Source organism: Nycticebus coucang, chromosome 6 (genome assembly GCF_027406575.1).
Source record: "Nycticebus coucang isolate mNycCou1 chromosome 6, mNycCou1.pri, whole genome shotgun sequence".
NCBI lineage: Eukaryota > Metazoa > Chordata > Mammalia > Primates > Lorisidae > Nycticebus > Nycticebus coucang.
This window is the reverse complement of record NC_069785.1, coordinates 30,735,617-30,805,092: the sequence shown is the minus strand read 5'-3', so window position 1 is coordinate 30,805,092 and position 69,476 is coordinate 30,735,617. Positions and strand designations below refer to the sequence as shown.

The 69,476-nt window shown below is 46.2% G+C and overlaps 3 protein-coding genes across 9 annotated transcripts; 1 reads left to right on the top strand and 2 right to left on the bottom strand.

Moving 5' to 3' along the window:
- Nucleotides 1-469: 469 nt before the first annotated feature.
- Nucleotides 470-11,524, bottom strand: HOMEZ (homeobox and leucine zipper encoding). The gene is made up of 2 exons (XM_053595466.1): nt 11,345-11,524; nt 470-2,145 (listed from the first exon to the last, which is right to left on the bottom strand). The coding sequence occupies exons 1-2, from the start codon at nt 11,382-11,384 to the stop codon at nt 551-553; spliced, it is 1,635 nt and encodes a 544-aa protein (XP_053451441.1). The 5' UTR covers nt 11,385-11,524; the 3' UTR covers nt 470-550.
- Nucleotides 11,525-20,301: 8,777 nt separating this feature from the next.
- Nucleotides 20,302-29,549, bottom strand: PPP1R3E (protein phosphatase 1 regulatory subunit 3E). 3 transcript variants are annotated; one of them, XM_053593082.1, is made up of 4 exons: nt 27,337-29,549; nt 24,247-27,048; nt 21,376-24,084; nt 20,302-21,096 (listed from the first exon to the last, which is right to left on the bottom strand). In XM_053593082.1, the coding sequence occupies exons 1-2, from the start codon at nt 27,751-27,753 to the stop codon at nt 26,626-26,628; spliced, it is 840 nt and encodes a 279-aa protein (XP_053449057.1). In that variant the 5' UTR covers nt 27,754-29,549; the 3' UTR covers nt 20,302-21,096; nt 21,376-24,084; nt 24,247-26,625. The 3 variants fall into 3 exon arrangements, with proteins under 3 accessions (XP_053449057.1, XP_053449058.1, XP_053449056.1); XM_053593083.1 differs by having other exon boundaries at nt 21,376-23,958; XM_053593081.1 differs by having other exon boundaries at nt 20,303-21,096; nt 21,376-27,048.
- Nucleotides 29,550-33,539: 3,990 nt separating this feature from the next.
- On the top strand, nt 33,540-53,020 carry LOC128587178 (polyadenylate-binding protein 2). 5 transcript variants are annotated; one of them, XM_053593076.1, is made up of 7 exons: nt 46,363-48,494; nt 48,858-48,972; nt 49,678-49,745; nt 50,051-50,157; nt 50,848-50,935; nt 51,023-51,174; nt 52,096-53,020. In XM_053593076.1, the coding sequence occupies exons 1-7, from the start codon at nt 48,144-48,146 to the stop codon at nt 52,133-52,135; spliced, it is 921 nt and encodes a 306-aa protein (XP_053449051.1). In that variant the 5' UTR covers nt 46,363-48,143; the 3' UTR covers nt 52,136-53,020. The 5 variants fall into 5 exon arrangements, with proteins under 5 accessions (XP_053449053.1, XP_053449054.1, XP_053449052.1 ...); XM_053593078.1 differs by lacking the exons at nt 46,363-48,494; nt 48,858-48,972; nt 49,678-49,745; ... (2 more) ...; nt 51,023-51,174; nt 52,096-53,020 and adding exons at nt 33,540-33,658; nt 33,960-34,047; nt 34,521-34,960; nt 35,582-38,487; XM_053593079.1 differs by lacking the exons at nt 46,363-48,494; nt 48,858-48,972; nt 49,678-49,745; ... (2 more) ...; nt 51,023-51,174; nt 52,096-53,020 and adding exons at nt 33,570-33,705; nt 33,960-34,047; nt 34,521-34,960; nt 35,582-38,487.
- The last annotated feature ends 16,456 nt before the right edge of the window (nt 53,021-69,476 follow it).

Genomic DNA, 69,476 nt, shown 5'->3' with positions numbered 1-69,476 from the left:
TGAGTAAGAGCTAGACCCCGTCTCTAAAAAATAGCCAGGTGTTGTAGCAGATGCCTATAGTCCCAGCTACTTTGGGAGGCTGAGACAAGAGAATCGCTTAAGCCCCAGAGTTTGAGGTTGCTGTGAGCTGTGACACCATAGCATTCTACCAAGGGTGACAAAGTGAGACTCTGTCTCAAAAAATAAAAGTTGAAGAAAATAAAAATAAGGTGGCGCCTGTGGCTCAGTGAGTAGGGCACCGGAGGTGGTGGGTTCAAACATGGTCCAGCCCAAAATTGCAAAAAAAAAAAAAAAAGAAGGAAAGATAAGAAAAAATAAATAAATAAAGGCTACAGGCCTGGATTTCTGCTGATCTATTCCCAGCCTTAACTTTTTGTCCTATGGTCATCCTCCCTGGTCCACCCTCACTATATCCCCATTGCCCACCCTGAAGAACACAAAGCTTTTTTAGTTCTTTGCCATAAGATACTTTTTAAATGTGGTTTCTTTGTTTCAACATGTACTAAGTTGGTTCATCTTTTAGTAACAGACCTCCCCCCCAGCCTCCCACTCAATCTTGTATGATCACATCCTCCTCCTCCTCCTCCTCCTCCTCCTCTTCTTCCTCATCATCTTCTGGCAGTTCTTCCTCCTCCTCTTCCTCTTCTTCATCTAGACAAACTACCACCTCAGCTGGCTCAGGTAATCGAGAGTCAAACCAGTCCAGTACCTGCTGGGTGCTAAGCCTTGATGCCTTACTCAATTGAGGAATATCACTTTCCCGGAGCCGTTGGTGGGCTTCCCAGTACCTCTCCAAGGGTCGTATATCTGGTGGGGGTGGGGGGATTGGCAGAGCTGGTGTCTCAGCCCATTCATTCAAGGAGCGGGTTGATGGTGATGATGTGGGAACTGCCAAGTCTTGGAAACTAGGGGCACCAGGAACTGTGTTGTCCCGAAACCATTTTAGTTGCCCATGCTTCAAGGCATAGCGTGTGTCACCAAACCACTGAATGATCTCAGGCCTAGGTAAACCAGTAATCTGTTCTAATTTATGGTAATCCTCACGCCGTGCCCATTGGCACTGTAAAAAAAAGGATTTGAGGATAGCCAGCTGCTCTTTGGTTTTGCGCTTGGTCTTTCGCTGGCGCTGGGTATCTGGGGAAAGGTACTCTGCAGGGGCAACCCTACCTGGTACTGAGTTATGCCGTAGCCTTTGGGGCCAGGCTGGTTCCAGATGTGGGGGTAGTGTCTGTTCCTTGGGTGACAGAGACTGTGGAACACAGCCTTGTGGCTGGAGGGGTTTAGAGGTGGCAGCAGCTCCATTAGACAGTACCTGGAAAGAGGAAGAGGTAGAGGAAGGAGGAGTCATAGTAGATGCTGACTCCTTACAACTACTGGTAAGTAATGAGATTGGTGTGGGCTTATCTCGAGCACGTGGCTGATGGACAGCTTTGGAGTGGTTCCAGGAAGCAGTACCCATGCCATGTGACTGGTCAGGACCCTTTCCTGCCTGTCCCTTAGAGAGGCCACTTCTTTGATGATCTTGCCAAAGATCTGATTGCTGGAGGAATGCTCTACTGCCTGTTGTCATCAGGGAATCCTTTCCTTTCTGGTGACTCGGTGGCAATGGTGGTCGCTGAGAGGAGTCTTCAGGTTCGACCTTCAAACCTTTTATCTGGGTGGGCTCACTAAGAGTCAGAGGACCTATTCCAAGACCAACTTGTTCTTGGGATGGGATTGGAGGAGGAGGCACATCCTCTGGGGGCCGCCCTGCATGATGAGTAAAAGACAGAAGGGACTTGAAATGAAGTTGATCCCGATGGTAGACCACTCGGGCTCGAGTCTCTTCTATTTCTTCTGATGACCAGCTAATGCCACAGCGGAGGCGCTGGGCCATGAACCAAGTCTTGACTTTCTCCATCTGTAACCCATAACGTAGGCAGAGAAGGGCTATGTCTGCTAGGCTGGGATAGGGAAAGTAGCTGAAGGTTTGTAGCAAATGTTCATTGCCATCTAGCTCACTTGTCTGGGCCGCTTGGGTCCACACAAGCTGTAGCTCCTCAGAGATTGGAGGGAGGCAGATGAGCCCTGCTGGTGAGCTATTAAGACTGCTGGCCTCTTTATTAGGAGGCATGGTGCTTTCTGATTTGTGCCCTTCAGAGATAGCTGTAATAAAAAGAGAAACAGCTCAATCACTGGAGCTCCTCTTCTGGTACATTGTTCAATTTCTACCAAACTAACTGTTGGACAGCAAAATAAACTTGTAATTGTTTCATGTCTTATTGCCTTTAAAGTGCTTTAACAATTCATTTAATTTTCACAACTTTGTGAAGTCATCATAGCTTGCTACCATTTCTGTTTTATGTATGAAAAAACTAGTCCACATAAGTTAATTACCCCAAGACACATAACTAGTGTTTTCACCAAGACAAAAATCTGTCTTTAGAGGTTAAGAAGGAAAACTAATCCTTTATATAGTTTGTATCTTTCCAATCCAAACTCACTTCTGGAAGCTGCCCACTACTTCTTACTCTCTAAATTTAAAGGATGAGAATCAAACAATGAAGACTCAACTTTAAAAACAAGAGGAACAGTAATCTCAGAACTATTAACTTTTTTTTTTTTTCTGGACAGAGTCCCACTATGTTGCCCTCGGTAGAGTGCTGTAGGGTCACAGCTCACGGCAACCTCAAACTCTTGGGCTTAAACGATTCTCTGGCCTCTGCCTCCCAAGTAGCTGGGACTACAGGCAGCCACAACAGGCCTGGATATTTTTTTGTTGCAATTGTTCAGTTGGCCTGGGCTAGAACCACTGTTCTATAGGCACCGAGCTGACCAACTCTTATATGTTTTTTGGAGACGAGGTCTTGCTCTGTCACCCAGGCTGGAGTGCAATGGTGTGATCATAGCTCACTAACCTCTAATTCTTGGTCTCAAGGGATCTTCCTGCCTCACCCTCCTAAGTAGCTAGGATTACAGGCCTGTGTCACTGATGCAGGTTCTCTCCACTTAGGGCTGGACTCGGATTCTATTTTCTGGGGCTTAGCTGGCTCATAAATAAGTTTGATTAATGTTCCATCTAAGCCACCACTCCCCTGGAAGAGCAAAATGCCCAAAATATCACCACATTCCTACACAATAGCAGTTCTTTTTTTTTTTTTTTTTGAGACAGAGTCTTTTGCTGTCACCCTAGGTAGAGTGCCAGGGCATCATAGCTCACAACAACCTCCAACTCTTGGGCACAAGTGATCCTCTTGCCTCAGTTTTTTTCTATTTTTTTTTTTTTTTTTTTTTGTAGAGATGGGGTTTCACTTTGGCTCAGGTGGGTCTCGAACTCATGAGCTCAAGCAAAATAACCCGCCTCAGCCTCCCAGAGTGGTAGGATTACAGGCATGAGCCACCACACCTGGCCACAATGGCAGTTTTATAATTAATTTCTACCCATAGGCCTTTGGCACCACTAGCTGTGACATATATTTTAATATACATTCCCATTTCCCCAAATTCTCCTGCCTGCAGGGAACGAGATATGATTAGAAATTGCCTATAGGCTAGGCGCCTGTAGCTCAATGGCTAGGGCACCAGCCATATACACTGGAGCTGGCAGGTTCGAATCCAACCCAGGCCTGCCAAACAACAACTACAGCAAAAAAATAGCCGGGTGTTGTGGCAGGCACCCGTAGTCCCAGCTATTTGGGAGGCTGAGACAAGAGAATCACTAGAGCCCAAAAGTTTGAGGTTGCTATGAGCTATGACGCCATAGTACTCTACCCAGGGTGACATAGTGAGACTCTTGTCTCAAAAAAAAGAAAAGAAATGGGCGGCGCCTGTGGCTCAGTCAGTAGGGCGCCAGCCCCATATACCGAGGATGGCGGGTTCAAACCCGGCCCCGGCCAAAACTGCAACCAAAAAATAGCCGGGTGTTGTGGCGGGCGCCTGTAGTCCCAGCTACTCGGGAGACTGAAGCAAGAGAATCGCTTAAGCCCAGGAGTTGGAGGTTGCTGTGAGCTGTGTGATGCCACGGCACTCTACTGAGGGCCATAAAGTGAGACTCTGTCTCTACAAAAAAAAAAAAAAAAAAGAAAGAAATTGCCTATAAACCCCTACACAGCCAAAAAAAATGGCAACCTGCTCAGGAATCTCTCCATTGTGCTGGATGCTTTGCTCTCCTCTTATCTATAATCTTTCCTTTTCACTTACTTGTGGTCCATGAATTCATTCTTTTGATTTTTCTGAGACCAAGGACCCAGCAGAGAAATAATGGTAACATTACTGTGCCCAGTTTGTTACTCTTTATCTTCTAACAATTTATGATTATCTTTAGAATGTGGAGAGAAGGTTGGGAACACAACCAATGAGTACTGAAAGGTAGGACAGCACTGTCTGGCACGCAGCCCCCAGCCCCCTTTCTTTCTTTTCTTGGTGATGGTGTGCTCAGGGGAAGGGAATAATAGTACATTTAAACCTTAAGGCCCAAACTGATAGCTTAATTTTTTTCCATCTCTCAGTAGGATGAGAGATATGGGTCAGGGATCTGGGATAAATGAGGTTCACTCCCCCTGAGTTTAGGTCATGTGAAAATGGAGAGGGGAATGTTTCCTCCCCCAAGTTAGCTTGGGAACAAAGGTTATCCCCTCCCCCAGCCTTTGTCTTTTCCAACAGCTAGCCTCTCTCCAGGGAACCCAGAGAGCTCCCACAGATACTAACAGCCCCCTCCACATAGGGCGGAAGGCCCCCTGCTCTTATCTTTTCAGCACAGCTTTCTCCTCCAGACAAGGTGGACCCGGCTCATTAGAAATTATAACCAGCTCCTGCAAGCTACCCAGCAGCACAGCTGCTACAGGTTTATGAGTGTGGGTGCCTCCCCCAACTGTGTTTCATTCCTGAAATACTTACTCAAGTTATTTCTAGAATATTCCTTTAGCAATATTAATTCAGCTCCCTACGTGGGCATTAGAGACCCTTTAACTGTCACATCTGTCACATCTGTTACCTTTTATTCTCAGGGGAATCCTGTTTGTGTTTATAAATAGTACTACTAATCTGATAAGACTAGGATAGGATGTACATATGTAAATACTACATGAATTGAGAAAATAAATCTCAAATCCATAACTTTAGAGGAATCTACTATAAGGAATTTTACAATATGATTAAAAAATTCACAAGCAGGCTGGGCACAGTGGCACAGTGGCTCATGGCTGTAATCCTCACATTTTGGGAGGCCAAGGCTGCAAGGATCACTTGAGGTCAGGAGTTTGAGACCAGCCTGGACAACACAGTGAGACCACGTCTCTGTAGAAATTAAAGAAAAAAAAAATTAGCCCAGGGCGGCGCCTGTGGCTCCGTGAGTAGGGTGCCGGCCCTATATACCAAGGATGGCGGGTTCAAACCCGGCCCTGGCCAAACTGCAACAAAAAAATAGCCGGGCGTTGTGGCGGGCACCTGTAGTCCTAGCTACTCAGGAGGCTGAGGCAGGAGAATTGCCTAGGCCCAGGAGTTGGAGGTTGCTGTGAGCTGTGTGATGCCATGGGACTCTACTGAGGGCGATAGAATGAGAGTCTGTCTCTAAAAAAAAAAAAAAAAAAAAATTTAGCCCAGCATGGTAGTACACACTTACAGTCCCACCTACATGGGAGACTGAGGTGAAAGTCGAGATCAGGAGTTAGAGGTTGCAGGGAGCTATGATCATGTCCTGTACTCCAGCCTGGGTGACAGAGTGAGACCCTGCCTCTAAAAAATAAAAATTCAGAAGCATTTTATTATTATTTATTTATTTATTTATTTTGGAAGCAGAGTCTCACTTCGTCACCCCCAGTAGAGTGCTGTAGCATCATAGCTCACAGCAACCTCAGACTCTTGGGCTCAAGCAAGTCTCTTGCCTCAGCTTCCCGAGTAGCTGCAACTAGAGGCACCCGTGACAACACCTGGCTATTTTTAGAGATTGAGTCTTGCTCTAGCTCAGGCTGTGAGCTTAGGGAATCCACTGGCCTCAGCCTCCCAGAGTGCTGGGATTTCAGGTGTGAGCCATTGCGCCCAGCCCTCAGAAGCATTTTAATGCATGTCACCATTGCCTTTTAACAAACTGAGAGCTGGGTGGCACCTGTGGCTCAGTGAGTAGGGCACCAGCCCCATATACCGAGGATGGCAGGTTCGAACTGGCCCTGGCCAAACTGCAACAAAAAATAGCTGGGCATTATGGCGGGCGGCTGTAGTCTTAGCTACTCAGGAGGCTAAGGCAAGAGAATTGCCTAAGCCCCAAAGCTGGAGGTTGCTGTGAGCTGTGACACGACAGCACTCTACTGAGGGTGACAAAGTGAGACCCTGTCTCTTTTTTTTTTTTTTTGTAGAGACAGAGTCTCACTGTACCGCCCTTGGGTAGAGTGCCGTGGCATCACACAGCTCACAGCAACCTCTAACTCTTGGGCTTACGCGATTCTCTTGCCTCAGCCTCCTGAGCAGCTGGGACTACAGGCGCGCGCCACAACGCCCGGCTATTTTTTGTTGCAGTTTGGCCGGGGCTGGGTTTGAACCCGCCACCCTGGGCATATGGGGCCAGCGCCCTACTCACTGAGCCACAGGCGCCGCCCGAGACCCTGTCTCTTAAAAACCAGGGTCCAGATTCTAAAACCAATGTCTTATAAGGGTAAATGGAAGGCTTGGTACCTGTAGCTCAGCTGCTAGGGCACCAGCCTAGGCCTGTCAAACAACAATGCCAACTACAACCAAAAAATAGCCGGGCGTTGTGGCGGGCGCCTGCAGTCCCAGCTACTCGGGAGGCTGAGGCAAGAGAATCGCTTAAGCCCTAGAGTTTGAGGTTGCTGTAAGCTATGACATCACAGCACTCTATGGAGGGCGACAAAAGTGAGACAATTAAACTTTTAGAACCCTCAGTTTCCTCGTGTGTAAAAAATGGAGACAGTGCTGAGTATATGTCTCAAAAAAAAAAAAAAGGGGTAAATGGAAGCAGCATGGCATGGTGGGTAGAAATATGAATTCTTAACAAAGAAAAAATATATGAATTTTTTTTTTTTTTGAGATAGTGTCTCACTCTGTTGCTCAGGCCAGAGTGCTGTGGCATTATAGCTCACACAACCTCAAACTCCTGCATTCAAGCAATCTTCCTGCCTTAGCCTCCCAAGTAGCTGGGACTACAGGCGCCCACCACAATGCCTGGCTAATTTTTTCTAATTGTAGTAAAGACAGGGTCTCACTCTTGCTCAAGCTGGTCTCCAACTCCTGAACTCAAGCAATTTGCCTTGGCCTTCCAGAGTGATAGGCATAAGCCACGGTTCCCAGACCTAGTAAGGCTAACCTGAGAGTTTGAATCCCAGTTCTGCCATATATCAGCTATGTGATTTTGGGGAAAAGTAATTAAACTTTTAGAACCCTCAGTTTCCTCGTGTGTAAAAAATGGAGACAGTGCTGAGTATATGTAAACAGTTATACATTTTTACCGAGCACCTACAACATTCTAGGCATTATGCATAGGTAGGGCATAAAGCAGCTGTCGGAGATGAAGTTCCTAAGTGAGACAGATTAGAGATAAATTGCAATTCTACCACTTTCTAGAATGCGGCTAGTCTTTGGGCAGCTTATTTAACTTCTCTAAGCCTTAGCAGAAAGAAAAGCACCCGCCTAGCGAGTTGACTAAATGAAAAAATGCACTTGACATTATGCCTTGAACAAAGTAAAGGCTCAATAAATAGCGGCAATTATTATTACTTTAGTTTATGAAGTGAGTTTGATATAAGGTAATGTTCCTCCTAGACAATGGGGGAAGTAGGGCAAAGAATGAATCCTTTAAAGACACTGTTTTCAACCTGCTTTTGCAGAGCCCTAATTATAGCTAGCAGTGGAAGAAACCAGGCTATCTATGACTTCAAACTTTCTGTATTTTGGGGTTTGGATACAAATTTAGAATGGACTTTTCTGCCTTAAAAACATGAAAGCCATTGCTTTCACAGAAATGTATCCCACATTTGGATCTTTTTCGATTGCTACCAGAATTTCCAATGTGATTACACCATCTTTCTCCTTCCAGGTTTATCCCAGGCACAGCTGGGTGGCTGTGAGGTACTGCTTTGCACCGCCAGGTGCTACACCTCCATTTAGACACTGTGGTCCACAAGGACCACCACCAAATCCAAGCTGGAGAACATTTTATGATGTTAACACTTGATATCTACTTAACCTCATTTGTATCCTATTGTATAAAGACAAAGTAACTACTTTGCATAAGTAGCATAAGAAATGTAGCAGTCCAATGTGAGAATAAAGACTGCCAAGTGGGAATATAAGGCAGGCACAGCTATAAGCCTACAAGGAAGCACTTTGCTTTCATTCATATGGTTTGATATCCTTTGGGTTCTCATCATCAGCTTGATATTTCAGTGTAACATGCAATACTGCAAATATCATATTTGGCGTTCTGTATACATCCAATTTTTTCACGTACACAAAACACAAGTTATAGAAGACTTCCTGAAACAGAATGGTGGCTTAAATCAAGGCACAGCTATGTAACTGGTATTTCCCTGGAAGAATCTGGCTTTGAACTTAATTGGAGGAAACTTACAGCCAGAGCAGCTCATGAAAATTGTAACAATATTAAAACTATAGGCTCAGCGCCTGTGGCTCAAGCAGCTAAGGCTCCAGCCACATACACCTGAGCTGGTGGGTTCAAATCTAGCCCAGGCACACCAAACAACAATGACGGCTGCAACCAAAAAATAGCCGGGCGTTGTGGTGGGCGCCTGTAGTCTCAGCTGCTTGGGAGGTGGAGGCAGGAGAATCGCTTGAGCCCAGGAGTTGGAGGTTGCTGTGAGATGTGATGCCATGGCACTCTACCCAGGGTGACAGTTTGAGGCTCTGTCTCAAAAAAAAAAAAAAAATGAAAAATTAAAACTATAATGAAGACACTACAGTGTTTTGTGTTCTTGTGTCTCCATTTTGGATTAGGTAGAAAAAGAAGGGAATCAAAGCTGGAAAAGTAAGGAGTCCTAGAGCAGAGGTTTTGGTGGTAGTGATGAACATCTATTTTATCTGATACTTAGTAAATTTGTATCCTTATTAAATATGACACATATGCCCTACTGCTACTTAAAGTCACTAATAAAAATATAGTCTGTATAATGATACCCTCCTTTCTCATATCCCTGAGGGGATGGCAGAGAAGAATGGGCTGCCTTACATTTCTAGTTTCAGAGTTTACGCAGTCCTAGGAAAAAGAGGACTTTAGAACTTTTGGTTTAAACCTAGGCTTATGGTTAAAGTAGGAGACAAAGTGGGGAGACTAGATATGATCATGCTAGATTCCTTAAATTTTTAAAGATCTGAAGTACTACTCCCTGATATGTTTGCTGATATAGTTTTAAGGGCCTTAAGGACTTTGAGTCATATTCAACTTAGATGCTTCTTAACTTTTTGGATCATGAACTTTTTGAGAATCAGATAAAAGTTACGGACCCTCAGAAAGTTATCACTCACACAAACATTTACACTTATACAACAAACTCAGGGAATTCAATGACTGTCAAAAATCTAGGTTAAGAACCTCTGTCTTATATCCTCCCAACGTACTAAAGGCAATGGTTAACAGCTTAAATATGAACAAACAGCTTGATGTGAATGAATATAAAGAGTGGGTAAAGGACTCAAGAATTCAAATAAGTCTGGGCAGTGCCTGTGGCTCAAGGAGTAGGGTGCCTGCCCCATATACCAGAGCTGGTGGGTTCAAACCTGGCTGGCCCTGGCCAAAAACTGCAAAAAAAAAAAAAAAAAAAGAATTCAAATAAGTCTAGACGGGACAGGGTAATCATGTTCTTAGTTGGAAACAGTGGCAGGGAGGGGTGCTCAACTGGGCCAGGAACCTGGCTTAACTGACCCACTGGATTACATGACCAACATCCATCCACAGTGTACTAGATATTAGAAGTTTGTAAGCTACTCTGTAGTTTGCCAAATTCATCAGCTCCATTCAGTTGTTCTGTGTGTGTGGACCAGTTTTGTGTGACTCCAAACGTGCTTGTGCCCATGGTTTTCTGTATCTACATAATTAATTAAACATTATATACGCCTATGAAAAATTATTGCATTAAAAATTGTCCCTATGAAAACTAAGTCAAATGCTTTGGAGAGACATACTACAAAGGAGAGTGTACAAAATTGTTGAGCTGGGAGTGAGAAGACAACTAGAAAAGATTGAGGGGTGGGACTAAAAAAAAAATCTGAAAAGTTATTTGCACCCACTCAAAAGTGTCTAAATTCTCTCTTCACTTTAAAGAGCCTAAGACTGGAAATCACAGATGATCAAAGTGTCTGAGTGGCTTCCATCTCAGACTGCACACTAGAATTACCTGGGAAACTTAAAAAGCAGGCTGCCCTCCTCCGTGTTCTTATTTAATTCGTCTGAACTAGGGCCCAGGCACCAGTCTTGTTAAAAAGTTCTCAAGTGCAGCCAGGTTTGAGACTCCCTTGTGGTAGTTAACATTAGAAAGGCAATTGGGAACTCCAAGTCAGCAGACTTAACACACACACAAAAGTCTCACCACTAAACCAAAAAATTGGTGAAATGAACGTACTTTTAATTATATAATATTTAAGATATGTATGCAGTTTTAAAATTCCTAAATATTTAGCTTTTTCAATTACTGCCTACCTATCCTAATTATATAATATAAAAGGGCTTCAAGTGTTTGGTGAGAAGGAGGTTCACATGATAAAGATTTCCCGATCTGGGCCCACAATACCAAACAGGTCTCAGCTTCAGTCTTCTTTTAGTTTAGAAGTCTCAGATTAGGACGCAACACCAGGAACCTCTGAGGACTCGAGTTCTCAATTTCCTGGTTGGTTTTCTGAGTATCACTAGGTATGGGAGTCAGAAACGGCAGTTTCTTTTAAACCCTTCGTTCCCAACGGCCACTAGTCCCCAGAAGTAAAGCCAGGTTCTGTAGGTGTGTTGAGGTCGACAGAAGGTAATCAAGTGTGGGGAGAAGAGGCGAGGCCTGAGAAGTAAACGTTTCTCCTATCCTCCATTTCACAAGCAGTCTAGAAGGGTCTAAACTGGGTCAGGGAACAAAAAGTTGCCGCACTTGGGGCGATGAGCCCCAGGAGCTAAGGAAATCTCGATCCTTTCCTCGCCAAGGGGGCCCCAACTCAACCTTCCCCCTCCTCCTCCTCCCTACACAGCCACTAACCCTCCCCCCAGTTACAACAGGGAACCTAAAAGTCCAGGGGAGAAAGGAGAGAGAACTGGGTGACTTCGAACCCAGAATTCTCCCCTCTGAGCGGGGATGGGGGTTCTGTTGATCGTAGGTAGTACACGGGCTGGGAGGGGAAGTCCAAGGGTCTGGGGATCACTCACCGCGGTCTGGCCCCGGCGGCGGCTCCCAGCCTCGCACCATGGGCCGAGGGGAAAAGGGGGAAGAGAGCAGAGGGCCTTCGGGTGGTAGTGGGGTTGCTGCCGGGTGCGGCCTCCTCCGAACCCACCCGCGCGGCGGAGACCCGGACCGCCCCTCCCCACCCCCGAAAGAGCTCCCGCCTAGCCCAGCCCTGCGCAAGCAAGTTGGAGGCGGGGCGGGCGACCAGGGGAGGTGCCGAGGTGGCCCGAATCCTGATTGGTGGGCGCAGGCAGGTTGGCGCCGGGGAAACGCATCGGACCAGCCATTGGCTACATGAGTCTTGGCTGAAGTCGACTATTGGATGCGTAGGCCTTGGCTGGGGTCGTCTATTGGATGCGTGGGGTAGGGAAGATGTCCCCCGGGGCTAAGTTGCGGCGAATGGTACCGCCCCCTACCCTCGACCTATTGGCACCTGACCTTTGGAGTACTCCTGGCTATGTTCCTTCCGAAATTTCCCAGGGAGAAACAGAGCACTTTGCTGAACTGTCTGGACCGCCAACAACTCCTTATTTGTTTCCTCCTGAAGGAAGCCCTCCAGGAAGACCTTTTCAGGGTCCACTGGCCAGCCTAACACACGCACTGCGCCTTCCCGAGCAACAGCCCAATCGCAACCAGCAGCGTCAGCTGTAACATGCGCCTAAACTAAAGCAACCGGGAACTGGCTCTCGAGATGGATCAGATGTCTTGCCACCCGGAAAAGCGAGGATCTTAGGAGCCCGGCGCCTTTGGCCGCTTCCCGGGTCAAAGTGGTACCAGACGTTCCTGTGGACGAAAGTGCTGGACCTGGATCTCTTTGGGACCTACTAGACCCTCAGACTCCCCTCCCTGCCCTAGTAAAAAGGACCTGGAGCTCTGCCTAATCGCTGTCAAGAAAGGGATGAAGTCTGCGGGGGTGTGGGGAGGAAGATCGCTTGAGCTCAGGAATTCGAGGCCAGCCTGGGCGACATAGCAATCCCTTGTCTCAAAAAAAAACAAAACAAAACAAAGTTTTTCCTTTAAAAGAAAAGGGGCTCGGTAGCTCATGCCTGTAATCCTAACACTCTGGGAGGCCGAGGCAGGTGGATTACTTGAGCTCACAAAGTTCGAGACCATCCTGGGCAAAATCGAGACCCCCGTCTCTTCTAAAAATAGAAAACCTGAGGCAAGAGGACCGCTTGAGCCCGAGTTGAAAGTTGCTGTGAGCTATGACACAACGGCACTCTACCCAGGGCGACAGCTTGAGACTTGTCTCAAAAAAAAGAAAAGAAAAGGGATGATAGTAAAGCGCAGTAAAATGGACTTTCCAACAAAGCAGTATCCAACAGTGTGAAGGTCTGAGCCAAAACTTGTATATTTAGGATTCTTTATCTTCTGACTAAATAAAACTTGAGCACAATACTTTTCTTTTTTGAAAAAGAGTCTTGTTTTGTCACCCTCAGTAGAGTGCCCTGTCGTCATACCTCACAGCAACATCAAACTCTTGGGCTCAAGCCATTCTCTTGCCTCAGCCTCCCAAGTAGCTGGGACTATAGGCACTCGCCACAATGCCTGGCTGTTTTTAGAGAGGGGGTCTTGCTCTTGCTCAGGCTGATCTTGAACCGCTAAGCTCAGGCAATCCACCTGCCTCAGCCTCCCAGAGTGCTAGGATTACAGGCGTGAGCCACCGCACCTGGCCCACAATACTTTCTGAAGTGACTCTTCTATTCTTATTTTGGTCCTTGAAAATGTCTCCTGTTGCCTGTTTAGATCACACAATAGCTTATACAGCTACAATAGCATATAAAACAATTTTAGATTTTACCCTGTATTCAAAACTCATCCCTCCTCCTCATAAAAAAGCAACCATCAGGTGGCGCCTGTGGCTCAGTGAGTAGGGCTCCGGCCTCATATACCGAGGGTGGCGGGTTCAAACCCAGCCCCGGCCAAACTGCAACAAAAAAATAGCTGGGAGTTGTGGCGGGCGCCTGTAGTCCCAGCTACTTGGGAGGCTGAGGGAAGAGAATCGCTTAAGCCCAGGAGTTGGAGGTTGCTGTGAGCTGTGTGAGGCCACGGCACTCTACCCAGGGCAATAAAGTGAGACTCTGTCTCTACAAAAAAAAAAAAAAAAGCAACCATCAAATTCCTACTTTGTATTCTTCTTTGAAGGTTACCAAACATCTTAAATATTTCTATTTCAGTGCTGAGCCCTATTTTCATTGCTGGGCTTATATTTCCCTCTCAAATTTTCCCTCTTATCCCTCATTACATTAAGTAACAATCTCAATTCCTAAGAGCCAGTCTCACATCCTTGAAACTAGTATTTGGCAAAAACATCATAGGGGTAAACAATGGAAAGACATATATACTCAGCTTTAAAGTTAGAAACTTTTGATCCTTCAGAATTTGAGCCAAAGCTGGTAGTAAATATAGATCTTCTCCAAAATCATGACTATTACAATGCCCCATTGTTTGGTATGTAATGAAGGGAAAAGTGAAATGTTTTAGGCAGCAGGGGCCCTCAAAAAGCAAGACCCCATCTCTACTAGGAGCCCAATGACCGTGGAGAGGTCATTCCCTCATAATCCAAATAATTAATGAGACGGGATTGACTGGAAAGAATTCATGCTTGTTTGCTTAGAAACCCAGACAAGAACTGTCTGCGGGAATGAAATACCTGATCCTGGAGGGTTAAGTGAGTCATTCTGGGCATCCCTGATCCCGGGCTTGGAATTACAAAAGATAGACAACTTAGTCACCTTTCTTGACTCAGAAAGACATTCCCAAGAGTCAGGAGTTGGGGCAGAATTGAAGACAGATTTAGGAAGTGGAGGAATCTAAGAAAAAGAGAAGAAACTCCCCTGGCTCAGTTCTGGAGTGCAGGCTGTATCCTCCTCTTTCTGCATGTGTTTCCCTCTATAGCGTTAGAAGATAGAGTGGACAGGGGAGGAAAGTGCAGGAGAGGGAGAGAGGTCCAGGCTGACAGTATAAGGGAGGGTCCCACTTTTAGTAAGACAATAACCCTCCTAGCTCTTCAAGGAACTAGTGCTGAAGAATGGAGGCTCATGTCATCCTCAATGTAGACATGTCAATGCTCCATTTTTGGTGAAAACTTTCCCCTTGCATGACAGAATTAGCAGGGCTGATCAAGGCACATTTACTCTATAGCTAAGTAATCTGAAGTTCCAGTGCCCTTCCTTGCACAGACCCCTTCCAAGGCAGTGGAGGAGCCCAATGGTGTGTTAACATGACCATAGGTTTTTTTTTTTTGTAGAGACAGAGTCTCACTTTATGGCCCTCGGTAGAGTGCCGTGGCCTCACACAGCTCACAGCAACCTCCAACTCCTGGGCTTAAGCGATTCTCTTGCCTCAGCCTCCTGGGTAGCTGGGACTACAGGTGCCCGCCACAACGCCCGGCTATTTTTTTGGTTGCAGTTTGGCCGGGGTCGGGTTTGAACCCGCCACCCTCGGTATATGGGGCCGGCGCCTTACCGACTGAGCCACAGGCGCCGCCCTGACCATAGGTTTTTATAAAATTTGAAACAATATATTTAAACTATAATTGGTTAAGTCGATGTCTCTTCTTTCTGACTTCTCCATCACATTTCTCCTTTTGTCAGGTAGCAGAGGAAAGGCCATGGACATTTGGGGATGAGCCAAGGAAGCGGAGATAGAGATACATTTAGTGTGGATTTAGAAAGTATACTTATGTGGTTAGCAGTTACTTCTGTGAATAAATTATCCCCTTGTAGGTATGGTGTTATGGACTGAACTATGCCCCCTCCATCCTCCCAAAATGCAATATTAAAGTCTTGACTGGGTGCGGTGGCTCACGCCTGTGATCCTAGCACTCTGAGAGGCCGAGACAGGTGGATTGCTTGAGCTCACGAGTTTGAGACCAGCCTGAGCAAAAAGCAAGACCCCATCTCTACTAAAAATAGAAAAACTGAGGCAAGAGGATCACTTGAGCCCAAGAGGTTGCTGTGAGCTATGATGCCACAGCACTCTACCTAGGGCAATAGCTTGAGATTCTGTCTTAAATAAATAAATAGTCTTAACCACCAGTACATTTTAGAATGCATTTGGAGATAAGTTATTTGAAGAGGTAGTAAGTTAAAATGGGGTTTTTAGGGTGGGTTCTAATACCCTTTTCCTTACAAGAGGAAAGTTAGACACAGATGTGTGTGCACAGAAGAAAAACTATGTGAAGGCATAGGGAGAAGATGGCTATTTACAAGTCAAGGAGAAAGAACTCAGAATGAAAGCGACTTCCTTAAAACTTTGATCTTGAACTTCTAGCTTCCAGATCTGAGAAGTAAATTTCTGTTGTTCCAGTCACCAAATCTGTGCCATCTTTTGTGGCAGCCCTTTCAAACTAATGTATGAGGGCTGTCCAGAAAGTATCCCACCATGTTATGTCTCTATTTTTCATAGTACATGGAGGGATACTTCCTGGACAGCCCTTATAGTTTTCAGAAATAATACTGATGTCACCAACTCAAAGTGCTTATAACACATAACTACAACTCAGACTTTACCTTACAGATGCAAACAGTGTAACCTAATAGTATGTACCCTCATATTAATGTGAAATAAAAGATAAAATAAAAATTAAAAAGTGCTTATGACATTAATCATTGCAAATTTGAAACACTCCATAATCTTACACCACACAAATGAAAGAAATTTGATAGAGGTTTTTCCAAGTTTGACAAAAATCCTAAAAATGTGTGTGGTGTGATAAGGTGTGAAAGTGAAATTTTTCCAAATTATCAAGAATTTTTGGCTGGGCACAGGAGACCAAGGCAGGTGGTTTGCCTGAGCTCAAGGGTTAGAGACCAGCCTGAGCAAGAGTGAGACCTATCTTTACTAAAAATAGAAAAAACTAGCCAGGCATTGTGGCAGGCAGGTGCCTGGAGTCTTAGCTACTTGGGAAGTTGAAGCAGGAGGATTGCTTGAGCCTAGGAGTTTGAAGTTGCTGTGAGCTAAGATGATGCCACGGCACTCTACCCAGGGCAACAGAGTGAGACTCTGTTTCAAAAAAAAAATTCTTTGAAAAAGCTATCATAGAGCATGCAGCCAAAAATATTGTAGCGAAGAGAAGATAGGTTAGGTAGATAACTTTTTAACAGCTTTAAAAAAATTGTAACTTGTTGATATCTCTTCTCATTCTAAAACATAAATTCACTTTTGTACCTGATTCTGTATTTACAGTAGTACCTCTGTTAAGTTGACCACCCAACAGACTGTAACAAACTGATCAACATACAGAGTGGTCAACATAAGGAACTTTCTTTTTTTTTTTTTTTGTAGAGACAGAGTCTCACTGTACCGCCCTCGGGTAGAGTGCCGTGGTGTCACACAGCTCACAGCAACCTCTAACTCTTGGGCTTATGCGATTCTCTTGCCTCAGCCTCCCGAGTAGCTGGGACTACAGGCGCCCGCCACAACGCCCGGCTATTTTCCTGTTGCAGTTTGGCCGGGGCTGGGTTTGAACCTGCCACCCTCGGCATATGGGACTGGCGCCCTACTCACTGAGCCACAGGCGCCGCCCAACATAAGGAACTTACATTGAGTACATGTGATGCATGTTGGGTCTACAAAAATTAGGTCAACTTCAGGAGGTGGTCAATACAGCAAGGTGGTCAACTACTGAGGTTCTACTGTCTTTTCTTATCTTTTTGTCTTTCTTTCTTTTTTTTTTTGGAGACAACAGTCTTACTCTGTTGCCCAGGCTAGAGTGCCATGGCATCAGCCTGCCTCACAGCAACTTCGAACTCTTAAATTCAAGCAATCCTCCTGCCTCAGCCTCCCAAGTAGCTGGGACTACAGGTGCCCACCACAATGCCTGGCTATTTTTTTCTTTTTTTTTGAGACAGTCTCAAGCTGTTGGGCTGGGTAGAGTGCCGTGGTGTCACAGCTCACAGCAACCTCAATCTCTTGGGATCAAGTGATTCTCTTGCCTCAGCCTCCCAAGTAGCTGGGACTACAGGCGCCCGCCACAACGCCCGGCTATTTTTTTTTGTTGCAGTTTGGCCAGGGCTGGGTTTGAACCCGCCACCCTCGGCATATGGGGCTGGCGCCCCACTCACTGAGCCACAGGCATCGCCCTGCCCAGCTATTTTTTGTTGTAGTTGTCATTGTTGTTTAGCAGGCCCAGGGCAGGGTTCAAACCCACAACCCGGGTGTATGTGGCCGGTGCCTTAACCACTGAGCTATGGGTGCCAAGCCTGCCTGGCTAATTTTTTCTATTTTTGGTAGCAATGAGGTCTTGTTCTTGCTCAGGCTGGTCTCAAACTCCTGAGCTCAAGAGGTCCTCCCACCTCAGTTTCCCAGAGTGCTAGGATTACACTTGTGAGCCACTATGCCTGGTCTACTGTATTTTTCTTTTTTTTTCCTCAGAGACAGAGTCTCACTCTAATACCCGGGGTAGAGTGCTGTGGCATCACAGCTCACAGCAACCTCCAACTCCCGGGCTCAGGCAATTCTCCTGCCTCTGAAGTAGCTGTGACCACAGGCACCCACCACAACACCCGGCTATTTGTTGCAATTTGGCCGGGGCCGGATTCGAACATGCCACCCTCGGCATATGGAGCAGGCACCCTACCACTGAGCCACAGGCGCCACCCCCTGTATTTTTCTTAAAAAGAGATGTAGGCCCCACAAACCTGGATCTACCTGGGACCAACCAAACGGATGTGGTTAAGTTTCTGTGCCATTTAGGGAAACCATACTCCAGCATTCTGCACCCTGTCTCCTAAGCAATACCAGAACTGGAGGGCTGATTAATCAGAGCTGCACGTATTGCAGATGTGGGATACATTGTGATAGCAAAAGCTGCATAGGTGTTTTGTGTGTGTAAGAAAGATTTCAGACAAACCTACCGTCAAGATGTGAGAGGTCTTCAAAGAAGCTAGGGGCCACAGAGAACCTAGGCAATAAGCCATATAGAGAACAGTTGGAAATGCTCACTTACCTCTCCTTATGCTTCTCATGCTGGCTCTACACTTCAGCATATCTGGCTTCACTCACAGCACATACAGAAGAGTGAGTGCTCTGTGGTGACATCATAACTTGGCCATTATGATGTATGTAACGAGCAGGGCATCTGATTATTCTTAGTCTAGTGCTTCCTTATTAAGAATGTGTAGGAGAGGGCGGCGCCTGTGACTCAGTGAGCAGGGCACCGGCCCCATATGCCGAGGGTGGCGGGTTCAAACCCAGCCCTGGCTGAACTGCAACCAAAAAATAGCCGGGCGTTTTGGCGGGCGCCTGTAGTCCCAGCTACTCGGGAGGCTGAGGCAGGAGAATCGCCTAAGCCCAGGAGTTGGAGGTTGCTGTGAGCTGTGTGATGCCATGACACTCTACCGAGGGCAATAAAGTGAAACTCTGTCTCTACAAAAAAAAAAAAAAAAAAGAATGTGTAGGAGGCTGGGCCCCGTGGCTCATGCCTATAATCCTAGCACTCTGGGAGGCTGAGGAGGATAGATTGCCTGAGCTCAGGAGTTTGAGACCAGCCTGAGCAAGAACGAGACCCCATCTCTAAAAATAGCTAGGCATTGTGGTGGGCAGCTGTAGTCCCAGCTACTTGGGAGGTTGAGGCAAGAGAATTGCTTGAGCCCAAGAGTTTGAGGTTGCTATAAGCTAAGTGCAGCACTCTACCAAGGGTGACAAAGTGAGACTCTGTCTCAAAAAAAAAAAAAAAAAATGTGGGGCAGCACCCGTAGCTCAGTGGGTAGGGCCCCAGCCACATATACCCAGGCTGGTGGGTTCAAACCTGGCTCAGGCCAGCTAAACAATGACAACTGCAACAAAAAAATAGCCGGGCATTGTGATAGGCACCTGTAGTCCCAGCTACTTGGGAGACTGAGGTGAGAGAATTGCCTCAGCCCAAGAGTTTGAGGTTGCTGTGAGCTGTGACACCATAGCACTCTACCAAGAGCAACAGTGAAACTGTCTCCAAGTGTGGGAAAAATGGGGCCCTGACCATTATTGCAGCTCACTTTCTGCTTTAGAGATCCAAAGAGTCACTAGAATGGCATGTGAGTTGTGTTATGAGCTGGTCATCGGCCTCCAAGAGAGAATGTGTATGTGAGGTGTGGCAATACCAGCCTATTGGTTATGATAAAGATTCTCTAGATTCCCAAGGTCTCTTGATGCTGGAGGCAGAGGTCTTGCGGTTTTGCAAAAACAAGTCTGAGACATTCTGTCTGACATTTTTCACCCTCTTTTTTAGTAATGTCTGATAAGTAACTTTTAACTACTTTTCCCTGCTTTATAATAAACATGGACCTGAGCTCCTCTGAGAGCTCCTCAGTCCCCTTGCACAGACTCTGTGTCAAGCCTCCTCATTCCTCATGCCAAACCCCCTTAAGAAATATTCTCAATATTTTACTGGTAACTAGCTTTTTCATTATTCAGATGATGTGGAAGGCAATCCTGTTAGAACTTAAATATTTTCAAGGACCCACTCCCTTTATTACCTATTTCTATCACTCCACTCTGGATTACATAAGGTCTTTGTTTTTCCTCTCCATATTTCTTGACCTTCCCTTGATAAGGAAAAGTATTTCCTTTTCTCTCCAGTGCTTTAAGGAGTAGAACGTAACTCAGATGGTCTCCTTAAGGAAGGAGTCCCCCACCCAAGGGGAAACACAAGAGCTTCCCCCAAGATGGTCACTTTAACTGCATGAACAGTTGGTGCTGGGTGCCAGGCAACTAAGACTGGGTCCTGGTCACTTTCCTACTACCCCCAAATAGTGGTAGGAATGCTGAAGTGTCTTATAACAGGCTGCCTAACTCCTCCATTGTGTCTTCCTAACCAACTTTTGTATAACAAGAACTCCAGCAGAAAGAGACTGAGACTTTTAAGAAGTAAGATGACTGTGAAATGGGGGAGCAGGGATCAAGGAAGAAATCTTGTCTTTGGATCTCTTGCCACCCTCAGCCCAAAACAAAGAATATTTCTGAATATCTTAATCACATACTTTCTTTTTGTATTTCAACTTTAATTCATATGAGGTTTTATACACACAAAGGAAGGTGGTTGCATGAGGAAGCTTTAGTGAGGCACAAAACTAGTGGATTTGGGGCCAGCAGACCAGGCTGCACTATCCAGGAACTGGGGAGGCTCTGGGAGGTCCTAGTGAGAACAGCAGTTTGGGGGGATTCACATAAGAAACTTTCATTTCCTCCCCACGTTAGTCATTCAATGGGTAGATCATTTGGTCTTTTTTAGCAATGTCACTGCTCTTTAGCAACATCAACAAAAGAAGTGCCAAGGCTAGGGACACACAGAAAACCAGTAGGCCCTTTTGTTTCTCGTTATCCCTGAATGGGGAAAGGAATGGACAGAAAATAGCAGCAGAAAATAAAACATTTCTTTTCTTCTTTTTTTTGTAGAGACAGAGTCTCACTTTACAGCCCTTGGTAGAATGCCATGACATCACACGGCTCACAGCAATCTCCAGCTTTTGGGCTTACGCAATTCTCTTGCCTCAGCTTCCCGAGCAGCGGGACTACAGGCGCCCGCCACACGCCTGGCTATTTTTTGGTTGCAGTTTGGCCGAGGCTGCCCTCGGTATATGGGGCAGGTGCCCTACTCACTGAGCCACAGACGCCACCCATAAAACATTTCTGAGGTTATCTTTTGCTATGAAAAATCATGGGTCTGTATAGAGAGCTGTTTCTTAGCCTGGGCCTGGGGTATGGCCAAGGGGCCTAGATTTAAGCTCCTTCTTGAGCTGCACAAATTCTCTGACTCTGCAGGAGCCACTTCTTTTCTCTTTTTTTTTTTTGTAGAGACAGAGTCTCACTTTATCGCCCTTGGTGGAGTGCTGTGGCATCACACAGCTCACAGCAACCTCCAACTCCTGGGCTTAAGCGATTCTCTTGCCTCAGCCTCCCGAGTAGCTGGGACTGCAGGTGCCCGCCACAACGCCCGGCTATTTTTTTGGTTGCAGTTTGGCCGGAACGGGTTTGAACCCGCCACCCTCGGTATATGGGGCCGGCACCCTACCAACTGAGCCACAGGCGCCACCCATGCAGGAGCCACTTCTGTCTCTGGACCTGTGTCCTCATCTGTAGAGGAGCCTATACCCAATGATCTCTAAACACAGGCTTTTTCAGGTCTCTGAGTCTATGACTTGTGAATTGTAGGGATCCAGATGAGCTCCAGAAAAACACAGGAGTTAGAAGGGATGTGATGCTGGGCCTGGTGGTGCATGCCTATAATCCTAGCACTCTGGGAGACTGAGGCAGGTGGATTGCCGTGTGCTCACAGGTTCGAGACCAGCCAGAGCAAAAGCGAGACCCCCATTTCTAACAAAAAATAGCTGGGTGTTGTGGTGGGCGCCTGTAATCCTAGCTACTTGGGAGGCTGAGGCAAGAGAATCGCTTGAGCCCAAGAGTTGGAGGTTGCTGTGAGATATGATGCCATGGCACTCTACCAAGGGTGACAAAGTGAGACTGTCTCAAAAAAAAAAAGGGATGTGGGAATTAGATTGTAAAACTGAAGAGTTAAGGTTTATAACAAAGAGCAAGTATGAGCTATGCATATAAAGAAAAACAGAAGAACAGAAGGAAGGCAGGCTATGGGACAGGTTAAGTTTAGGAAGACATCCAAAGTCTGGATGACAGGAAAGGGCAAGAGTCTTTCTGTTGCATTGCCTCAGGGACCCAAGCCCATAACCACGGTAGGGTTTGCTCTTGTGGTATTTCCCAGTCCATGGTTATATGCCCCAAATTGTTCCTGTTCAGTCATCAGCCTTTAGAGGAAAATTTCCACCAAAATGCATTATCACATAATAGGGCCCCCTAAAGATTCTGCCAAACTGCTAGTGTTTCCTCTGTCAGATTAGCCTGAACCACCTGGGAGAACCAGTGATTGCATTTGTTTAGGTGTACTCTGCTAAATGGTACTATAACAAATATGGTTGGGTCAGGCACCGTGGCTCATGCCTGTAATCCCAGTACTCTGGGAGGCTGAGGTGGGTGGATTTTCTGCCTAGCTTAGGAATTCAAGATCAGCCTGACCAAGAGCAAGACCCTGTCTCCAAAAACAAAAATAGCTGGGTGTTGTGCTGGGTGCCTGTAGTTACAGCTACTTGGGAGGCTGAGGCAAGAGAATTGCTTGAGCCCAAGAGTTTGAGGTTGCTGTGAGCTGTGATGCCATAGCACTCTATGGAGGGCAACAAAGTGAGACTCTGTCTCAAAAAAAAAAATATATATATATGGTTGGAAGTTTTGGAAAGAACAATGTAGGGAAGAAAGGGCATAATACCTAATTTTGGTTGATTTGCAGATGGTGGAGTTTGTGGTAGTGCTGTACCAACTCAGCCCAAGGTGAGGAAAAGCCACGGGCTAGGGACAATCTCAGCGCTCATGTCATGGGAAAGGAGTGGCCATCAAAACCCATCAGGGCAAAGAATCCCTCCTGAAAATCTCAAAAGGACCAGGCACACAGAAGCCATTAAAAAATCACTAGTTTATTCCCTATTTTACAAATGGCATTGGTGGCATTGCTAGTTGCATAAGCCCAGGTTCAAAGAGGGAGGAACCCAGTATTTGTGTGTGCAAGAAGGTGGCTCAGCCCAGGCTGAGGGAGAAACTATGAGTTAACCCCAAGCCCTGGGGCAGCTCAAAATGGCAAGAACCAGAAGACTCAGATGTTGTTCTACAAAGCTAAGAATAGGGATATGGGTGAAACAGAAAGAGCTTAGGGAAAAGGATTATCCTTAGTTCTCTGCCCCATATCAGAGTTTGCATTTGCCCTGTCAGTAATACCAGGGTTCCCAGAGACAGCCCAAGCACAGACCATCCAATAGTTGTCCTAGTTTGGGAACCCTTCCAGTGAAACATTATGGGGCTTTCCTGTTCCATGCCAGTGCAGGAAGGGGGAGGAAAGTGGCAGAAAAATAGGCAAAGAGGGTTGGCTACGGCCAGGAGAGAATCCCAATGAATACAAAGGCTAGAATTTTAACAGGTTCCCAAGTTCCCAAGCACGCCCCTTGCTGATCCTACATAGCTGTGATACTGGCACAGGAAAGTGGCAAGCTCCTGCAAGGAACAGATGAAGCCTGGGGCTCCTTGCTTTCTCCAAGCCAATTTGGAGGACTGGGAGAATGGGAAAGCAGATCAGTAGGAAACTATGCTCCTACTGAGATATAGGAAACTATGCTCATACTGAGAGATGATATATAGCAAGGTTTAAAGGGAGAAAATATAACATCATGGTTATGCACAGGGGCTCTGGAGATGTCCTGGGTTCCTAATTCTAGTTCTGCCATTTACTAGCTATGTGATCTTGAGCAAATAAGTGAGCTCTCTGAGCCTGTTTCCTTATCTCTAAAACAGAGATAATGACAATGTTCAACTAAGGGCTGTCTTGTGCATGCATGCCAAACAGATTTTAGCAGTTAAATGTTAAGTAAATCTGAGTTATCACTACTGTTAATATGACAGGACAGTAATACATACACATTAGGCAAGAGATTACCCACTGTGTTATCGACCCAGTCTCCCTTCATATTATCCTCCCTTGGGCTTCTAATTGATGAGTAAACAGTGCATTGCTTCGTGGCTTCCAGTACAGTTTCTCTCTTCACTTTGCTGGAACTCTGACCTGAAGGTGATCCACAAGATGCATGAAATTCTGCTTTCTTCACAAGATAAGGAAGATGTTTAAATGGGCATTTGTTTGAGGAATGACCTAGGGATTCCACTCCTTCCAGTCTTCAAAGGATTAAGGCTGTAGACATGAGGAGCATGGTAACAAGCTCCGTGCTTTGATCTGAGTGTATGTGTGGGAACATGTGCATGCCCCACCCCCTTGACTTAGTTAAGGAAGAGGGGGATCCAGAAATTTTTCTTTGAGAAATCAATAACAGAAATGGGTTTGGGAGCTGATTACCTGGGAGTTCCTTGTAACATCTGTAGCATCAGGAACTGCTTCTTTCCCTTCTTTTCCCTTCTAGCAGATTGTCAAGAAGGAGCCTGAGGGAGGAAGGTGGATCAACCATGGTCTTGGAGAAAAGGAAGTGGGTTCTCCACCCCTTCTGGAGGGAAAAGAAATACCAGAGAACAAGGATGAAGAGGGAGGAAAATGGAAGTGGACAAAAACCAAGGTAAATACCCTACATATTAAAAGGAAAAAGTGATGAGAACAAGAAAGAAAGAGAAGAGAAACATGCCTCATCTCAGAGTAGGGTGAGAAAAGGAAAAACAAGCAACCAGCAAAGGAATGATTCCCATGTTAAGTTAACCAGGAAGAGACATAAGGCATGGATGTGGAAGGCAGCTTTCACTTTCACTTGCTTAGGGCACGGCACTGAGGCACCGAATACCATCTTCTGGGTGCATTTAATAATCAAGTTGCTTTGATTCTTGATTTGAAATATTTTCTTTTTTTTTTTTTTGTAGAGACAGAGTCTCACTTTATGGCCCTCGGTAGAGTGCCATGGCATCACACAGCTCACAGCAACATCCAACTCCTGGGCTTAAGCGATTCTCTTGCCTCAGCCTCCTGAGTAGCTGGGATTACAGGCGCCCGCCACAACGCCCAGCTTTTTTTTTGGTTGCAGTTGAGCCGGGGCCGGGCTTGAACCCGCCACCCTCGGTATATGGGGCTGGCGCCTTACCCACTGAGCCACAGGCGCCGCCCGATTTGAAATATTTTCTATTTCTTACAATTGTGGTTCCCAACCCCTGGGCAGTAGACCAGAATTGATTAGGAACCAGGCTGCATAGCACAAGGTAAACTGTGGAAGAGCAAGCAAGCAAAGCATCTCTACAGCCATCCCCCATCACTTGAATCACCACCAAAGCTCTGCCTCCTGTCAGATAAGTGGCACTGGATTCCCATAGGAGCATGAACCCTGCATTACGAGGCTCTAATAATGGATGTTCTGAGGTGGAGATGTAATGGCTTGAATTGTCCTGCAACCATCCCCCTCACCCCAGGTCCATGGAAAAATTGTCTTCCATAAAACTGGTCCTTGGTGCCAAAAAGGTTGGGGACCACTGCCTTATACCATAATCTTTTATCCTCAAGAGAACCCTCAACATTGTTTCCTTTCATCTTGGAGTTCTCATACGTCTTTTTCCCCAAAAAATGCTCTTTCCCAAAGCTGTTTCAGAGAACAGAGGCTAGAAGTCTGGGGGGGAGAGGGGGGTCAAGAGCAAAAAAGGGCAGAGGATGAGCTACGGTTTGGAAGAGGCTGTGGAATACCCTGGAGCTTTGGGCTGCTTGCTGAGTTGTGGAACATCTGTACCAAAAACTAGAGGACATATCCTCAGCCCTAAGCTGACACTCAGGGGGCTGTGAGTTCTGAACTGCTGCACTAGTGCAGCTTCTAATCTACACTCTGCCACCCAGTCATAAATGTCAAACAAGATAGAGCCTTTAAGAGATAATCTAAACCAAATCCTGTATTTCAAGGAAAAAACTGGGGCACAAAGAGGTGAAGTATGTTTGCCCAAATTTCACATCTAGTTAGAACTTATTTTTCTTCTGAGGCAGAAAAAAATTAGAATAGTGATTCTCATGATTCACCATCCTTTGACATAGCCCATAAAGTGCTTAGAGGTTATCAGAAGGCACACCAGAAGGTAAGGCTGGCATTTTTCTGAGTGCACCTCATTATTTGGCTACAAGGACAACCCTAGAGTTGCTTTAGCCTCCATTTTAATCCCTAAGGATGCCTGGAGGCTGGAGTTCTGAAGGCCTGAAGCTAGAACTGTCAGGGGTGACAAGAACCAGGGTCAATGGCCAAGCTCCTGGGATTATGCAAGGCAATATGGCTGAATTAAAGCTAGGATGGGTAGGACTGGGGGGCCTTAGGTGGCAAAGGCAGGTAAGAAAGGAAATGAGCTAGCAATCTAAATGATTTCAACTGGGGTGGGCTGTTTTATCTAACACTTCAATCCCCAAAATATTTTTTAGCCTTTCACTGCCTAGACTTGATGGGCCTACTCACGGCGAGAACGCCACCATCCTCCACATTCTACTTTTTTCTAATCTCTGGCGCCCTTTTGGGTCTCCTTTCTCCCGTGCCTTGGGGTTCCTTTCACTCACATCCAACCAGCGTTTCTCACCCCAAAGTCCCCGACCTTCGTTGATTCCGCCTAGCCCCTGGGCCCCTCTGATGTCCCCCACTCTCCTCGCCCTCCCCGACTTGACTCGGACGATTTCCAGCCAATCTTGGTTTCTCCCATTCCTCCCCACCACATCAGGTTCCCCTCGCCCCTGGGTGCCTTTGTTTTTTCCGCTGTGGGCCGAAGGCGCCTGGTCTCAGATAAAGTGGATCCAGCCCTGGGGCTCCGGGACTCCGCCACTGCCCGGGTGCTCGGGCCCACGTAGAGCATAGTCGCGGCCACCGTTGTTGTCCCAGAACTCGCGACCGGTCACGCGGTAGCGCAAGGCGAAGAGCAAGGCACCCCCAATGGGGGGCGCAGGAAGGCGAAAGGCAAAGCGGTCCGCGCGCGGCGGAGGCGGGGCCGGGCCGGCGTAGGCGGCGGGGGCCTCGCGCTGGCTCCGCCAGCCGTCGGCGCTCCAGCGCACGCTCACACGCTTCTCGTAGGCCAGGTCCAGCACGCGCGCGCTCCCGGCCACGCCCAGCGGGCCTGCCTCGGCGCGTTCCAGGCAGATTCGCTGCGCCTGCAAGCGGGCGGCGAAACCCGGCTCACTGGCCGGCTCCAAAGCGGCGCGCGCCTCCTGGAGGAAAGAAGGAACCGGGAGAAGGGAGCCAGGGCGAAAAGGGGAGAGACAGGGGGCGGGGGTAGAGTGAGGCATGGACCAATCAGAGGCCGACCCTAGCGTCAGGACCGCGGCTCAGCTTGAGGGGCGGCCCAAAGCCCCAGGCCAATGGGGGCCCCAGAGCGGTTGAGCGGGAGCAAACTGAGTAGGGATGGTAATGGGTGTTTCTTGACTGATCCACTAGCACATGCCCGCCGCGGCCGGCTGAGGGAGGTCCCGAGGAGAGGGTGTGCCCCCGCCGCCTACCTGGAGATTGCGGGCGCGGGGCTGGCACGGCGCGAAGTGGCGGAGGGCGTCCCTCTGTAGTTGGACCTGCACGTGGCGGGGGACTCGGGGCAGCTCTCCGGGGCGGAAGCGGCGCACGGCAGCCAGCTCCAGCCCCAGTGCGTCGGCGAAACGCACTCTCTTGCGAGTGTTCGGGCTACGGCTACGGGGCGCCCGGATCCCGCCGCCTCCAGCGGGCGCAGAGCGAGCCCGGCGACCCCGACTCGGAGCGTGAGCACGGGATCGGGCCCCGGGCCGCGTCCCACTCTCGCCTGGCTCCTCCTCCTGCTCTTCCTCGAGGCTGGGCCGCTGGCTGCGGTAGTAGGCGCGCTCAGTCAGCGCAGCGATGAAGCTCAGGTTGCGAGGGATATCTGTACGGGGGGGCCGCTCGCGGGACATGGCACCCCCGCCCCGGCCGGTCCAGTCCCTAGCGCCACCGCGCTGTCCTCCGTTCCTCTCCCGCCCACTCCGCGTCAGTGCAGAAGTCTCCGGGCCCGCTTCAGCAGCCCCTCGCCCTTGCGTACTCTCCTTGCTGTCACCTCCAGGATCCTCCACCTCCGGTTGCTCTGCTTCGCCTCCGTGACCTCCTTTCCCTCCCTCTGGCCGTCAGCTCCTAGGGTCGTGAGACCATCCTGCCTCCTGCGAGCTGTCTGCTCTGAGCGTGCGCTCAACGGCGCTCACCCTCGGGTTCCGCGGTCCTCATGTCCTCATGTCCCTGGCCCCCACCCACGGCCCTGTGACAGGTGGCTTAGCGTCTGTCTTTGCGGCTGCCCATGGGGCGGGAACTCCACTTTTCGGTCGGAGTGAGGCCACTCCGTCTTTTTTTCAAAAAAGTCCTCAACTTCTCCTGCGCGGCACAGGAAGAGTTAACGCAGGGATCAAATGATAATCTTTCCTTTTCAAAATAATAATAATAATAATCTTTCCTTTTCTTGCAGAGGATGGTTCAAAACGCCCTGCAGGGGACTTTATCTAAAGGGTTCACCATTTTTTCTTAAATCTCGGCTCCAAGTTAGGGAGGTGTGTAGTAGAGGGTGCAAAGAAGGAAAGGTCAAGAAAGCTGGGTCGAGTCTTTCAAATAGAAGGTGAGATATGGCACTCAAAAGCGGCTGAACACTGCCCAGTGGAAAGAGTCCAGAATTGAGAGTAGTGTGAAGACCTAGCTAGCTAGCTTCTAGACCCACCACTGGTGCTATTTAGCTGTATGACCTTGAGCAAGGCACTTTGTGCACCTCAGTTGTCTTATCTGTAAAAATTTGGTTAAGTCAGGTGTACTGGCTCAACCTCAAGCCTGTGCTTCTTAGCAGTTTGGGAGGCCAAAGCCAGAGGATCTCTTGAGGTCAGGAGTTAGAAGAGACCAGCCTGAGCAAGAGTGAGCCCTCAGCTCTACAAAAAATAGAAAAACTGCAACCAAAAAATAGCGGGGCGTTGTGGCGGGCGCCTCTAGTCCCAGCTGCTGGGGAAGCTGAGGCAGGAGAATCGCGAAAGCCCAAGAGCTGGAGGTTGCTGTGAGTCCTGGGACGTCATGGCACTCTACCGAGGGTGGTAAAGTGAGACTCTGTCTCTACAAAAAAAAGAAAGAAAGAAAGAAAAATTAGCAGGGCATGGTGACATGCTCCTGTAGTTCCAGTTACTTGGGAGACTGAGGCAGAAGGATTGCTTGAACTCAGGAATTTGAGGTTTCAGTGAACAATGATGACACCACTGCACTCTAGCCTGGGTGACAGAGCAAGACCTTGTCTCAAAAAAAAAAAAAGAAAAGAAAAGAAAAGAGGGCAGCACCTGTGGCTCAAAGGGGTAGGGCGCTGGCCCCATATGCTGGAGGTGGTGGGTTCAAACCTGGCCCCAGCCAAAAAAAAGAGAAAAGAATAAAGAAAGAGTTCTGATTTCTAATCCAACTGTCAGCCCTTTGAGGACTGGGATGTCTGATTCATGGTGATTTTTAGTACATGGTAGGCCCTCCAAGGATTGAACGAAGGACACTTAACTCTCTTGGAGCTGGGGACTGTGAGTTTACAAGAAGGGCAAAGTGCTGGCTTTTTTCTCATTCATTTTTCAATAATGTAGATAAAATGTTTTTAGTTCTTTTGAACTTCCCTACTGATCTTACATAGCACTTACAATGTGCTAGGTACTGTAAGGAGTTTTACAGATATGAACTCATATAATACAACCACCAGGGATAGGGAGTTTTACTATGCCTGTTTTACATATGAGAAAATCTAGAGAGGAAATAGGACCCTTTCCCAGGGTCACACAGTTAATGATTGGGCAGCTAGTCAAGTCTGGTGCTAGCGTCCACCCTCTTGTCCATTTGGTTATAAAAGATTAAAACATTTAATGATAATAATATCTCCAGAGTATTAAAATAGGGAATTTCAGAATAGAAATCTCTGAATTTAAAGCATAAGGATAATTGTAAAATCATGAGTGACTTAAGTTGGAAATAAACTGTGAGACATACACTATTTTATTATTGCATAATTCATTCTTATTTGCATAACACTAGTATTAACCATAACCCAGGACTCATTTTTATACCAATATTGACTTTATTCTCATAAAGAATATATAAAATCTTATATTTTAGAGTGTAAAATAATCATGCATTAATTTATGTTACAGTCAAGTGGTTTAAAACAGTCTTCTTGCTCTGGTAAAATATGAATCATTGAATTGCCTATTGAGTACACTAAAAGTCCAGCTTTCACCATTATATAACTCATCCATGTAACAAAAAACAATTTGTACTGCCTAAATCTATTGAAGAAGATTTTTTTTTTTTTTTGAGACAGAGCTTCAAGCTGTCGCCCTGGGTAGAGTGCCATGGCTTCACGGCTCATGGCAACCTCCTCAGCTTAAGCGATATATATATATATATATTTTTTTGTAGAGACAGAGTCTCACTTTACTCCCCTCGGTATAGTGCCGTGGTGTCACATGGCTCACAGCAACCTCCAGCTCCTGGGCTTACGTGATTCTCTTGCCTCAGCCTCCTGAGCAGCTGGGACTACAGGCACCTGCCACAACGCCCGGCTAAGCTTAAGCCATTCTTTTGCCTCAGCCTCCCAAGTAGCTGGGACTGCAGGCGCCCGCCACAACGCCCTGCTAATTTTTGGTTGTAGTTGTCGTTGTTTGGCAGGCCCGGGCTGGATTCGAACCCATTACCTCTGGTGTATGTGGCTGGTGCCTTAGCCACTTGAGCTACAAAAATTTTAAACCACGAAGAAGAAAAAACATGGATCACTGAAGTAAAATAGATGAGGTTCAAGGCCAGCCTGTATGGCTACAGGCTTTCTGGTAAAGGCTCCCTTACCTTTTTTATAGGCTGAGTTGCCATCCCTAGGCTCTGGTGTGTTAGTCTGAGAAGACCCTTGAGGTACATACCTTTGAACCAGGTATTAGTCGTGTTGGTCCAGCAGCTGTTTGCTTGGTTCAGAGTAACATTGAACCTTTATTCTAAACCAGTCTTTCTTTCTTTTTTTTTTTTTTTTTGGCCGGGGCTGGGTTTGAACCCGCCATCTCCGTCATATGGGACCGGCGCCCTACCCGCTGAGCCACAGGCGCCGCCCCAGTCTTTCTTTCTTAAATAGCTACTGTAGTAATCTTCAAACATCTAGCTGGGACTGCTCAATAACTGGCCCAGAAGCATTGACTGATGCATTCAAATCAACATTTACTGAGGGCCTATTAAGCTATGAGGACACAAAAATGAGTAAAATTCAGTTCTTGCTCTTAAGGAGCTTATAAATAAATGGGCAGACAGAAACATGTGAATCTTCTAAGACATTTTATCTGAAATGTTTTTTATTTCTAGTAAATGTCTTAGAAGAAACCAGAACTTCATAAATAAAAGGTGGCAGCCTAGAGTGGCACCTGTGGCTCAGTGAGTAGGGTGCTGGCCCCATACACCAAGGGTGGCGGGTTCAAACCTGGCCCCGGCCAAACTGCAACAAAAAAATAGCCAGGTGTTGTGGCGGCTGCCTGTGGTCCCAGCTACTCTGGAGGCTGAGGCAAGAGAATCATCTAAGCCCAAGAGCTGGAGGTTGCTGTGAGCTGTGATGCCACAGCACTCTACCGAGGGCAACAAAGTAAGACTCTGTGTCTAAAAGAAAAAAAAAAAAAGATGGGCAGAGGAAGGGTGATTGGTGGGATCACACCTATGGTGCATCTTACAAGGGTACATGTGAAACTTACTGGATGTAGAGTATAAATGTCTCAACACAATAACTAAGAAAATGCCAGGAAGGCTATGTTAACCAGTATGATGAAAATATGTCAAATATAAAACCAGTGTATGGTGCCCCATGATTGCATTAATGTACACAGCTATGATTTAATAATAAATAAATTAAAAAAAAAAAGGTGGCAGCCTTGCTGGTGGATAATTAGCCTAAGAGCAAAAAAAAAAAAAAAAAAAAATGAGGGTGGTTGAAAGAATACAGCAAAGGAGTAGAACAGGCTATGTTTAGAATAGAGGACAAAACTCGGTGTGGACTTGTAAATGGTGTGGATTCAGATTGTGAGAACAACATTGGCTATCTGAAGGGGAGAGGTGATCTTGTTTTTTTTTTTTTTTTTTTTGTAGAGACAGAGTCTCACTGAACCGCCCTCAGGTAGAGTGCCGTAGTGTCACACGGCTCACAGCAACCTCTAACTCTCGGGCTTACGCGATTCTCTTGCCTCAGCCTCCCGAGCAGCTGGGACTACAGGCGCCCGCCACAACGCCCGGCTATTTTTTTTTGTTGCAGTTTGGCCGGGGCTGGGTTTGAACCCGCCACCCTCGGCATATGGGGCCGGCGCCCTACTCACTGAGCCACAGGCGCCGCCCGGAGAGGTGATCTTGAAGCAAGAGTCTTGAAGCAAGACAAACTTTCAGATCTGGTAGAAGGAGATGGGGATGGGAGCCCTAGCTTCTTTCTTACCAATACAAATTACTTAACCTATCCAAACCTCTATGTACATGTAAAGAAAGCACTTATTACCTAGTAAGTCCTCAAAATATATTAGCTGTTACTATTACTGTGTCAGGAAAAAAACCTTGCTTCTCAGTAACCATAAGGGTAGATGGGAATACCAAGGCTTGGATTGGAGGTAGAAACGAAGGGAACCAGCAGGAAAGGAGGAGAATTGGGTTGCCTCTTTCTGGCCTTCAGGGCTCTCTTCAAATAGAGCTGAAGGAAATGCCAGCTCCAAGAGCCTAGGGCAGTGGTTCTCAACCTGTGGGTCACGACCCCTTTGTTCAGTTGGTAACAACGCGGGCATTAGGAAGGTTGAGAACCTAGGGGATGCCAGTTAGATATGCCTGTGCATGCCCTTGTGGGAATCAGCTGTGGTCAGACTGTTACAGGTCCTCTGAACTGTGCTATGTGAATATACTGTCATTTATAAATAATAGACATGTTTGTAATCTGGAAAGATAAACAACACCCTTGACATTGGCATCCTGCAGGGAGGGAAGTGAAATTGGGTGTGCAGGAGTGTGTGTATTTGAGAACTTGTATTTTATTACTCTCTATCTCTTTTTTAAAAACTTTGTCACTCACTTAAAGGTCATGAACCTCTATTGTCTGATTTTTTTCATAAACAATGAATTCATATGTTGGGGGAAAAAAATAAAATAAACTCAATAGGATTATATTAGAAGAAGTGGAAGAAGAAGAGGAGAGAGAGGAGAGAGAGGAGAGGGAGGAAGATGTAGAGGGAGAAAAGTACCTGCAAAAACTGCTCATGATCCAGGTCCTGGTTCCCTGAAGCCTGGCTGAAGCCCTAGCCTTCAAAGAGACCACTGGATTAAAAGTCTTAGAGAAAAGATGAAAGGAAAGGTTTCGTGTCCGTGTGGTGTCCCACAAGGCTTAGGCACCTGGCCGACAGTTTTCAGTGTAATGGGAGCTACTCCTCCTTTCCAGGCACACAATCCAGAGCTGGAAAAATTCAACAAGTGCATGGAACATCACAGACATTCCAGAAATGCCAAATTTGCTCCTAGGTGTCCTGAGGCCCAGTGCACTTCTCTGGGCAGCCTGGAGACTCCAGCCCAGCCCGGCCTGCAGTGTCCTCTCAGTCCAGCCTTTCTTTGCCTTCAGCAGCCCTCTCTCTTCCCGACTTGCGGCCCTTCCCAGGCCTGCCTCCAGCCCCGCCCCTCTCTCTGGACGCATCTCTGGGCCCCATCATCACCCGGCGCCGGGCCCTCCCTCCTGCCCCCCCTTCTCCTCCCTCCTTCCTTCCCTCCCTTCCTCCCTCTCTCCCTCCTTCCCAGCTTCTGCACCAGGAAACAGCCCGGATCCCGGCAGCGGCCTGACCTGTGAGATCCCTAACCTGGCAGGCGAGCGGGGTTGGAGACAGGCTGAGGTGGGGGTAAGGGAGGAGCTGGGCCTTTGGGCAGCACTGGGGGAGCCGGGAGTAGAGATGGTGTGGCAGGAAGCCCTTGGCCCTGGGTTTCCCGGGAGGACAGTCATTAAACATGGATTCGGCCACACAGCTGGTAAAGCGTTAGGGGCAGGGGCCCAGGCCCAGGCCCAGGAGCTGCAACCCCAACCCTTCTGGGGTAGACCCTGATCCCTGGGCTTCACTACCTAGTTCTGATTTTGCCCTCCCCTTCCCAGGGCTCCAGGCTGGCCGGGAGGATGAAAGGCCCCAGCTGGGGGCTCCTTGCCACAAGTGCTGGGTCCTAAGAGCTACCATCCAGGCTGGGTGAGTGACCCCTTCTTTTTTCTGTCCCAGGCAGCCCTTTGCTTCTCCTACCTTTCTCTTCAGTCCCTGTCACCTTCCCATCTTGTGTCTGCCAACGTCTCATCTTGCCTCTGGGGAGGTCTTAAGTCTCTTCCTCTAGCCAAGAAGGTGTGGACTGTGGAGTGGGGTGGGAGGTAGGGGTGTCATAAGAGCTGGTGTTTTCTTATTATAAAAACAACCTAAAGTATTTTAAACATAAAATGTACTTGTTTTGTGTTTAATTTCGCATATTATGAAATTAATGGCCAGCGTCTTATGCCCTGGCTCCACTCTGTGAGTTAATTCCCTTCTTGTCCCTTCCTGCCCAGTGGTCTCTAAGCATTTCCTCCCTGCTCCCTGTCTCACTGGGTTGGCCAAACCGGAAATGCCCCTTCTGGGTCTCTGTCCACATACTTCATATATTTATGCCAGTCTTTCACCCTTGCCTCTTATAGCTGCCCGGATGGCGACCCCAGCCTCAGCCCCAGACACACGGGCTCTGGTGGCAGACTTTGTAGGCTATAAGCTGAGGCAGAAGGGTTATGTCTGTGGAGCTGGCCCAGGGGAGGGCCCAGCAACTGACCCATTGCACCAAGCCATGCGGGCAGCTGGAGATGAATTCGAGACCCGCTTCCGGCGTACCTTCTCTGATCTGGCAGCTCAGCTACATGTGACCCCAGGCTCAGCCCAGCAACGCTTCACCCAGGTCTCTGATGAACTTTTCCAAGGGGGCCCCAACTGGGGTCGCCTTGTGGCCTTCTTCGTCTTTGGGGCCGCACTGTGTGCTGAGAGTGTCAACAAGGAGATGGAGCCACTGGTGGGACAAGTGCAGGAGTGGATGGTAGCCTACCTGGAGACACGGCTGGCTGACTGGATCCACAGCAGTGGTGGCTGGGTAAGCAGCTTCTCAATTGCCGCTCTGCACATCCCTCTGCAAAGCTGTCTCCAGGGGGGAAGACAGGAGCTCTGATTGGAGGCTGGGCAGCTGTGCTGGGAATGAGGCCTGGGTGCTGAGTCTCCCTGTTTGGGGGGAATCAGACTGAGAGATGCTTCACTGTGGGCATCACATCGGACTCTGCACTCCAGTGCTGCCATGCAGTAATCCCTGGGTGGGCTCATGGTCCCAAGCAGAGGACAGAGGAGTGCCTGAAGGGAAATGGTGTCAGGAACTTTTTATACTGAGTACTTGGTAAGGGAGGTGGGGAAGTTCAGGGATGGGTGGGGGTGAGACAAGTCTTGGTGAAAGATACCAGTTCTGAGCAGAATTTTTCAGCAATGGAAGGATGGGGTTCACCTGAAGCAGAGAGGGCAAATAAGCCTGGCACTCAGGATAGGGGGGTGCACCCTGGGAGATCAGAGGGGCTTCTGAACAGTAGAGCTTTGGCTGGAGAGGAACTGGGTGTGGGGTAGTGCTTGCAGTGGATGGAACTGGAACTCTTCCTCTCCTCTTCTCTCCACTCTTTCCTCTCCTGATATCCCTTTCTCCTTTCTCTCCTACTTCCCTTCTCTCCCACAGGCGGAGTTCACAGCTCTATACGGGGACGGGGCCCTGGAGGAGGCTCGGCGTCTGCGGGAGGGGAACTGGGCATCAGTGAGGACAGTGCTGACGGGGGCCGTGGCACTGGGGGCCCTGGTAACTGTAGGGGCCTTTTTTGCTAGCAAGTGAGAAAGTCCCAGGGCCAGGTAGGGCTAGGTATGGCTGGGGGCCAGGAGAGCAGGAACAGGATAGAGGAATGCCCTTAGAAGAAGTGAAGTGAATGGATGGACAGGGGAAAGGTAGTGTGTGAGGGAGCTGAGTATGCCAGGCAGGCAACTGCAAGAGTGAGCTGGAGACATTGGGGAAGTGGTTTGGGAAGGTCAGGGATGAAGGAGGAGGAGTCGTTCCAGGGTTGGGGGGAGGTGGGAGGGATCATGCCTGTAGGTGCGGGACGTGAAACTTCCTGGAGTTTGGTTTCTAGCCCTGAGGAAAGGACTTGTAGTAGTGGTTGCGTCTCCATTGGAGGAGTGGGATTGGGGGAACACAGAAGGCACATTCCTTTGCAATGGAAGCTCAAGGTTCTCAGGTGATAGGGAAAGGTCAGTGACAGTGGACTGCTTGGATACCGTGTGCATGTGCACGTGTGCATGCTGGGCTGCTTGTCTAATCTGGTGGTGGTGGGACTCTTCAAGGAGAAAACATTCCCTCTTGTGATGGCAAGAACAAGGGGCCCTTCTCTACTCCTTCTCCCAGCCCTCACCCCCACGTCTCCCCTCCCCTTGTCCTGATTCCTCAAGGCTGAGAGAGAAACAATGTATCGGAAGAAGGGCTCTGGCATTTCTCTGCAGAAAGTCAATAGGGGTTTGGAGACCAGAGTGGTTCTGCAGCTGGCCTTGTTCTTTCATCATCCCCCTTCCTTGTGCATCTTGCACTTGCTGCTGCCTCCTGGGCTCTGACAGAAGGACAGGGCTGTGGAGCCTGGGTGGGTGGAGGCTTAGGTAGGTGGACTTGCCTGCCAACCTCCCTTCCACTGGGGCACAATGGTGCCTGAAGTGTACCCTGTCTCTGGGATCTCTGTATCCAAACTTAAACTCTAAATTGGGGCCCTTTATTTTCCTTTAGAGGGGGTAGACATAAATACCAATCTAGAATACAGTCCGTGTCCTGCACTGTGTCTCAGTGAGATGGTTGATGCCTTGAGACGACCATTCCAGCTCTGAACCCCATGAGTGTGAGGGTGACGTGTACTCTATGACTGGCCTATTCTGTGGTGGGCTTTGGTGCTGCTTTATCAGGGGCCAAGAGAAAGGGTTCTAGAGTACCTACCATGACCTAGAAACATTTATGTTTTCTTTGAAGCCACGCTTTTTGCATGGGTGTTACTTTTCTGCACCTCAGAGTCTGAGGATAACTTTAGAACTCACAGTCCTCTAGAACTGATTCAAATTATAGCTTTTTCTTTTGAGGAAGAAATGATTCACTTCCAGATGCATGCCCTGAGCCAGACCTCACTGCTGCACTTTCCAAGGTGCTAAAATTGCTGCTCTCCAATGCTGACTTTCTGACACAGTGCTCTAGAACCCTGACCATGATCCTGAGCACTGACCAGCTTAGCCAGACCGTGGTTGACTCTTCTCGGAAATTTTCACTTGGTCCCAGAATGTGGCAATGTAGTTGTGCTCGCTAGAATGTGGGACCAAATTGGCCTCAGGGGTTTAGTCCAGACTTTTGCTTTTGAGAGAGGGCTGTACTTTTTAATGGTATTTATAGGGGAGGTGGTAGACTGCATGTGCTACTTGGTCTGTTGTGAGTATGCTGATACCAGAAACTCAGAGCTGGTCTGTGGCAAGCAGTTGGGGTGGGGGGTCTCTGACTTGCTCAGGACAAACTAGGCCAGTGGTTTCAAACTGCTTGGCACAGCCCCAAAGTTTTCTAGGGGTTGCCTCAGGAGTCCTTGGGGAGATGAATGGGGTGGGGAGCTGAGCAGGCTGGGCAACTTGCCCTCAAACAAAACAGCTCCCCTTGTAGCTGTCTTACATATCGGGGTTCAGGGTAAGATTTTATTTGCATTAAGGGGTTTGTTGCTGAAAAAAGTTGGAAAACCACTGACTAGACCATCAGCTCCAAATTGGAGCCTGTGCTCCCCCAAGTTTGGGGCAGACTCTTCACCCTACCCTCTACCACAGGAGGCCTATTCTGGTTAGCATTCCTGTGGGCCTTTACCAAACAGTGACAGCAGGGACCATGGCCGAATTCAAAATGTTCTGCTCTGAGACCTTCACACCTGGGTGGAAGGAGAGGCTGTTTTCTCAAAGGGGCTTTGTCTTCTATTCCCAGAAGTATAACTTGGATGGGACCACAGTGGGTAGTTTTGATCTGTTTCTGCCCTTCTTAGTTGGAGGGGCAATGGATACCCCAGAGACTCTTCTGTCAGGGAAAACTAGGGACTCTTCTAGAGCCATATAGTTCCTTGGGATTAGCTCTTGGCCAAGAAGGCTGAGTATGGCTCCCAATTTTTAAATCCATTTCATTTTTTAAAAAATAAGGGAAATAAATATAATTGCCATTTTTTTCAAAGATGAAATAGGCGATAGGCGGAGAGGGTGTTTCTTGCTCTCCAGAGCCCAAAGGGACAAATAGGGACTTTACTTAGGCCAAGGAAGGAGCGGAAATAGGGCAACTCGGTCTTGAGATTATTAATCCTACTCTCCCACTCCCCACTTATTCTAGGGCATACATACACTATTTTACTTTTTTAAATCATAAAACAAGAGAACAGATTTGGTTAGTTTAGAAGAAAAGAAAAAGCTCTATAAATATAAATATATATTCCTGTATTTTTATTTAATAATTTATAAATACCAAGTTCATTTGACTTTTATTTTTGTGTAATATGTAATTGTCGTATTAAAAATAAATAAATAAAGCCCAGAGTTTAATGAGAAGGACTGAACAGGGTTTGTGACTTCTACACTATATAGCCTGGGGGTCAGGACATTTCTTGATCTAATCTTCTCTTCATAACCTTGTTAAGGGTAAGAATTAGATTAATAGAGATTTGGGAAAGTATTGGGATAACTAAAAAAAAAAAAATCAGTTTTTCTCCCTCCCATCCTTCGCACCCTACTCCTACCCTGGCCAAATGTCCTGAGACAAGAACTCCATCTATCCCAACGCAAGCCCAAGAACGTGTGTGTATATGTCTATGGTATTTGAGATTGCCACAAACAAAACAAAGAAAACCTACCAAGGCTGGGCGTGGTGGTTGGCACCTGTAATCCTAGCACTCTGGGAGGCTGAGGCAGGTGGATTTCTTGAGCTCAGGAGTTCGAGACCTGACTGAGCAAAATAGAGGCCCTGTCTCTTCTAAAAATAGAAAAACTGAGGCAAGAGGATCACTTGAGCCCAAGAGTTGGAGGTTGCTATGAACTATGATGCCACGGCACTCTACCCAGGGCAACAGCTTGAGACTGTGTCTCAAAAAAAAGCCTACTAGAAATATTATGTATGCTAGTAATCAAGTTCCCAGTTGTGGTTCAACTTCTAATCAGAAGTGTGTGGTAATGAGTATTTCCAAGTGATGCCCTGTGTCTACTTCAAATTAAAAAGACAAAAAATTGAGGCCCTGCTTCCTTTCCTGGTCCCCTGAGACATTTGGTTTTAGCCATTTTAATGCAAACTGCTAAATTGTAATCTCTAGAATATTCAGTCCATCCCTTTGTACCAGGGCCACACCAAAATCATGTCTGACAAGAATAGTGATCCTAATTTTAAATTCCAAGAGGGAATTCCTAGTCTTTTATAATCCAGTGCAATAAATTGGTGTTTAGGGTGTAATTGCTTAGAGTGTTGCCTATTTTCTCCCTATAGAAACATCTATAGGGGAAATCATATTAAAATCAGAGAATGGTTTGATGAATATGGCACTAGGTTGGAAAGGGAATTACATGTTCTTAATAGTTACTATCATCAGGTATGGTAGCCAGTCCATTTATCTCTACTGGACTGCAATTGATTTGATGATTGATTTATATTTGCCAAGTTCCAAAAAGCATTTGCAACATCTTTCCATAATACAAAAGACAATAGGAAAATATAGATTTTTAAAGTATTGGGGTACAGGGAAAATTGATTATGAGCACCATTGTTTCTTCTAAAAACACTAAATAGGGATTCACAAGGTCCTAAGCTTGTTCTATCAAGCCCATCACACTAGCCCAAATTTGCTGCTCTATGATGGTTTGGTTTAATTAGGCCTAGACCTTAGCAGGGATCCTCAAACTACAGCCCGTGGGCCACATGTGGCAGTGTGATTGTATTTGTTCCCGTTTTGGGTTTTTACTTCAAAATAAGATATGTGCAGTGTGCATAGGAATTTGTTCATAGTTGTTTTTTTTTTAAACTATAGTCCGGCCCTCCAACGGTCTGAGGGACAGTGAACTGGCCCCCTATTTAAAGAGTTTGAGGACCCCTGCTAAAAGGACAGATCAGTTACGTTTCCTTCAGACAGTTCTCCACAAATGTTATTTTTTCAAATGGCATTTTTGACAAAGTTGGGCAACATCTAGTTACAATTTCTAGCAAATGGATGTATTATAGATATTCTGTGCTTTTACTTAATACTAAATCCTTTGAAAATTTTAAAAGGTGCCTTAAATATGAATATAGGAATATATAGAAATTATTTTAAAACTCAACTAGTAAATATAATGGAATGCTACGTAGTTGTTTATTCATTCAATCATTCATTCATGCAATGATTTATTTATTTATTTATTTTTTGAGACAGTGTTTCACTGTTACTCAGAGTGCCATCAGCCTACCTCACAGGAACCTCTACCTCCTGGGTTTAAGCGATCCTCCTGGCTCAATCAGGAGGGGGCTACAGGTGCCTGCCACAATGCCCAGCTAAATCTTTCTATTTTTAGTAGAGATGGAGTCTCACTCTTGCTCAGGCTGGCCTCAAACTCCTGAGCTCAAGGGATCCTTTGGCCTTGGCTTCTCAGAGTGCGAGGATTATAGGCATGAGGCACTGGGCCTGGCTTCATGCAGTAAATATTTAATCATCTGTGTGGGCAGTTCTAGGCACTAAGGTAAAGTGAACAGATACACATCTCTGTCCACATGTTGCTTACATCCTAGCAAGAGAAATAAATAAATGATAAATAAATTTCATAATGTTAGGCGATGAATACTACAGAAAAAATTCATTGAAGGGGGACGTGTGTGTATATATATTACACACATATATACATACCGACATGCACACATACATACATAGATTTCAGGTGTTTTTTTGGGGGGGGAGATAGTCTCACTTGGTCACCTTTGGTAGAGTGCCCTAGTGTCTTAGCTCACAGCAACCTCAAACTCTTGGGTTCAGATGATCTTGTTGCCTTAGCTTCCCAAGTAGCTGGGACTACAGGTGCTGGCCACAATGCCTGGCTATTTGTTAGAGATGGGGTCTTGCTCTCACTCAGGCTGGTCTTTTATTTTTATTTTTTAACTGTTCAGAGTTCTTATTTATTTATTTATTTATTTTTTTCAGTTTTTGACCAGGCCGGGTTTGAACCCACCACCTCTGGTATATCGGGCCAGCGCCCTACTCCTTGAGCCACAGGCGCCGCCCCCAGGCTGGTCTTGAACTCATGAGCTTAGGCAATCCCAAGTGGCCTCCCAAGTGCGTGGGAGGCGTGTGTGCAGGCGTGAACCACTGCACCCGGCTTTAGATTTCAGTTTTAAATCAAGAAGTCAGGGAAGCATCATTTGTAAGTTGAATTTTGAGTGAAACCATGGGTATTAGATTGGAAAAATATATTTATTGACATGGAAAGATGCTTCTGTATGTTAAAAATTTTAGGAAGAGTATATGCCAAAATATCATTAATGGTTATTTCTGAGTGGTGGATTTTATGGGTGATTTATTTTGTTCTTTTTGCTGTATTATAGTGAACACATGAAAATACATATATGTGTATTACAACAAGTTTTTTAGGTGCAAATACAAAAGTTTTTAAAAAGTTAACCAAGCAGATTGGAAGTTAAGCAGCCCAACATAATTCCTTCACATTTAAATGGCCACCCTACTTCTGTATAAGGGCAGACCGAGAGAGTTAAGGTAAACCGGGCTAGACCACATTAAAAGATAATTAGGGTTGGCTCCAAAATAGAGATGAGAAAATGAGAAAGGTTCCAAGGTTCTTTATCATTAGTATCCGAAAGAAATACAACATAAGTCACATATTTTTTTAGTAACCTCATTAAAAAAGCAAAAAGAAATAGATAAAACTAATTTTAATATTTTATTTAGCCCAGTATATATTTATTTCACTATATAATTAATATTAAACAATTTTTTTTTTTTTTTGTAGAGACAAGAGTCTCACTTTATGGCCCTCGGTAGAGTGCCGTGGCCTCACACAGCTCACAGCAACCTCCAACTCCTGGGCTTAAGCGATTCTCTTGCCTCAGCCTCCCGAGTAGCTGGGACCACAGGCGCCCGCCACAACGCCCGGCTATTTTTTGGTTGCAGTTTGGCCGGGGCTGGGTTTGAACCCGCCACCCTCGGTATATGGGGCCGGCGCCCTACCGACTGAGCCACAGGCGCCGCCCAATATTAAACAATTTTATTAATGAGTTGTGTCAAATACTTTTTCTTTTTTTGAGACAGAGTCTCACTTTGTCACCCTCAGTAGAGTGCCATGGCATTATAGCTCACAGCAACCTCCAACTCTTGGGCTCAAATGATTCTCTTGCCTCACCCTCCCAAATAGCTGGGACTACAGGTGCCTGCCGCCATACCCAGCTATTTTTAGAGACAAGGTCTCACTCTGGCTCAGGCTTGTCTTGAACCTGTGAGCTCAGGCAATCCATTCGCCTTAGCCTCCCAGAGTGCTAGGATTACAGGTGCGAGCCACTGCGCCCAGCCTCAAATTCTCTTTTTCATATGAAGTCTTCAAAATGTGATGTGTATTTTGTACCTTCAGCAGATTTCAAAATGGTCTTCTCACATTTCAGGTGTTCAATAGCCACATGTGACTATAAACAGTCTAGTTCTATGTCACAGAGAATTATTATTTTTTTGAGACAGGGTCTCACTTTGTCATCCTCAGTAGAGTGCTATGGCATCACAGCTCACAGCAACCTCAAACTCTTGGGCTCAAGAGAGTCTCTTGCCTCAGCCTCCCAAGCAGCTGGGACTACAGGCACCCACCCCAATGCCAGGCTATTTTTAGAGATGAGGTCTCACTCTGGCTTCAGGCTGGTCTCAAACCTGTGAGCTCAGGCAATCTACCCATTTCAGCCTCCTAGAGTGCTAGGATTACAGATGTGAGCCACCATGCTGGGCCCATAGAAAAATATTGTAACCTGTAAAATTTCAAAGCAGGAGTTATAATAAAAATAGGGATGAAACTATTAAGAGGCCAAATACTTATGTTGTTCCAGTGAGAAAACATTTCTCTTCTGGGCAAAACTTTCAATGTCCTTACCCATTTTTATTGCTTAATTCTTTCTTTTCTCAGCTCCACTGACCATTCTTTTTTATTAACACATTTTCCCTTTTTCTGAGGCACACCATCACTGGATTTTCAGTATTTTTAAAACTCTGTGATCCTCTATGGGTTACTACTTAAAGAGAATCATACTCATAATGGGTGAATCTTACATTGTTACATACTAATTTTATTTATTTCTTTTTTTGAGACAGAGTCTAAAGCTGTGGCCCTGGGTAGAGTGCCGGGGCGTCACGACTCACAGCTATCTCAAACTCTTAGGTTCAAGCAATTCTCTTGTCTCAGCCTGGGATTACAGGCACCTGCCACAATGTCTGGATATTTTTTTGTTGCAGTTGTCGTTGTTTTAGCTGGCCTGGTCCAGGTTTGAACCCATGAGCCTCAGTGTATGTGGCTGGCACCCTTACCCACTGAGCTATGGGTGGCCACCCCATACTAATTTTTTAAAAATTCATTCTCAGAAAAAAAATTACCTTTGTTATTCTCCATGCATTAACAACAGGCAAGATATTAAATAAGATCACTTATTAACTAATAAAAACAATTAGTGTGGGCGCCAGCCCCATATACAGAGGGTGGTGGGTTCAAACCCGGCCCTGGCTGAACTGCAACCAAAAAATAGCCGGGCGTTCTGGCGGGCGCCTGTAGTCCCAGCTATTCAGGAGGCTGAGGCAAGAGAATCGCTGAAGCCCAGGAGTTGGAGGTTGCTGTGAGCTGTGTGATGCCATGGCACTCTACCGAGGGCCATAAAGTGAGACTCTGTCTCTACAAAAAAAAAAACAACAATTAGTGTAACCTAATTCTTTGTACTCTGAATGAATCCCAAACAATAAAAAAAAAGATCACTCATTCAATTAGCATTTATTGAGCACAGATAGTCAAAGTTAATACATAGATAATTAAGATGGTGTCCCTGCCTTTTTCAGTTTACAGTCTAATGGGGAAGGATCTTAATTCACAAGCCATCATTCAGGTATCTTTTTTTTTGAGACAGTTTGGAAGTTGGGGTGCTTTTTTCAAAATATATAGTGACTGGAAGATTTGTAGAATGTACAAACTTTTTTTAATGCTTACATTTGTCTTATATTGCTAGATTTCTCTATTTGGCCTATTAGAACATAGAAAATTATAAAGAAATTAATTAGTCACTACCTGGAGAGAACTGCTATTAACATTTTAGCATATTTCTTTCCAGCCTTTTATCTGTGCTTTTATGATCATATTGTACAATTTTGTACACTGCAATTTTGCTTGCCATCTTATTGCAAACTTTTTTCACTAAAATATTTTGAAAGCATAATTATAAAAAATTACATCTCTGTACAATAATTCCAATGCCCACTTGGACATTTGTTTGTATTTTTCACTTTGATAAACATCGTCATTCACAAATGTTTATTCACTTTTTAGCTTACTTCTTTAGAACAGATTATAAGAAATAGCATTAATGAGTTAAAAATCTCAAGTTTTTAAAAGTTTTTGTTATATGTTCCCAAATAGAAAAATTGTACTGGTTCTTGTTCTTTTTTATCCTCATGCCCATGTTTTTAAAAATCAGATATACAGGGCGGCGCCTGTGGCTCAGTGAGTAGGGCGCCGGCCCCATGTACCGAGGGTGGCGAGTTCAAACCCAGCCCCAGCCAAACTGCAACAACAAAAGAAAAATAGTCGGGCGTTGTGGCGGGCGCCTGTAGTCCCAGCTGCTCGGGAGACTGAGGCAAGAGAATCACATAAGCCTAAGAGCTGGAGGTTGCTGTGAGCTGCGACGCCACAGCACTCTACCGAGGGCAGTACAGTGAGACTCTGTCTCTACAAAAAAAAAAAAAAAAAAAATCAGATACACAGTTTTTTTTTTGTTTGTTTTTTGAGACAGAGTCTCAAGCTGTCACCCTGGGTAGAGTGCTGTGAGTAGCTCACAGCTACTTCCAACTTTTGGGCTCAAGCAATCCTCTTGCCTCAGTTTTTCTATTTTTAGTAGAGATGGGGTCTCGATTTTGGTCAGGCTGGTCTCAAAGTCATGAGCTCAAGCAATCCACCTGCCTCGGCCTCCCCTGAGTGTTAGGATTACAGGCATGAGCCACCCGCCCAGCCAGAAACACCCAGTTATAATCATACTTTATTTATAATTTTACATTCTACTTATTTGGCTTAACAAAATTATTTTTGCATGTTTATCACACTGTGTAATCCTTTTAATAGGTGCATAAATAATCTTTGGATGTAAGTATAGTTTTCTTAAACTATTGTTGGAATTTAGTATTTTTCCAGTTTTCAGGATCATACATAATTTTTGTTTATTAAAGCAAATCTTATAGCAGTTTTGATGTGAATTTAGAAAGCTAGCTCTGAATTTCCTGCACACTTCTATTAGCTCGATGACATAGGCAAGGTACTTCACTTCATTAAGCCTTTTTCTTTTTCTCTAAAAAAGATTATGATTTATGCAAATATTTTCTTCATGGTTGTTGAGAACTCAGTGGGATAGTAAAGGGTGGTGTGTTGCAAAATCAAGTGCTCAACACAATTAGGATTCAAAGGCATTTTTTTTTTTGAGACAGAGCCTCAAGCTGTCTCCCTGGGTGGAGTGCTATGGCATCACAGCTCACAGCAACCTCCAACTCCTGGGCTTAAGCGATTCTCTTGCCTCAGCCTCCCAAGTAGCTGGGACTTCAGGCGCCCGCCACAACGCCCGGCTATTTTTTGGTTGCAGCTGTCATTGTTGTTTGGCGGGCAGGGCTGGATTAGAACCTGCCAGCTCAGGTGTGTGTGGCTAGCGCCTTAGCTGCGTGAGCCACAAGCGCCAAGCCTGCCCGGCTATTTTTTTTTGTTATTGTTGCAGTTTGGCTGGGGCCGGGTTCCAACCCGCCACCCTCGGTCTATGGGGCTGGCGCCCTACTCACTGAGCCACAGGCGCCGCCCTCAAAGGCATTTAAAAAAAAATTACATTTCCCTTAGTTGCCTTGTTTCAATTAGGAACCAGTAAGACACCCAAATCTTGACTAGGCTAAGATCAGTATAAAAGAACTTTCTTCCAGGGAACTCAATCATTAGTGCTTGTCCTCGGCGCTCAACTTTAGTTCTCCCAGAGCACTGGAGCTGAAATGGCTGAAGTAGTTCTAAGTGAAATCTTAAGCGACTGTGACTCTGCTCCAAGATGCCCAGTTTCTGAGGTAAGAAATTGTGAAGAAAAGTGGGGCGGTGAGGGGAAGAGTGGGGATATAATGAGTTGCTTTTGATTTTTTTTTGTTTGCTAACGGGGAATCTCCTCTTGTCCAGATCCCCTGCTGTGGCTGGGCTCATGTAAATCTGGCTTTTCAAATTGTAGCTTGGTCTGCCTACAAAAATTCCTATTGCAGACTTAGCACCACCATTCTTTCCTTTTAAACAAACATGTAGGATCACTGCTAAAATGTGGCAACCCTGGCTTCCAGAGCTAGGTCTCGTTGATATCTCCAGGTACAGGAGTGTAGAGGGAACCTGCCCTAAGAAATTCCAGGATTTGGGGGCTAAGAAAGTGGTGAAGATGAAGGGTGGCACCCAGATTCCCAATCTATCTTTTGCATAACAAACATCCAATGGGGCTCGGCGCTGGTAGCTCAGCGGTTAGGGCGCCGGACACATACACGGGGCTGGAGGGTTCGAACCCAGCCTGGGCCTGCTAAACAAGGACAACTGCAACAAAATAAATAGCCGAGCGTCGTGGCGGGCGCCTGTAGTCCCAGCTACTTGGGAGGCTGAGGCAAGAGAATCGCTTAAGCCCAAGAGTTTGAGGTTGCTGTGAGCTGTGACGCCACGGTACTCTACCGAGGGCGACATAGTGAGACTCTGTCTCAAAAAAACCAAAAAACAAAAAACACATCCAAGGGGGACACTTATGATAGGTATGTTGCCCCCCCGTGTAGAAACAAATATCAACAGAGTTCAGCCCCTGGTCTGCAGGCACTCACAATCTGCTTAGGAAAGCGCACAAAACCATTGAGCCGCACAGCGGAGGTAGGCCCACTTGCCACGGGAAAGGAGGGGAAGCTGGTGAAAGGCTTCGCAGGAGGTGATGCTGAGGACTGCACTGGTCTGGATGAAGAGGGACTATAAGTAGAGGCACGGATCCACTGTAACCAGGAGTGTGGAAGTAAACATTTGCGAAGTAGCCAGATACTTGGGTGTCTAAGGCACCGCAAGTTTTCACATTACCTGGATATCAAAGGGGCGACAGTCTGGCGGTGGTGCGGATTGGAAGGGTTGCACTGGAAGCTGAGAGACCCCTTAGGTGTGTGTAGCTAACAGTTCAGGAAAGAGAAACAACAAACTGAAACTGGGTGGGAGCAGATGTCCTGTAAAGGCCTGTGCAACAGGACAGGCGGGACTCGTGTCTGGTGGCTCTGAAGTGAGGGTTCCTCCCTGCTTTCGGGTTTGGAAGAGCTCGTACTAAAAACCTGGATGGTACCAGCAAGCTCTCTCCTGGAGTGCTCCATTTCCGTCAACATCCCACCTACAGCTGTTCTCAAGTTTCCAGAAACCGCTTTGGTCTTCCAACTGCTCGCTAGTTGTCCGCCAGTAGCATCAAGATGGCGGCCTCCTAAGAACTGATTAGTCACGTGACTTCGGGTTTCCTCAGTTTGAAGCCCAGAAGTCCGTTCGGGGGCAAGGTTCACCTGTCACATAATGGTGTCAGTCCTTCTAATCTCGCCTGCCAATCAGCATCCGCGACTGGGCCACTGCGGTGAGACGACCGAAACATTGGTCCTTTCCAGTCGCTTACTCGGGCCAATCACGGGGCGTCCTACGTTTCATGGGCCCGCCCATAGGCAGAGGAAAGCTGGAATGTCGTCACAGCGTGGCGGTATTGTTACCTAAGGATTAGAGGGGAGGTGGGACGTGTGTTGATTGACAGACAGACTTCCCCTACCGCGATTTGAGAATTTGGCGCAGTATCCCGCCTTGGAGGTGGGGTCTTATTTGATTGCCAAGTAATATTCCCCAATGGAATCCTAGCTCATGGTGACGGGCAGGATGCTTGACTAATGAATCCTCGGCGTGGCCGGCGCAGCTCTCCAATCGCCGGGCGGCGGGCCCCAGTCTGAGCGGCGATGGCGGCGGCGGCGGCGGCGGCAGCAGCAGCGGGGGCTGCGGGCGGTCGGGGCTCCGGGCCGGGGCGGCGGCGCCATCTTGTGCCCGGGGCCGGTGGGGAGGCCGGGGAGGGGGCCCCGGGGGGCGCAGGGGACTACGGGAACGGCCTGGAGTCTGAGGAACTGGAGCCTGAGGAGCTGCTGCTGGAGCCCGAGCCAGAGCCCGAGCCCGAAGAGGAGCCGCCCCGGCCCCGCGCCCCCCCGGGAGCTCCGGGCCCTGGGCCTGGCTCGGGAGCCCCCGGCAGCCAGGAAGAGGAGGAAGAGCCGGGACTGGTCGAGGGTGACCCGGGGGACGGCGCCATTGAGGACCCGGTGAGGGAAGGAAGACGAGCGAGCAGGCCGGCAGCTGGCCGGCGGGCCGGGTCACAGGAGGCCTGGAACTCGGGCAAGCGGGAGGCAGGCGGGGGGTGGGGTTGGGCGGGGAATAACGTGGCTGGGGCCGGGCTGTGCACTGATCCGTGATCTCTACACGGGCCCGGCCGGGTTGATTCGGGCATCATGGGTGCCTAGTGTTGTTCTAGAGAGGGTAGCTTGTTTTTCTTTTCATTACGACCCTCGCGTGGTGCGAGGGAAATGGCCGAGCATGTCTGCGGCCGCGCGTCGATCGAGAGCAGGGCGCAATCCCTGCCTTGGTTCCTCTTAAGCTCTTCTCCATACCCTTCCCACTTATTGTAGGAGCTGGAAGCGATCAAAGCTCGGGTCAGGGAGATGGAGGAAGAAGCGGAGAAGCTAAAAGAGCTACAGAACGAGGTAGAGAAGCAGATGAATATGAGTCCACCTCCAGGCAATGGTGAGTAACTGGCGGTTGCCCGGGGAACCCCGGTTCTTGGGTTGTGGGGAACTGGGGAGATACGGAATTAGATGCTTGGCACTCTGGAGTTGCTGGTCTGAGCAGTTACCAGGCAGGTGCTGCGGTCATAGTCCATTGTGTGTTCCTCTGACCTTTGTGAGAGAAAAGCTATGTTTAGGTGGTGGTAGTCTGTGCCTCCCTTTGTCCCTTTTATATGTATATTTGGTGTTCTTTGTTCTTAGTCTACCTTTATTTTTCTTTGTGGAGGTTGCCGGCTGCCGTTTGACCTTCAAGTCTAATAGTTTTTCTTTCAGTTGCAGATTCTTTAGTTAGTATTTCTAAGAGAAAAAAAGCTGCATAGGGCTTCCTCTTTAGAGATGTTGAGTCTCAGCCCACTTAATTCTGTTTATTCTTCTGGGCATTTCAACCAAAGCAATTCGGTAGGGACTTGATTTGGGGGTGGGGGGATTTCTACACTTTTTCCTGTGATTTTTGGGGGTGTATTTATTCTTTAATTTGTCAAATATTTAGTACTGTACACCTATGTATTAGATACTATTCTAGGTAATGGGTAAAGCAGGAAGTAGAACAGACTAAAATCTTTGCCTTGGGTGAATTTATAGTCTAGTGCTGGTAGCCGGAGTGCATAGATTGGTTACGTAGAAAACAAGTGTTGATCGTTTTTCTTTTCTTTTTTCCATTTAGCTGGCCCAGTAATCATGTCCATTGAAGAGAAGATGGAGGCTGATGCCCGTTCCATCTATGTTGGCAATGTATGTGCTAGGGCTCTGATAAAGATTGGGGGGAAATTCTTATTCCGGTAATTATTAGTTGTCTTGAAAGGAACATCTTCATGATAGATGGTGTTTGGGGGTATAGAAGGAGGGGGTTGGGAGGAGGTAAAAGGTATTGGAGTAATTAGCAAAGGCTCTGGGGTTAGAAGAACTAGGGGTCATTTACTTTGAGAACCAGATTTGATGTGCCTTGGTGTGTACCAGGCACAGACCAAAGGGTAGACAGGATACCTGTTGGGACAGGAGTTTGCCCAGTACCTGTGAAATGTCCCTTCTCTCCTCAGGTGGACTATGGTGCAACAGCAGAAGAGCTAGAAGCTCACTTTCATGGCTGTGGTTCAGTCAACCGTGTTACCATACTCTGTGACAAATTTAGTGGCCATCCCAAAGGGTAAGTAGGGGAGATAAATTGAGATCATTTTAATCACAGTGTAAAAGTAGGCAGATGTTTTATGTTGAGCAGGAGGTGGTCTTTGCCTTCTAAGATAATGACATTAAGGTTGATGTGTATTAGGAATTGCACATAAATGCCTTCAGAGGCCAGACAGGTTAACAAAAATGAAGGCTAGGCTTGGCGCTAGTAGCTCAATGGTTAGGGTGCCAGCCACATGCACCGGGACTGGTGGGTTCGAACCCGGCCTGGGCCTGCTAAAACAACAACCAAAAAAATAGCCAGGTGTTGTGGTGGACGCCTGTAGTCCCAGCTACTTGGGAAGCTGAGGCAAGAGAATCGCTTAAGCCCAAGAGTTTGAGGTGTCTCAAAAAAAAAAGGCTAGGTGCCGGTGGGATCACAAACTAGGAGGGGAGGGGCAGCTTTTTGGTCGCAGCTTGTTAAGGCCATATGGAATACAGGCTCTGTGTGTCCTATTTCTTTTTTTTAATGTTTTTCTTATATAACATGGTAAGTGTTCTATTTTTTAGAATTTAAAGAATAGTTGAAAATCTTGATTAGCTTTATTTAAAACTTTTTAAAAAATTATTAAAAACGTGAACATTGTACTTAAAACATGTCTGCAAGTTGAATTTGATCTTTGAGCTATTTGTAATTTCAGAGGGATAAAGTGACAATTACTCTTTTCAGGTTTGCATACATAGAGTTCTCAGACAAAGAGTCAGTGAGAACTTCCCTGGCCTTAGATGAGTCCCTATTTAGAGGAAGACAAATCAAGGTAAGCCTGTGCCCATTGCTGTTCTCATTATATGTGAACTCTCCAGGTTGACTCTAAGGGTTTCAGTTGTATGTCCTTTATTCTTAGGTGATCCCCAAACGAACCAACAGACCAGGCATTAGCACAACAGACCGGGGTTTCCCACGAGCCCGCTACCGTGCCAGGACCACCAACTACAACAGTTCCCGCTCTCGATTCTACAGTGGCTTTAACAGCAGGCCCCGGGGTCGCGTCTACAGGTCAGGATAGATGGGCTGCTCCTCTCCCCCGCCTCCCATGAGCCCTGTATGCTTCCTTCTCTCCTGATCTGAGGAACCTCCCTCCCTTCCCCTCCCTCCCCTTGGTCTCCAGGGACTTGGTCTCCTGCCTGTGCAGGGTGAGGAAGGTAGTTGCAGGCCAGGCCAGGAGGCCAGTCTCATCTTTTCTGGAGCAGGAATTGGTGATAAGGGCTGGATCTCTCCATCTAGCCTGAGAGATACTTTCTTGAGAGTTGATGGCAATGAAGGTGTTTACACTGAAAGCCAGGAAGAACAGGGCCTCAGGGCAGTGAAAGCACTGCTTGGAAGTTGGCTACTTTTCCCAGAGTAAGGGAGAGGCTGAAGTTTGACCCTCCCTTGGAAGAATACCAGAGGCTAGTTGATCCTACCCTAGAGCCATGTGGGAGGATTTTGAGATATATACTCTTTGAGTCAGTCTTACAAGGTTAAGTTTCTTACTGGACTAGTGTGGAGTTAATGTTTTTGCTTCACTTTACTTCTTTCTCTTTATATTTGAATAGACAGGTCAGGCATATAAACCTTGGCTTCCCATAAGAGTACCTATAGTGTGCTGCCAGGAGTTAGGGAGGATCTGTTGATAAGGGCCTAAGGTTTAAATGCTGTGGAGAACGGAAAACTGGATGAACTGTGGGGTCCTTTTTACCCCTGTATCTTAGATGCATTTTATTGCCTCTGTTTGGTAAACTGTTCTGTGAAACACTCCCACCCCTAAATTCACCAGATGTTTTGCTATATGTGAGATTGTGGGGTCAATTTTAGGATACTTGAAAACTTCTTTTCCCCCTTTCCTTCACAGTAACTGGGGCAAGGGCCCACGGGGAGGGGCTTGTACTGAACTATCTAGTGATCATGTTAACACCTAACTCTCCTTCTTTCTTCCAGGGGCCGGGCTAGAGCGACATCATGGTATTCCCCTTACTAAAAAAAGTGTGTATTAGGAGGAGAGAGAGGAAAAAAAGAGGAAAGAAGGAAAAAAAAAAAAGAATTAAAAAAAAAAAAAAGAAAAACAGAAGATGACCTTGATGGAAAAAAAATATTTTTTAAAAAAAAAGATATACTGTGGAAGGGGGGAGAATCCCATAACTAACTGCTGAGGAGGGGCCTGCTTTGGGGGAATAGGGGAAGGCCCAGGGAGTGGGGGCAGGGGGCTGCTCATTCACTCTGGGGATTCGCCATGGACACGTCTCAACTGTGCAAGCTGCTTCCCATGTTTCCCTGCCCTACTTCACCTCCTTGGGGTTGCTCAAGGGTAGGTGGGCATGGGTGGTAGGGTTTTTTTTTTACCCAGGGCTCTGGAAGGACACCAAACTGTTCTGCTTGTTACATTCCCTCCGTCTTTTCCCCATCTTTCACAGTCCCCTCCTGCCTGCTCCTGTCCTGCCAGGTCTACCACCCACCCCACCCCTCTTTTCCGGCTCCCTGCCCCTCCAGATTGCCTGGTGATCTATTTTGTTTCCTTTTGTGTTTCTTTTTCTGTTTTGAGTGTCTTTCTTTGCAGGTTTCTGTAGCCGGAAGATCTCCGTTCCGCTCCCAGCGGCTCCAGTGTAAATTCCCCTTCCCCCTGGGGGAATGCACTACCTTGTTTTGGGGGGCTTTGGGGTGTTTTTGTTTTTCAGTTTTTTTTGTTTTGTTTTTTTTCCTTTGCTTTTTTTTCCCTTTTATTTGGAGGGAATGGGAGGAAGTGGGAACAGGGAGGTGGGAGGTGGATTTTGTTTATTTTTTTAGCTCATTTCCAGGGGGAGGGAATTTTTTTTTAATATGTGTCATGAATAAAGTTGTTTTTGAAAATAAAAATTGTTTGGCCTTTTGGGTGTAAGGATTATTTATCTTCCTATTCTCCCTTAGGCCTCAGATGGCTATTAATTCTACTTTGTGGAAATAATGGTGGTGTGGAAGTGACAAATTATGGAGTAGGAGTTAAATTACAGCTAGCTAGGAACATTATGTGTTTAGTTGGGGATGCTGGTTTTTTCTGGATAGCATGTAACTGGCATTTGAGAGATAAATGAAACAAGGCATGGGAAAAAGAATAGCCCTACTGTGTGTGCTCCTGATAGAACACGCAAATGAACTATCCACACCAACAGCTCTAGATTACTAGATAGGGGTCTGAGTGACCCATTTTTGTCCAACCTATCTCATCATGGGCTCAAAAAATAGAAAATTGGGTACAGTGGCTCACACCTGTAATCCTAGTGCTTGGGAGGTGGAGGTTGGAGGGTTGCTTGAGGCAGCCTGAGGAATGTAGTGAGATTTCTTCTCTGCAAATAAGTGAAGCATAGTGTTGTGCACCTGTGATCCCAGTGCATGAGAGACTGAAGCAAGAGGATCCTTTGAGCTCAGTAGCTTGAGGTTGCAATGATCTATCATCATGCCCAGTCTGAGCAACAGTAAGACCCAGTCTACAAATGCCAAAACAAAGTACGCGTAGTTAACTGCAAAGTGTGTGTCTCCTAACAAGTTCCTGTGTTAAGCTAAAATTTTGGTTCATTTTATTAGAACTTCTCAATTGACTTTCACTGTTTCTGTGTGTTTCAAGTTTTTTTGTGTAGTTGGCCATCTTAACCTAATTTCTCCATGTTGTATTCTAATGTCAAGATTGGTCTTAAAATACTTGGGCACTATATCCCTCCCAGTTCAAGCCTTCATAGACTTAACTACAGAATTTCTTTTTCTTTTTTTTTTTTTTTTTTGAGAAGAGTCTCATTTGGTCACCCTTGGTAAAGTGTCTTGGCTCATGTGATCCCCTTGCCTCAGCCTCCTAAGTAGCTGGGACTACAGGCATCCGCCACAATGCCTTGCTGTTTTTTAAGAGATGGGAGTCTTGCTCTGGCTCAGACTGGTCTCAAGCCTGTGAGCTCAGGCTATCCAGCCTCGACCTCCCAAGTGCTGGGATTGCAGGCATGAGCCACTACACCTGGCTATGTGAAGTTATTTCTTTTTTTCTTTTGAGACAGAGTCTCACTTTGTTGCCCTCGTTAGAGTGCTGCAGTGTCACAGCTCACAGCAACCCCAAGCTCCTGGGCCTAGGCGATTCTCCAGTCTCAGTTGGGGCTGGCGCCCCCATTACTGAATTTCTTAATAGTTTAACCTCTTCGTACTTTTTTTTTTGTTTGCTTTCTTAAGCAGCAGCTTTGTGTGGCCTGGGCTGCAGTGTGCTGGGGGCGATCATAGCTTATTGTAACCTCAGACTCCTGGGTTCAAGTGATTTTCATGCCTTGGCCTTTCAAAGTGTTGGGATTACAGGCAAGTTAACTGCACCTAGCCCCTTCATACTTATATTGCCATTTACTTCTCAGGATGTTTTTGTTTATAATTGCCTCTGGGCTGGATGCTCTTTTCTTTAAAAATCTTAGGCTGGGTGGCGCCTGTGGCTCAGAGTAGGGCGCCGGCCCTATATACCAAGGGTGGTGGGTTCAAACCCCGCCCTGACCGAGCTGCAACAAAAAAATAGCCGGGCGTTGTGGCAGGCGCCTGTAGTCCCAGCTACTCGGGAGGCTGAGGCAAGAGAATCACCTAGGCCCAGGAATTGGAGGTTGCTGTGAGCTGTGGGACGCCACGGCACTCTACTGAGGGTGATAAAGTGAGACTGTCTCTACAAAAAATAAAATAAAATAATTAAAATCTTAGCTAAAGAAATAGCTGTTTTATATCCATAAAGCCTTGACCCACCCGTCATGTTGCATTGCATTCTCGAGTCAGTGTCAACTACTTATTTGATCATTTATTGTACTACCTCTTGTGGATTAGTTAAGCATTTGAAGTCTGTCTTTTGTCCTGACTTGAGTCAACTAAAATAATGCATAGTCATCTCAAGTGTGGAGACCTCTGCAGAGACGGAAGGCCAAGAAGCTGAGTAAAGTGTTTAATATTAACTTTGTGAAACATCCTAAATGACTTGATGTTAATGCTACGAAGGTCTCATCTATCCACCAGGGGGCACTAAATCGCTAGCTCTAAAAGATCCATATAAATTGTTGGATCTTAGAGGATGTGTAAACATTTTTTGATCTTTCTCTGTTTTTATTTATTTTTTGAGACACAGTCTCAAGCTGTCACCCTGGGTAGAGTGCTGTGGCATCACAGCTCACAGCAACCTCCAACTCCTGGGCTTAAGTGATTCTCTTGCAAGTAGCTGGGACTACAGACACCGGTCATGACGCCTGGCTATTTTTTGTTGTTGTTGTTTGGCAGGCCCAGGCTGGGTTCGAACCTGCCAGCTCTGGTGTATGTGCCTGGCGCCTTGGCCGTTTCAGCTATAGGCGCCGAGCCTTTATTTTATTTTAGAAAGAATCTAAATTGATAACAACGCTCTCGGTAGAGTGCTGTAGCCGTGACTGCTCATAGCAGCCTCAAACTCTTGGGCTCAAGCAATTCTCTTGCCTCAGTCTCCCAAGTAGCTGGGACTATAGGCGCTCATCACAATGCCTGGCTATTTTTTATTTATTTATTTATTTATTTTTATTGTTGGGGATTCATTGAGGGTACAATAAGCCTGGCTATTTTTTTTGTTGTTGCTGTTGTCATTGTTGTTTAGCTGGCCCAGGCTGGGTTCGAACCCTCCAGCCTCAGTGTATGTGGCTGGCGCCATAACCACTGTGCTATGGGTGCCGAGCCTAGTTACTTTATTTTCATTTATAGCTTATTCTGTTCTTTCCAGCTTGTTATGTCTATTCTAACTTCTCTAACAAAATTATGCACATCCTTCAAAGTACACCATAGGCATGAAGCCTTTATTTCCCTGTTGAAATTAATCAACTAAATAGGACAAATCGTTCCTATTTCTATTTACTACTTATTTCATGGTTTTATAATTAAAGTAATTATATTCTTGTTACCCCATCCCATAAACAGTAAGCTTCTTGAGGGCATAGGTTGTGCTTTTGTGTCTACCTCACAGTGCCTGCCACTTAGTGAAAAGATATTGGGGTTGCCTTTCCTGTCCTGGACAAGGCAGTAACAATAGTAGTTGGTCCTTTATCTTGGACCTCCTAGTTCCTATTCTTAAAGAAGTCAGACTTACTACTTGGGCCTCTCATCATTTTTCCTGTATTGTCCTCTGGTTTTAGAGGAAGAAGCATGGAAAGGATATTGCTTTCCTGACTCAACTTGGTTGTTTTTTTGTAGATGATTTCTGTCAATCACTCTTTTTTTTTGAGACGCGTCTCACTCTGTCACCCTCAGTAGAGGGCGGTGCTGTCATAGCTCACAGCAAACTCCAACTCTTGGGCTCAAGTGATTCTCTTGCCTCAGTCACCTGAGAAGCTGGGACTACAGGCCCCCGCCACAAAGCCCAGCTATTTTTTGTTGCAGTTGACACTGCTGTTTTAGCTGGCGGGGGCCAAGTTCAAACCGCCACCCTTGGTATATGGGGCCGGCTCCCTAACCACTGAGCCACACGCACCTCAGGTGCTTCCTGAGTTCTCTGTTAACTGAGGGGTGGGAATGAGCCCAGTATCACTGGGGTTCAGTGGGAGGGCAGTGTCTTTAAGGAAGAGAGGTTGGGGGAGGCTGTGTACAAAATTTAACTCAGGTGAGGGTCTGTGAATCAGAGATCCTTCCCTCCGCCCTGCAGTATTTTTTGGCCAGGGCTGGGTTTGAACCTGCCACCTCTGGCATATGGGACTGGCACCCTACTCCTTTGAGCCACAGGTGCCACCCCTAGAGAGACTTTCAATGGCACAAATAAACCAAGACAACTCAGTGCCCAACCCAACTTTGGCATTGGAGAAAAGAAGTGATAGCTGGGTTTTTATGTATGGTTAGTATGAGTAGCCTTTCTCAAATCATGATCACATTTTAAAATGTCTGTCAAGGCGGCGCCTGTGGCTCAGTGAGTAGGGCGCTGGCCCCACATGCCAAGGGTGGCGGGTTCAAACCCAGCCCCGGCCAAACTGCAACAAAAAAATAGCCGGGCGTTGTGGTGGGCGCCTGTAGTCCTAGCTGCCCGGGAGGCTGAGGCAAGAGAATCGCTTAAGCCCAAGAGTTAGAGGTTGCTGTGAGCCGTGTGACGCCACGGCACTCTACCCGAGGGCGGTACAGTGAGACTCTGTCTCTACAAAAAAAAATAAAAAAATTAAAAAAATAAAATGTCTGTCAAATAAGTAGATAAATAAACAAAAATGTCTATCAACCTGGCTAGTTTCCATATACTTCTTTCCTCTTTATGCTTATTGATAACTATTCATTCAACAAACACTTTGAGTATTTATCAAGTGCTGGGCATTGTTCTAGGTGCTAGAACGTGTTACAGAAAAAGGAGTCACTTGATAAAGAAACTTTATTTACTGGCTCGGCACCTGTAGCTCAGTGGTTAGGGTGCCAGCCACATACAATGGGGCTGGCAGGTTCAAACTCGGCCCAGGCCTGCTAAACAACAGTGACAACTATACCAACAAAAAAATAGCTGGGTGTTGTGGTGGACACCTGTAGTCCTACTACTTGGGAGGCCGAGGCAAAAGAATCAAGCCCAAGAGTTTGAGGTTGCTGTGAGCTATGACGCTACAGCACTCTACCGAGGGCAACATAGTGAAATTTTGTCTCAAAAAAAAATAAAGAAACTTTATTTACTGAAAAAAGGTGTTAGTTTGCCATGTCTCTGATTTGCATCCCATCAAAAGCTCCATTTCTTTTAAATTAAGATATAATTATAAAATTTCCCTTTTAAGTGTATAATTCAGTGGTTTTTAGTATATTCTATTTAGGTAGTTAGTATATATTACAGTAAACATATAGTAATCATCACTAATACCTAATTTTTTTTTTTTTTTGAGACAGTGTCTCATTTTGTTGGCCTTGGTAGAGTGCTATGGCATCACAGCTCACGGTAACCTCCAACTCTTGGGCTTAAGCAATGCTTTTGCCTCAGCCTCCCAAGTAGCTGGGACTACAGGTGCTGCCACAATGCCTGGCTATTTTTTTTGGTTGCAGTTGTCATTGTTGTTTGGCAGACCCAGGCTGGATTCAAGCCCACCATCTCCAGGGTATGTGACTGGCTCCCTTAGCCGCTGAGCGGCAGGCACTGAGCCACTAATACCTAATTTTATGGCATTTTCATCATCCCCCAATGAAATTCCATACCCATTAACAAGCTTCTAATTAACCTCGCTCCCCAGCCCCTGGTAACCACTAGTCTACTTTCTGTCTGTAGATTTACTTATTCTGATTGTTTCATATATATGGAATCATATGATACGTGGCCTTTTGTGTCTGGCTTCTTTTACTTAGCATAATGTCTTCAAGGTTCGTCCACAGGTACATATATCACTATTCCTTTTAACAGCTGAGTAATATTTCATTATAAAAATATATGACTTTTGGGCGGCGCCTGTGGCTCAGTCGGTAAGGCGCCGGCCCCATATACCGAGGGTGGTGGGTTCAAACCCAGCCCTGGCCAAACTGCAACAAAAAAATAGCTGGGCGTTGTGGTGGGCGCCTGTAGTCCCAGCTACTCGGGAGGCTGAGGCAAGAGAATCGCTTAAGCCCAGGAGTTGGAGGTTGCTGTGAGCTGTGTGAGGCCACGGCACTCTACCGAGGGCCATAAAGTGAGACTCTCTCTCCACAAAAAAAAAAAAAAAAAAAATATATGACTTTTTTTTTTTTGAGACAGAGTCTCACTTGGTTGCCCTCGGTAGAGTGCCATGGCTGGCGTCACAGCTCACAGCAACCTCAAATTCTGGGCTCAAGAGATCCTCTTGCCTCAAACTCCTAAGTAGCTGGGACTACAAGCGCCCATCACAACGCCTGGCTATTTTTCAGAGATGGGGGTCTCACTCTTGCTCAGGCTGGTCTTGAACTCCTGAGCTCAAACAATCTACCTGCCTCGGCCTCCCAAGTGCTGGGATTATAGGCCTGAACCACTGCGCCCGGCACCACATTTTGTTTATGTATAATCAACCGACGGACATTTAGGGTGTTTCTTTTTTCGGCTGTTACAAATAGTGCTGCTATAAACATCTGTGTATAAGTTCCTGGGTCATGTGTTGCTATTGTTTAAAAGTTTGTGTTGGCCATGTGCAGTGGCTTACACCTATAATCCTCACACTCTGGGAGGCTGAGGTGGGAGGATAGCTTGAGTTCAATAGTTTAAGACCAGCCTCAGAAAAGTGAGCCCTCATCTCAACTAAAAATAGAAAAATTGGGCCAGGTGTGGTGGCTAAAGCCTGAAATTCCAGCACTCTGAGAAGCTGAGTCAGGCAGATCACCTAAGCTCACGGGTTTAAGACCAGCCTGAGCTACAGCAAGACCCTGTCTCTAAAAATAGCCAGGCAATGTGGGGTGGGGGACGCTTGTAGTTCCAGCTACTTGGGAGGCTGAGGCAAGAGAATCACTCGAACCCAAGTGTTTGAGGTTGCTATGAGCTATGACAACACAGCACTCTACTGAGGGCAACAAAATGAGACTCTGCCTTGAAAAAATAAAAGAATTGCCATTAAAATAGAAAAATTAGCCTGACGTTGTGGCATGCACTTATAGTTCCAGCTACTCAGGAAACTGAGGTGGGAGAATTCCTTGAACCCAGGAGTCTGAGATTGCTGTGAGCTAGGCTGACACCATGGCAATATAGCCTGGGCAACAGAGAGGGACTCTGTCTCAAAAAAAAAGTTTTTGTCCTCTAGAGTTCATATATTGAAACTCTAACTCCCAAAGTGATTGTATTAGGAGGTAAGGTCTTTGGGGATATGATCAGTTCATGAACTCTTACCAGAACTTTGGTATTAGACTTGCCAGAACTGAAAAATAACATTCTGTTGTTCATAAGTTACCCAGTCTATGGTGTTTTGTTATGGTAATCTAACACATAGTAACTATGTTTAACCTGTTGAGGCATTGTCAGGGTATTTTCCAAAATCATTTTATATTTTCACCAGCAATGTATAAGGCTCCCAATCTCTCTACATCCTCATCATACTTGCTATTGTCAATCTTTTTGACCCATTTTGAATTAATTTTTGTGTATGGTGTGCGCCATACTTTTGTATTTGGATATCCAGTTGTCCAAGCACCATTCTTTCCCTATTAAGTGGTCTTGGCCCCTTTTTAAAAAATCTATTGACAAATCTCTGGACTCTCAACTTTATTTTATTGATTTATGTCTGTCTTTTGGTATAACTGTACTGTCTTCTTTTTGGGGGGTGGGGAAAGAATTTCAAGCTGTCACCCTGGTTAGAGTGCCGGAATGTCACAGCTCACAGCAACCTCAACTCTTGGGCTTAAACAATTCTCTTGCCTCAGCCTCCCAAGTAGCTGTGACTATAGGTGCCCACTACAACACCCAGCCATTTTTTGTTGTTGAAGTTGTCATTGTTTTAGCTGGCCCTAAAGGCTAAAGCCTTTCTAAGCCACCAGCCTTGGTGTATATGGCCAGTCCCTACCCACTTAACTACCAGCGCTGCCCAATTCCCAAATATTTTTTGCTACTATAAATGGAATTATTTTTTAAGTTTCAATTTCAAATTGTTCATTGCCATTGTGTAGATTAGATGTACAATTACACTGCCTCATAAAAAAGGGAAAGAAAAGAAAAAGTAGAGCGGTGCCTGTGGCTCAGTGAGCAGGGTGCCGGCCCCATATACTGAGGATGGGGGGTTCAAACCCGGGCCCGGCCAAACTGCAACGAAAAATAGCTGGGCGTTGTGGCGGGCACCTATGGTCCCAGCTACTTGGGAGGCTGAGGCAAGAGAATTGCCTAAGCCCAGGAGTTGGAGGTTGCTGTGAGCTGTGTGACGCCACGGCACTCTACCTAGGGCGATAAAGTGAGACTCTGTCTCTAAAAAAGAAAAACTATATATATATATATATATATATATATATATATATATTTTTTTTTTTTTTTTTTTTTTTTTTTTTTCTTTTGAGGCAGAGCCTCAAGCTGTGGTCCTATGTAGAGAGCTGTGACATCACAGCAACCTCCAACTCCTGGGCTCCAGTGATTCTCCTGCCTCCAACTCCCAAGTAGCTGGGACCACAGGTGCCTGCCACAATGCCCTGCTATTTTTTGGTTGCAGCCATCATTGTTGTTTGGCGGGCCCGGGCTGGATTCTGAACCCACCAGCTCAGGTGAATGTGGCTGGGGCCTTAGTTGCTTGAGCCACAGATGCCGAGCCAGAAAAAGTATATTTTAAAAAACAGAAATACAACTGTTTTTTTTAAATATTGATCTTGCATCCTGCAAGTTCAGTAATGTTGCTGAACTTATTTTCAATAGTGTTTTGTGGATTTTAAGATCCTCTTTGTATATAATTATGTCATCTGGAAATACAGAGAGTTGTAGTTCTTCCTTTTCATTCTGGGTGCCTTTCATTTCACTTCTTTCTCTTCATTTCCCTGGCTATAACCTCCAGCACAACGTTGAATAAAGTGGGAAAAGCAGATACCCCTATCTTGTTTCTGATCTTAGGGGAAAAGCTTTCAGTTTTTCACCGACTATGATATTAGTTATGATGTTATTATTATTTTTTTGGGTTGATGTCCTTTATTCCATGTATGTTTAAAACAAACACTTGAGGCCAGGTGCTGTGGCTCATGCCTATAATCCTAGCACTCTGGGAGGCTGAGGCAGATGGATTGCTTGAGCTCATGGATTCGAGACCAGCTTGAGCAAGAGCAAGACCCTGTCTTTAAAAATAGCCAGGCGTTGTGGAGTTGTGGAGGGCACCTATAGTCCCAGCTATTTAGGAGGCTGAGGCAAGAGAATCACTTGATCCCAGTAGTTAGAGTCGCTGTGAGCTGTGACGCTACAGCACTCTACCAAGAGCAACAGATGAGACTCTGTCTCAAAAAACAAAGCAAAATAACAACAAGAAAAAAACACTTGCTGTTCTGTAAGCACACTAGATTCTGTTATGCCTCTAGGCTTTGCACTGTTCATTCCACATATATGAGAAGCCTTCCTTCCTGCCTTCCTTCCTTCCTTCTTCCTTCCTTCCTTCCTTCCTTCCCTCCCTCCCTCCCTCCTTCCTTCCTTCCTGTCTTTTCTCCTATCTCTCCTTCCTTCCTTCCTTCTTTCTTTCTCTCTTTTCCTTTCCTTTCTTTCCTTCTCTCTTTCTCTCTTTCTTTCCCTCCCTCCCACCCTCTCTTCCTCCCTTCTTTCCTCTCTCCCTCCGTCCCTTCCTCCCTTCCTTCCTTCTTTCCTTTTCGGTTGCCCTCGGTAGAGTGCTCTGGCGTCATAGCTCACAGCAACCTCAAACTCTTGGGCTCAAGTAATCCCCTTGCCACAGCCTTCTGAGTAGCTGGGACTACAGGCACCCACCACAATGCCTAACTATTTTTAGAGATGGAGTCTCGCTCTGGCTCAGGCTGGTCTCCAACTCATGAGTTTAGGCAATCTACCCACCTCGGCCTCCCAGAGTGTTAGGATTATAGGTGTGAGCCTCTGCACCTGGCTTTAGAAACTTTTCTTGACTGTCTCCAACAGAGTATATCCTTCTGCTACGGTCTGAATATTTGTGTCTGTTAAAATTTATGTTTTTTTCTTTTTAAGAGCTTCTTTTTTTTTTTTTTTTGGCCAGGGTTGGTTTTGAACCCACCACCCGCGGCATATGGGGCTGGTGCCCTACTTCTTGAGCCACAGGCACCGCCCTATGTTTTTTTTTTTTTGAGACAGAGTCTCACTATGTCACTCTTGGTAGAGTGCTGTGGCATCACAGCTCACAGTAACCTCAAATTCTTGGGCTTAAGTGATTCTCTTACTTCAGCCTCCTGAGTAGCTGGGACTATAGGTGCCCACCACAAAGGCTGGCCTTTTTTATTGTTTTTTTTTTATTGTTGTTTTCATCATTGTTATTTAGCAGGCCCAGGCTGGGTTCGAACCTACCAACCCCAGTGTATGTGGCTGGCGCCCTAGCTGCTGAGCTACAGGTGTTGTGATGGTATTAGGAGGTGGGGCCTTTGGAAGGTAACTAGGTCATGAGGGCTCTGGCCTTATAAAAAAGGCCCCAGAGGCTTGGTGTGTATTGCTCAGTGGTTAGGACTCGGCCACATACACAGAGGCAGGTGGGTTTGAACCTGGCCTGGGCTTGCTAAACAACAATGACAACTGCAACAAAAAAATTGGCGGGTATTGTGGTTGGTGCCTGTAGTCCCAGCTACTCAGGAGGCTGAGGCAAGAGAATTGCTTAAGTCTAAGAGTTGGAGGTTGCTGTGAGCTGTGACGCCACAGCACTCTACTGAGGGTGACATAATGAGACTCTGTCTCCAAAAAAAAAAAAAGGCCTCAGAGAGCTATCATTCCCCCTTTTCTACCATGTGAGGAAGCAGCTACAAGGTGCCATCTATGAACTAGAAAGTTGGTCTTCGCCAGACACAAAATCTGGTGAAGATTTTGAACTTCACTGCCTCCAGAACTGCAAGAGATAAATTTCTATTGTTTTTAAGCTGCCTAGTCTGTGGTATTTTGTTGTAGCAGCCTGAATATATTAAGATGTCTTCCCTCCTCAAAGCTGCCACAGACTTTTTACATTTCTCTGCATTTTCCATATAGGATTGTAATTATTTGCCTTACAATCTTTGTGTAGACTGAGCTCTTGCAGGTGAAGGCCATGTGTGCCTCTTTCCCCAGACCTAAGGCTGTACCCAGACAGTAGTAATTAATCAGTAACAGTTGGTTCCATGATGGCCAAGCTAGGCTGACTGAATGAGAAGGCACAGAAATGACCTTCATGTCACTTCATATAATTTTTTAAGATTAAAAACATACCCTGGGGCTGTGCCTGTGGTTCAAAGGAGTAGGGGGCTGGCCCCATATGCCGGAGGTGGCAGGTTCAAACCCAGCCCTGGCCAAAAACTGCAAAAACAAAACAAACAAATAAAAAAAACCCCTGTGTATCCTTTTAATTTTCCCCTCAATAGTTCATATGATTCTTAACTGTGAACATAAAACATTTCTAAAATCCATGTTTAAATCAGGACAATCTCTTCAAGAATAATAGTCATTTTTCTTATGCATCTGAAAACTATCTCTTTCAAGTTTCTGGGGTACCTTCTGAACTTCATATTAATGGGTGAGTAATGTTTTCTTTCATGGCGTTTAGATATATTTCCTATCTGGCATGCAGGAATAATATTATAGGCTCTCAGTTCTCAAAATCTGGCTACTCTACCTACTTACCAGACACATACTTTAAATAAGTTACCTGTCCCAGTGTCTGTCTCCCCATCTGTAAAAGCCTACAAATAATGACCATCTTTCATGGGATTATTAATCAGGGTTCAATGGGAGCATGTGGTTAGTGAATTTTAAAGCAGCTGAGAAGATGCCACTGTTTCAGCTGCACGCATTCACCCTTTCCCCCTGCCTGTGGGTTGCTTGAGGATGAAGGGTCGTATCTTCTACTGTGCTTCACTGATGCTGCTTGAACGCTTCCATTTCCTTGGCCTTTACCTCTTTGGCTGAAATCAGAGAATCTTCCTCACTTTTGCCTACCCTTTAGGCAGGAGCTGCTCTAGCTTTCTGATTATTTTTGCTCTTCTTCCTTAACCCTTTTCTCAGTGCTGACGCAGAGTGGGTTTATTACAATGACACTTTGACATCATTTCTCACAGAGAGTATTGGACTGGGCAGTGTCAGTAGTATATAAATAACTCTTTGGCTTTACGTGAGCTCTTCAAAAAAGTAACAGAGTTTTCTTTTTCTTTCTTTTTTTTTTTGGTGGGGGGGGACAGAGTCTCAAGCTGTCACCCTGGGTAGAGTGCTGTGGCGTCACAGCTCACAGCAACCTCAAACTCTTGGGCTTAAGTGATTCTCTTGCCTCAGCCTCCCAGGTAACTGGGACTACAGGTGCCTGCCACAACGCCTGGCCATTTTTTTTATTGTTGTTGTTGCAGTTGTCATTGTTGCTTTAGCTGGCCTGGGCTGGGTTCAAACCAGCCTTGGCTATGTGGCTGGCGCCCTACCCACTGAGCTATGGGCGCCGCCAGTAAACAGAGTTTTCTTTTCTACCATCTTGTTGGTTCTCATCAAATCTCTAGAGGTAGATAGTGAAGAGTATGATCTCTGTTTTTTGTTTGTTTGGTTTTTTTGTTTTTTTTTTTGCATTTTTTGGGCCAGGGCTGGGTTTGAACCCACCACCTCTGGCATTTGGAGCCAGCACCCTACCCTTTTGAGCCACAGGTGCCACCCCGAGATCTCTGGTTTTATCTTTGGCTATCCAAAGCTAAAAAGTCAACATTGGAGTCAGTTAAAGTCCCATGGACATGGTTCTACAGAATGTGTGCTGCAGAGTATGTAACTGTAAAGGAACTGGAGTGAGGTGGAAAGCTGGGGGAAGCTGCTAGAAAACCTGAATTTGAGTTCTGGCTCTGCCAGTTAGTGGCAAACATCTTAGTTTCTCCCATTTTCCATCTCTTCTCAGTAGTAAAACAGGGATAAAAGTAATAATGCCTGTATCAGAGATCTTGAAGATTAAATGAGAAAGGTCCTTATGAGTCCTCCAGTAACATCATGATTATGTTGAGAGCCAAGTAGTGTGACTTAGTTCATAGAGCTCTGAGCCTCCGACATGGCTTGGCAGAGGGGAAGGAGAAGGGAACCCTAGCCCTGCAGGATTCTGAGGGTAATAGGCCTCCCTGTTCTGGAAGGGACTAGTCTTGAGACTTTCAGTGTCCTAAGAATCCCTTTCTCCAGGACCACTCTTCCAAGAAAACTCACCCTTTCCTGCCTCTGGGAATTTACTCTTCCTGTATCCTTTACCAGGAGTCAAAAGCAAGAGCACTAGGTGAGGCCTCTGCCTGTCTGGAGGGCCCTTGCCTCAGGGCTTCCTGCCTTTCTGAGTGTCTTCTCATCTCCTTCAAAAAGAAGCCTCTTTCTTTCTTTTTTTTTTTTTGAGACAGAGTCTTACTTTGTCACCCTTGGTAGAGTGCAATAGCATCATAGCTCATAGCAACCTCAAATTCTTGGACTCAATCAATTCTCTTGTCTCAGCCTCCCAAGTGGCTGGGACTAGAGGAACCGGCCACAGCACCCGGCCATTTTTAGAGATGAGGTCTTGCTCTGGCTCAGGCTGGTCTCGAACTCGGGAACTCAGGCCATCCACCTGCCTTGGCCTCCCAGAGTGCTAGGATTACAGGCGTGAGCTACCGCACCCGGCCTAGAAACAGCTTCTTGGTGCTCCAAACCACTGGCCTCATTAATATTCCTATTGTTAGATCTACTTTAAGTTCCTTGAATGATGTCTTATACCCTAAGTATCCAGAATGGTTCTAGTCTGTAAATCCCTCACAGGAAACACTTGCTGAAAGAATGAACAAATTATTACTCAATTTGAACATCTACTACAAGTCAGGCATTGATGTTTCAAAGTTGAGTAAGACACTCTTCCTGCCCTCAAGCAGCTTACCATCTACTGAGGTAATTTAAAGGACACTTAGAAGACATTATCTTGTTTAATCCTCATAGCAAACCTTGACAAAAGTGGGAATCAATGAAATTTGCCCACACTGATGAAGCCAGGCTAGGGGTGATAGGAGAGGTAGGCCTTGGCATGGAGACAGATGTCCTAGTTTCTGGCTGCCTCTTCTCAGGTGGGGGCAAGGGAAGGTGGTCACAGTGTGCATCAATGAGTATCTCTAGCTCTGGGATCTAATCATATCTCAGCTTTGTCATTTGTTAACTTTGTAACCTTGGACACATTACTGAGGTTCTCTGAGAATCCATTTTCTCATCTGTAATAGGGTAGTAATACTGTGGGCGGGCCTCTAGTTGCACTTCTGCTCACATTGCTCACGTTTTGCTTTCCCACTCCTCAGTTGACAGTAACAGGCATGCGGGAGGTGTATTACTCCAGCTAGCCAGTCATATGCTCTCTGGAAATAAATCTTCAGTTGGGGTGACCCAAAGATGGAATCCACTGGAGTTCATGAAACCACCCTTACAAACTGATGAAGGTATACAAAATGAGAACTAATGTAAGGGCCTCAAAACTCTGTAAAGGAATGGGCTTAACTAAAATAATGTTAATAAGCAACTGCTGTCTCCTTATTTACTTGGTAATAGTTATTGTCCCTTGTGTGCTTCTAGCAAGTGGAAGCAGCTGGAAGATTATAAAGATTCCTAACTTTTTCCATTTAGCTGGTAGTTGTAAAGTTTCCTTACTTTTCTCTGTAGATAATATCACTGTTTGGAACCCTAAAGGTAGTTTATAAGATATCTTCCAGGTCCTGCATTCCAGTGGATTGGCTAACCCACCCAGACCAGGCACACGCTAAGAAACCAACTCAGCTGGAATCATGTCCCCAGGAGCTGAAGCAAAACAAGATGATGATTTATAGACACCTATAATTTTGCCCCAAACTTAGCCAATTAGCAAACCTAGTTACCTAATCCCCCTGCCTGTCAAACTATCCTTAAAAACTCTGTCTTTCCAATTCTCAGAGAGGTGGATTTGAGAAATTTCTCCCATCTCCCTGCTTAGCACTATGTAGAATAAACTCTTTCTCTGCTGTAAATGTGCTGTCTGTGGATATTGGCTTTCACTTGGGCAGTGGGCATATGAATCTGGCTGGCTCATCTGGGATCACACTCATGGGCACCTTCCTGTGGCTTGAAGGCCTCTTACTGGCAGGGCAGATCTGTAGGTGTGCCTTAGTGGCTGCTTAGTTCTTTTTTTTTTTTTTTTTGTGGTTTTTGGCCAGGGCTGGGTTTGAACTTTTGGACTGAGGGTGATCTCTGGAGCCATCCCTACTGGTGGGACACTGTTGACCCATGGTGCTTGGACCTGTTGCCAGTAGAGAAGCACTTTCTGGTACTGGAAGACATCTTTGGCACCTCCATATTCCTTCTCTGGATTGATTGGTGAGTCTTGGTTGACTTTTCCTGTATCATAGGAAGGATCTTGTCTCAGGGGAATTTTCCCCCATTAGATGGAGAGTCGGGGGGTATTTTGATTTGAAATTTTGGGTTGACTCTCCTTGAAAGGCCTTTTGTCTGCGTCTATGTGTTTGTAGGATCCAGGCTACTTTGATCATTCCTCCCTTTTCATGTCCCTATGCCTCCCCTTTGCTTTATCTCAGAACTATAACTTTGGGACAGTAAAGGTTTTCTATACTAGGATCATAGAACTTTGTATAACAACATTGGGTGCACATGTTCTGCGATTTTGCTGAGACCCACTTTGGGAGGGTTATCAAAGGTACTACTCAGCAGGAGGGAAGCTTCTTGATTATTTATTTATTTATTTTGAGACAGAGTCTCACTATATCGTCCTGGCTAGAGTGCTGGTGTCACAGCTCCAGCAACCTCAAACGCTTGGGCTTAAGCGATTCTCTTGCCTCAGCCACCCAAGTAGCTGGGACTACAGGTGCCTGCCACAATGCCCGGCTTTTTTTTTTTGTTGTTGTTGTAGTTGTCATTGTCGTTTAGCTGGCCTGGTAGCTGGCCTGGTCAGGGTTTGAACTTGCCAACCTTGGTGTATGTGGCTGGTGCCGTAACCACTGTGCTACAAGCACCGAGCCAATTCTTCTTATTAATTAATTAATTTATTTATTTAGGAGGCAGAGTCTCAAGCTATCGCCCTAGGTAGAATGTTGTGGCGTTACAGCTCACGGCAACCTCAAACTCTTGGACTTAAGCAATTCTATTGCCTCAGCTCCTAAATAGCTGGGACTACAGATGCCCACCACAACGTCCAGATATTTTTGTTGTTGTTGCAGTTGTCATTGTTGTTTTAGCTGGCCTGGGCTGGGTTTGAACCCACCAGCCTCGGTGTATGTGGTCGGTGTCCTACCCACTGAGCTACGGGTGCCACCAGAAGCTCCTTGATTAATCTTGTGGGGCTGTGTTTGTGCCTATTGTACATTTACTTATTTGTATTTATCAAAAGATCAGAACCGAAAAGAATATGTAACAATTATGTGGCTAGCCTTAAAAATTCTCTTAGCAAAACTGAAGAACAGATATTTGGTTCTGTTCTTTGATTCAGAGATAAGAATCCTTTGAACAAGCCAGGCATTGTGGCTCCTTAGCACTTTGGGAGGCTGAGGAAGGTGGACTGTTTGAGCTCAGGAGCCTATGACCAGCCTGAGCAAGAGTGAGACACCGTTCTCTACTAAAAATAGAAAAATTAGCTGTTGTGGTGGTGAGCACCTGGAGTCCCAGCTACTCAGGAGGCTGAGGCAGGAGGATCACTTGAGCCCAAGAGTTTAAGGTTGCTGTGAGCTGTGATGACTCCGTGGCACTCTACCAGGGTGACAGAATGAGAATCTGTTTCAAAAAAAAAATCCTTTGGGGCGGCGCCTGTGGTTCAGTGAGCAGGGCCCCGGCTCCATAT

Coding starts and splice junctions, on each gene's coding strand:
- HOMEZ (XM_053595466.1), bottom strand. CDS start 11,384: ATGGTGCGAGGCTGGGAGCCGCCGCCGGGGCCAGACCGCG. Junction 2,146..11,344: donor GCCGCCGGGGCCAGACCGCG/GTGAGTGATCCC, acceptor TTTTTATTACAG/CTATCTCTGAAGGGCACAAA.
- PPP1R3E (XM_053593082.1), bottom strand. CDS start 27,753: ATGTCCCGCGAGCGGCCCCCCCGTACAGATATCCCTCGCAACCTGAGC. Junction 27,049..27,336: donor CCCGCGCCCGCAATCTCCAG/GTAGGCGGCGGG, acceptor TCTTTCCTCCAG/GAGGCGCGCGCCGCTTTGGA.
- LOC128587178 (XM_053593076.1), top strand. CDS start 48,144: ATGGCGGCGGCGGCGGCGGCGGCAGCAGCAGCGGGGGCTGCGGGCGGT. Junction 48,973..49,677: donor GAGTCCACCTCCAGGCAATG/GTGAGTAACTGG, acceptor TTTTCCATTTAG/CTGGCCCAGTAATCATGTCC. Junction 50,936..51,022: donor TTAGAGGAAGACAAATCAAG/GTAAGCCTGTGC, acceptor CTTTATTCTTAG/GTGATCCCCAAACGAACCAA.